Source organism: Arachis hypogaea, chromosome 20 (genome assembly GCF_003086295.3).
Source record: "Arachis hypogaea cultivar Tifrunner chromosome 20, arahy.Tifrunner.gnm2.J5K5, whole genome shotgun sequence".
NCBI lineage: Eukaryota > Viridiplantae > Streptophyta > Magnoliopsida > Fabales > Fabaceae > Arachis > Arachis hypogaea.
Genome location: NC_092055.1, coordinates 139,054,554 through 139,126,642, shown reverse-complemented (window position 1 = coordinate 139,126,642; position 72,089 = coordinate 139,054,554). Strand labels below are relative to the sequence as shown.

At 34.5% G+C, this 72,089-nt stretch overlaps 4 protein-coding genes, 1 long non-coding RNA gene and 1 pseudogene across 5 annotated transcripts; 4 read left to right on the top strand and 2 right to left on the bottom strand.

Annotated features, from left to right (window-relative positions):
* The first annotated feature begins 1,758 nt into the window (after positions 1 to 1,758).
* LOC112784356 (uncharacterized) lies at positions 1,759 to 4,859 on the top strand. The gene is made up of 5 exons (XM_025827530.2): positions 1,759 to 1,961; positions 2,298 to 2,473; positions 2,956 to 3,054; positions 3,161 to 3,312; positions 4,245 to 4,859. Exons 2-5 carry the CDS (start codon positions 2,303 to 2,305, stop codon positions 4,630 to 4,632), a joined length of 810 nt encoding a protein of 269 aa, XP_025683315.1. The 5' UTR covers positions 1,759 to 1,961; positions 2,298 to 2,302; the 3' UTR covers positions 4,633 to 4,859.
* Positions 4,860 to 23,038: 18,179 nt separating this feature from the next.
* On the top strand, positions 23,039 to 27,430 carry LOC112783142 (probable inactive ATP-dependent zinc metalloprotease FTSHI 3, chloroplastic). The gene is made up of 4 exons (XM_025825935.3): positions 23,039 to 24,608; positions 25,299 to 25,622; positions 25,967 to 26,267; positions 27,071 to 27,430. The coding sequence occupies exons 1-4, from the start codon at positions 23,502 to 23,504 to the stop codon at positions 27,271 to 27,273; spliced, it is 1,935 nt and encodes a 644-aa protein (XP_025681720.1). The 5' UTR covers positions 23,039 to 23,501; the 3' UTR covers positions 27,274 to 27,430.
* A 3,549-nt stretch (positions 27,431 to 30,979) lies between these two features.
* LOC112786514 (peroxidase 63-like) lies at positions 30,980 to 32,034 on the top strand (annotated as a pseudogene).
* A 6,815-nt stretch (positions 32,035 to 38,849) lies between these two features.
* LOC112782357 (proline dehydrogenase 2, mitochondrial) lies at positions 38,850 to 42,670 on the bottom strand. Its single transcript, XM_025824710.3, has 4 exons — positions 41,691 to 42,670; positions 39,563 to 40,208; positions 39,217 to 39,457; positions 38,850 to 39,054 (listed from the first exon to the last, which is right to left on the bottom strand). The coding sequence occupies exons 1-4, from the start codon at positions 42,273 to 42,275 to the stop codon at positions 39,015 to 39,017; spliced, it is 1,512 nt and encodes a 503-aa protein (XP_025680495.1). The 5' UTR covers positions 42,276 to 42,670; the 3' UTR covers positions 38,850 to 39,014.
* Positions 42,671 to 46,645: 3,975 nt separating this feature from the next.
* Positions 46,646 to 47,590, top strand: LOC140182512 (uncharacterized). Its single transcript, XR_011878241.1, has 2 exons — positions 46,646 to 46,782; positions 47,118 to 47,590. It is a non-coding gene; the product is annotated as an uncharacterized lncRNA (long non-coding RNA).
* Positions 47,591 to 47,622: 32 nt separating this feature from the next.
* LOC112783277 (omega-amidase, chloroplastic) lies at positions 47,623 to 51,715 on the bottom strand. The gene is made up of 10 exons (XM_025826157.2): positions 51,392 to 51,715; positions 51,198 to 51,314; positions 50,651 to 50,875; positions 50,330 to 50,423; positions 49,988 to 50,062; positions 49,687 to 49,765; positions 49,257 to 49,272; positions 48,379 to 48,459; positions 47,960 to 48,042; positions 47,623 to 47,868 (listed from the first exon to the last, which is right to left on the bottom strand). The coding sequence occupies exons 1-10, from the start codon at positions 51,620 to 51,622 to the stop codon at positions 47,790 to 47,792; spliced, it is 1,080 nt and encodes a 359-aa protein (XP_025681942.1). The 5' UTR covers positions 51,623 to 51,715; the 3' UTR covers positions 47,623 to 47,789.
* Between the last annotated feature and the right edge of the window lie 20,374 nt (positions 51,716 to 72,089).

Sequence of the window (72,089 nt, the reverse complement as noted above, 5' to 3'; positions counted from 1 at the left end):
GCCGTATGACCATCTTCTGGTGAATTGTCCGCCATTACTGGTTGATCTCTCGGTTCCCTGACAACGGCACCAATGTTACGTTGGGTAACCAGAGATTAATGGGCTGGACTCGCTGGTTGGCCCAATCGTCTGAGGAAGGGAACCTCCGAGCAGGTTTACGCCTTGGGGCCTCCGTCCGACTTATGTGCACGAGAGAATGGGGGTGGTACCTGCAAAGATACTCCGATGCTTAAGTTAGCAAGGGTGTAAGCAGGTCTAGAGAGTATTGGGACTTAGAGATACCTGAGGGATGTCAGTGTATTTATAGTGGTGAATCAATAACCACCGTTGGATTAGATCCTCCTTTTAAGGAGGATTAACCGTCTCTTTCTCTTAGGGAAGTTGGGATATGACTCCTGGAAGTGGGTTGAGAGATTCTAGGGGCAGTTACCTATTCGAATAGGTGTTATCTGCCAGTTAATCTGTACTCCCGACTTCCTTAGAGCAGGTCGTGATAAGAACCGACTTCTTGAGGGAAGGTCGATGTAGAGGGAGGGTCAATCCTTTGGATTGGGCCTCTCGTTGGGAGCTGTACCTTTAGCATTGGGTCAGGGTATGAACAGTATTCAAATTAAATTAAAATATTAAAATTGAAATTGAAATATAACTATATTATATATATATATATTATATTACATATTACTAACTAATTTAATAACCAAAATATGTCACATGATACTTTCTTATTAAAATTAAAAGAAATTTTTTTTCAAAATTAATAAACTCCATTTCTACGTTCTCTTATCCACCTTTCTCTCTCTCTCTTTTTATTTCTCTCTACCTTTTTCTTCACTCTATATATAATTTATAATTTATATTTTATAATAATAATTTAAAAAATTAAAATGTATCACTTGATATTTTTATTACAATTAAAATAAATTTTTTCTTTCCAAAATTAACAAACTCCTCTCATTCTTCTTCTTTCTCTTTTTTTCTCTCTCATTCTCTATTTTTATCTATTTTTATATTCTAAAAAATAAAATAAAATTAACAAAATAATAAAATTCAAATAAAAATAATAACATTATTATTATATACATATTTTTTATTTAGTTTTAAAATTTTACTGCTTATCTTTTTAATATATATTTTTATTTCTCTTTCTTCAAATATTTATTACATATAATTTGGAGAGAATACTAATATTGTGATTAAAAGTTAGAATCAAGATTCAATTATTTTTTAAAAATAATTTTAAGTTAATTTTATAACTATCAATATAAACTTTTGGTGCTAATATCTAATTATATTTTTATATACATAGAGAAAAAAATTATTTTTAAATATCAAGCATAAAATTTAATTATTTCTATTTGTGCAACAGACTTAACATCTAATCAAATATAAAAGTATATACGTTAAATTCTTTTAAATTCTAGAAATGAATATTAAAATTAATTATTAATAAAAAATTAAATTCTTTCACCTAAAAATAATAACTAAAAATCATATTATTTGATTTTTTTAATCTACAAAGGCTCTGACCTTTTTAGTCGATAAAAACTTTTGTCTCCTACAATGTTTTTGTAAAAGTAATTTAATTTTATAAATTTTTTGTGTCATAATCTATAATATCAGAACAAAATCGATAAAATTTGAAAAAATTTATATTTCTGTAATGTTATTATGGATAAAAATACTAGTTAAAGATTAATTTATCAGAATTTTTTATTACAAACTAATTTATTTAATAAAAAAAACTGTTACCGACCAATTTGTGATATTATTTGAAAAAAAAAAAGAAAAAGAAAAAACATTGAATTTGCGTATGGTGTGAGTAGCAGTTACAAAGAAGGCTCATCTCTCTCAGTTCCCATATCTCAGATCAGATCTGCTTCGCCCAACTCACACTCTTTCTTCTTCTTCTTCTTCTCGTTGTTTCCGGCGCCATTTTTTCCCTCTCACCAATCTACTACCAGGTTCCTCCTCCTCCTCCTCCTTCTTCACAACTCTTCGAATGACAGATTACGTTGTTTTCTAATTTACATGCGATCCGTAAATTTCTATTGCTTCTCTGATGGATCTCGAATCTACGTTCATTTCGCTCTTTATTTTTGGTGAATTAGGGTTTTATGAGCTTTGGTTCTGTTGAGTCCTTCGTACTTATCGTTCTCTATAACCGAATCAATTAGTTGCATGTAATGTTATTTTTTTGAACCCTTGTGATCGGTTTTTGTAAGAATGTTTATTACTATGCAATATGAAATATGTGGAAATGATTTATGGTGCTTATTGTTTTGTTGTGATAATTGCAGCAAGAATGTACAATAATGTTGGACCGCAACCCGGAATACAGCAGCCTCCGGCGAGTTCGCAACCTAACCCTTTTGGGAGTGCATTCAATGTTGCCGGCTCAGGACTCATTCGAGGTGGATTGGGTGCTTATGGAGGGAAAATATTAGGGTCAAGTTCTGAGTATGTCCAGAGCAATGTAAGTTTCATTCTTCTACCATTGTTCTTTGCAAAGAATTTATTTTACTAGATGTTTGTGGACATGATTTCAACATTATGATGGGAAGAAATAGCGGCGGTTGATCTATATAGTCGACTACATTTAGCTAAACATGATGTTGTTGAAGCTTATTCATTTGATTATGTATCATCTCTAAGTGGTTGATCTAATGTATGTAGTGCTTATCTGTTGATTTTCAGAGTCGATGTGTAATTGGCACTTTAATGTGTAGAGTTCTCAGTTTAGTTTCATACTTTCATGAAAGTTTGAGATTCTTTTTTATTTGCTTTTACAGTCTATTTCATATGTGTCTTATGTTCTCACTTTCAGTTTTGAAGGATAAACCAAAAATAAATAAATAATTAGCATTATATACCTTGATTTTCTATCTCTGCTTACTTTAACTATAGATACTCTCTAAAGATGTGGATTCAATGTTTATGTATTTTATTAAATGGCAGATAAGTCGATACTTTTCTGACCCTCAATACTACTTTCAAGTTAATGACCATTATGTCAAGAACAAATTGAAGGTGGTTTTGTTTCCATTCCTGCATCGGGTAAGCAGTAATGTCACTCCCTCCTGCATCTTTCCTTGGGTTTCCATTTTATTATCCTATTTCATGTACTTGTTGGTTATATTGTTGTTTTCTTTTCCTTGTTCAGGGTCATTGGACTAGAATTACTGAACCAGTTGGTGGCAGGCTGTCCTATAAACCACCAATTTATGACATAAACGCGCCAGATCTATACATTCCATTAATGGCATTCGGTACCTATGTTGTTCTTGCGGGCCTCTCATTGGGTCTTCATGGAAAGTACGTGAATCTTCTCTTCCTTGCTTTCATTTTCATGCTAGAGTATTCAGTATTGGCATGCTCTATTAGTATCAAGTTTGGGTTAACTATGATGCTATATTACCTGATTGTGTAAAATATCATGTCTTTTATATTGCAATTATTTTCTCTATGTTGCATAATAAATAGTACTCCTGGGAAGAAAAGTGCAAGCATAGCTTAAGATGCATTGTTTTTACATTAAACTTTCGTGGTTATACTATGACAGCAGTTCCGGAGGTTGCATTTTCAGAACCAATTTTACCAAAATATCAGCTAATGCCTAATGTGCTATTGTAGATAGGGATAATTTTAAATGATCAATCTACTTCCCTCCTTTAGGCTTTAATGTCTCAACCATGTATTATGAATTTAATTGCTCTATTTTAAAGTGTTGGTAAATGATTATGTGAAAAGGATCTGTGTGTTGTGTGGTATAATGTGGCAGGGAAGGAAGTACAATACCTCTTATGTGGTGGTGCAATGAAACAGATGATGCTCTAAGTTATATTGAAAGTGCTTAACATTAGAAATTTTCTTCATTGCAAATAACTTCGGCATATCAGTGTATAATGTGTTGTAGTTTCTAGGTGTCATGACTTTTTTTCCCTTCTTCCAGTTATGTTTGAAGTACTAAAATTGTTTTTCCTAAGTCGAAAATTTATTAATATGTTTCAGTCTAACATTCCGTAAGAACTTAATTGGAAGCATTAGAAGTCTTGAGCTTCTTAGATGTTACAGAGATTGTGAATTCTATTTTCATGATTTTTATTTAGAATTTTTTCACGATTGTGCTATGATTTGTTACACTGAGAATTTAGTTTAGTCTGTATAACTCATTTTTGTTCACTCTCTAGCTTCTCTCCATGTTTTCTCAAAGTTTCTTAATGGTACTGTATAATATTTATGTCCAGGTTTAGTCCAGAAGCTTTGAACTTGTTATTCATCAAGGGATTGCTTGGTTGGTTTATGCAAGCTTCACTGCTAAAAGTAACATTACTTTCATTGGGCAGTGGGGAAGCGCCACTGCTAGACATTATAGCATATGCTGGTTATACTTTCACCGGTATATGTTTGGCCGTTCTTGGAAGAATAATATTGGGTTACTCTTACTACTTTTTGATGCCGTGGACCTGCTTATGCATGGGAGTATTCTTGGTGAAAACAATGAAGAGAGTCCTTTTCGCAGAGGTGAGAAGTTATGATTCAAGCAGACACCACTATCTCTTGCTGTTTATTGCTTTGGTCCAGTTTCCATTGTTCACATGGCTTGGCAACATTACAATCAACTGGCTTTTGTAGTGGGAATAGATTAACTGTACTTAGAAGCAATTCTTAGTGATAATATTCTTTGGTTGTTGATGCTGGAGAATTGTAATATATGGGCTTTTTTGTTTCCCCATTGTTTGTTTGGTTGGGGATTAAACCTTAACAGAAATGCATAATTACAGGCCTTCTCTTCTCCACATTTATGCTTATTCTTTTTGGTACTTATCAATAGAAAGTTGAAACATCATTCTTTTATAAAATTATTATGTATGCCATTGTGAAAACACACTGAAGTTTGATTTTGTAGTTGTAAACCTTGTTCACTTTTCATCTAATCAGCCAATATCATACATTGTTCTGTTCTGTTTGGCTTAGAGCTTTCCATGTGTCTAAGCAACTTTACCATAAAAAACAGCAAAGGGTGCAATGTGATTCTTAGTTTGTGAACAGAAGTAAAGAGAGAGATACGAGCAAAAAATGAGTACGGTGGTTATATATGTTTATTATTGGGTAAATACCCTATCTGGCCTTGACCTTTTTTCTGTGAGATATAGCGCATTTTAATTAAAGGCCTTTTTTCTGTGAGATATAGCGCATTTTAATTATTCTTAAATTTCAACTAGCCCCCACCCATTAAGGAAAATGGACAAATCAACCCCTGTTATCGGATGACAATGACAAAAGGTTGCTGCTGACGTGTTAGGTAACAGTGTCATGTGTCACCTCCAAATGGCTGTAGGGACTAAAAACCCTCCTCCCTACCCCTTCTTCTTCCTCCTTGTTCATCTCTTCATTTGTTCAGTTCACTGGAAGCAGTTGAGAACAAAGAGAGAAATGATGTCGTGCCTCAACATCTCCACCAACGTCTCTCTCAACGGCGTCGACACCTCCTCCATCATCTTCGAAGCCACCTCCATCGTCGCCAATCTCATCGGAAAATCCGAAGTCATTAGCTTCTTCTTCATTTACAATTTCTAGATTTATTTTTTGTTATTGAACAAATAAAAATTTGAATTTTTATGCGTATGACGTGATATATTATATAAATGGTTCCTAATTTTTACCTGCTTAAAACTCCTATGGATTATTAGGTATTTTAGGTTTATATTTTTTTGTGATGGTGGTAGAAGGTTTTGAATGGTGAATCCTTGAAGTGAATGGAGAATGAGGTTTAGTGGTTGTGAAAGGGGTGGCAGTGAAATCCGCCATTAATGAAGGAATAGAAGCTCAATGGTGTCCGCCATTGATGAAGAAATAGAAGCTTAGTGGTGTTTGTGTGAAAGAAATTGGAAATGAGTGAGTGAATGAAGGAAGACTTTGAAGAAAAGAAACAAAGGGGTGCATTATCCAAGGAGAAACAAAGGTGCAAGGTTGGAATTTTGAGGACTTTTAGTCCCTGCAACCATTTGGAGGTGACACGTAGCACTGTTACCTGACATATCAGCGGCGATCTTTTGTCATCTGGTAACAAGGGTCGATTTGTCCATTTTTCTTAATTGGTGTGGGCCTGGTTGAGGTTTAAGAATGATTAAGGTGCGCTATGACTCACAGGAAAAAACTCAAGAACCGGATAGGGTATTTACTCTTTATTATTTGTATTTTTAATCCTATATAAAACATTAGTCTTTTTTAGACTTTCAGTATGTTATATATGTTCATTTATTAAGGTGAAAATACGCCAAATACAACTGAAAACAGTAAGACAGAAGCTATGGGGTCTCCAATGTGAGACTAATCCTCATCTTTGCTATTCATCAGTAATATAAAAATGATTTTATACTGATGATAATGGAATATCTTACAATGAGGTTTAGTAGAAGATGATTAGTTTGGAGTGTTAAAGTCAAAAGCTTTGGAAGTGAAAAACTATAGTGGACAATGGCATTGATTTGAATTTTGAGAGAAATTCAGACATAGTGGGCAGTGGGTGAAGGAATGAAGGAAGACATAGAGGATAGAGGATAATGACATTCAACTTCATACTAGGGGTATTCATGAATTGGATCATATCCGCAAATTCATGGTATTTATCTCTATCCGATTCGCATTCATATTGGATCGGATCATAGTTATCACATCAATATATTCAATATATGTGGATCCAATCTGTATATACGCAGTTCCGCACCAAATAATAAATAAATAAAGAGGTAAATATCAAATTGGTACTCGAAAGATTTTAGTGCTGACAAAATGGTATCTGACTTTTGTTATTGACAAAATGATACCTTAATAATTTTAAAATTTGACAAGTGTGTCCTCGTGTTTGCCGGAGCAGATCTCCAATGAGAAGGATGCTGAGCTGGCCACCGTTTTTTGCTGATATGGCAACCTACTTAAACTAATTACTTACCTGTAATTACCAATTAAATAATTCATAGGTAAAAAATACTTAATTCACACTAACATTGCCCTGAACCCTAAATTGGGACTTTCGAGCTTGCTTTGCCCAAAATTTGCAGATTGAAGCATGAATTCATCCACACGTCGTGGGAAATTTGGTATTGGGAGAAATAACCCATCACTTGAAGCTTTTGAAGTGGATGGTATGTCAGAGCTTGTGAGCAAAACCTATGATGAAACATGCTTTTGTTGCCTCCTAGTGGTTCTGTTGAAGTTAAAGACAACTAGCAACCCTGATAGATGGTTTCTACGACGCCCTATGTAAAAGGTAAAAATCAAAATTCTGTGCATATGAAGTGAAGACATAGCATTGTGTCTACTTATTTCGTTTTCTCTTCTTATTCCACTTTCTTTATCTAATCTGTGAATTCGTTGTGTCTTGGTTGAACAAACAAATTTGTTGCAGGTATTTTCAATGATTAGATGATATACAAGAGTATTGTTTGGATGAAGAAGGATCTTTCAGAAATAGCAAGGTGTGCAATATAGATGTGAAGAAAAAAGGCAAAATCAGTGACAAGTGTGTTAATAGTGTGGAATTTGATAGGATGGTAATAGTGCTGCCTGTGATGACTGAATTGAATGAATACCTTAGAAGGGTTGAGTTACTTCTTAGTTTCATTTATGTTCATTGGATTAAGTGTGGCTGTGAATCTGTTTTATTTGGCTAAATAGATAAATGGTTTAGTGGATGTGTATTGTACACATTGAATGAATATAATTGAGATGCAGAACAATTAATGATGAATAAATAATTTTTTTTGGGGTGTGAATGATTTGTTATTTTTATGATTGCTACAAACTAAAGAAATGACTTATAATTGAAGTATTAAAATATGCAAAATAGCAAATAATGTGATATCTATATTAACTTTAATAGACAAAAAATTTAGAGTAAAGTATCATTTTTGCCCCCAACGTTTGTGGTAAGTTCTATTTGTGTCCCTAACGTTTAAATCGTCCTATTTGTATCCTTAATGTTTATAAAAGTGATTCAATGTTATCCTACTATCAATTATACTAACAAATTAGATTATATTTTTCAATTATTCTCACATGAATGTATTCATTCTCAATTAGGTCTCACTTGAATATGTTCGATTTTAATATTATACCCACTATTTGTGTTTAGATTCAATTATGTCCCTAGAAAAGTGAATTATGTAAATGTTGTAGGAATTAGTTTCAACATTTGATGAGCTATTTTTCAGAATAGATCATCGATTCTATCCCAGACATTTGTATTCTAACTTCAATAAGAGATTTTTAAAACTCAAACTAAAGCACTCATGATGTATAATTGACGGCAGGATAACATTGAATCACTTTTACAAACGTTAAGGATACAAATAGGATGATTTGAACGTTAGAAACATAAATGGGATTTACCCCAAACGTTGTGGACAAAAACGATACTTTACTCAAAAATTTAACTAATAAAAAAGTTATAGATACCCTGCTTACTAAGATATTTAAAGAGCTAATGTTCAATTAGTTCAAAATACCAAACACACCACTAAGGTAAATGTTCAACTGAAGACCTAAAATCCAAAAAATTAGACACACCACCAAGATAAATGTTCAATTGAAGACCTAAAATCCCAAAAATTGGGCACAAAATACCAATAAGATCCCATGACATCCAGACACAACATAAAAGATCCCCAAAAAGGACACAAAACATCAAAGTTCAAACTACTAATCTAGACCCAAAGTACATTACTTAATAAAAACTACTAAGTTGCATAACATTCCACTATCAATTGTTGTTGTCATTGATGGATCGATTTGTTGGTGGTGGGTCAGCTTGTTTCTTCCTCCTCAAAGATGGGTAGACATAAACCCCATAAACCTGTTCTAGGTAGCTTGGCTTACTACTATCATGATTTTTCTAGTCACACTTGGTGGCCTTAATGGAGCTAAAACTAGGGCTTAAGGATTGGGCCTAACCAGTAGACTAACGAGTGGACTGTGTGTCATAGGTCCAATCCCACTATTTGGGACTACAGTACTCAATGGCCTAGTTCATATTGGAGGAGTAAACCCAATAGAAAGTCTGACAATAGCATTTTTAATCCTATTTTGAGGAGGTGGTGGTGGTGCAACTACTGCAGATGGTGTGAAGCTTGTTGGTGGTTACAGTGGTTGTCATTCTTTTCCTAAAGCTGCTTCTTCTTTCTCTGACAGAAACTGAATTTTTTCTCACAAAAGTTGATCTTCCCCTCTTTATAATTGTAGGTGTTAAAGGCCTTGTGCTAACTTAGGATGATGCTGCTGAGGAATTTGTATATGGTAGTTGCTGCTAGTGTAGGACCTACATTAGGTGATACTGCAGCAATTGCAATGTTTCCATAGTTGACAACACCTTAAATCATACAACCATAAATGAACAACAAGTTAAGCTAAGTTTAAATTTATGTTTATAGATATTATTGCAAACAAGAAAAGTTTATAGATATTTTTGGATGTCTCTTTCTAAATTTTTTAGCACCTTTCTCTGGAGCTGTTGCAACTTTGGTCTCATTATTTTCATTTATTCATTCCTAACTTCATTCATAGCACCATTCACACCTTCATTCTGATAGGAATAAAATACACAATTTCTTACTTGCAAGAATAAGAAGAACAATAATACTCACTCATAATAAGTACTAATAGCAGCACAATAATACCAAATAGTAACGGAAAAATCACACAAATAAGAAAATAGAGGTAAGCTAATACACCAAGATTTTTAACGTGGAAAACCTCCTCAACGTGAGAAGTAAAAACCACGAGTCACCAAGATCAAGAAACAGCTTCACTATGATAAAAAAAAAATAGGGTACAAGAGAGTCACAAATTACTGCACAAAACGTGCATACAATAAGCCAAACAACTCAAGTTTCAAAGCTCATAAACAAGAACAAAAAAGATGAAGATACAAAAAAATAGAGCCTCTGTCCAAGCTTGATTTCTCCAACTGTAGACCTCCAATCAAAATCTCTACCATTCCGAGTGAAGAACAAGATATAGCGAATATGAAGTCCAAATTTTACTCCGATCCAACGGTGAACGAGTGAGAAACAGATGCTCAAAGTTTGCTGCTCTAGTGAAAACATGAATAGTATTCTCTCTTCTCTTTCTCTCTCAATGCTTGTGTTTTTGACAAAATGGGACCTCTCTTTTCAACTCTAGCACATCCTCAGCAACTTTAACTATCTATAGGCTTGGATACCAATATTTGGGCTTTTTCTCCACATAAGAAAGGAGCCTAAAAATCCAACACATTCAATTCATTAACCTTAACATTCCTCTCATTCACTACAGCAGTGACCTCATTCACAGCTTCATTCACCTTATTCACTTCAACAGTATCTTCATTCCCCTTCTCATTAGTCTCACCAATTTCCTTATTAGTAACATCATCTTCATGTACGTTATCATCAGATTGATTAATTTCATACACACTCTCACTATTAACATTAGAGACCACATTTTTCTCAATAATGTCAGAATTGGCATCAATAAGGTGGTCAAAATAAAGATACAGAGTGTTGTCATTCTTCATAGCACTCTCACATCCTCATAACTTCAGCATTTGTCCTAAGCATCCTCAGCCCCTCGGCTAAATCTAGACCAAGTTCCAACCAATAAACTTCATTATATCTAAGGTAACCTGATGCAGATTTTTGCAAAGCCACAACTCGGCAAGTGCGCTAAATTGTATCAAGTAATACCGCGGTGAGTGAGTTATCATTCTCACGAGAATTAAATGACTAAGCAACAATGATTAGTTGACTAATTCAAATTAGACAAATCGAAACAAAGGAGTGAAGGAATTAAATGTGAAAACAGAGGCAATAAAATAGCAAACAGTGAGTGAAAATAATAATGGTGAGAATGTTAAGATTTTAGAGATGTTCACTCTCTAGGAAAACAATCATTGTGTTTATTTATTTGAGGCATGCAGAGATCAATCAAAATCATATATAATTGAATTTCAATTCCTTGACAACCCAATTTCTTCTAAATTAACTAATCGCCAATTCCTTTATCAACCAATTAAGAAAAGAGGTTAAGCACAAATCTGATTTAGTTTCAAATAAGATTCAAGAATAGTCCTCAAGTTGAATTATATGTCACTTATCCAAGCTAGTTCTAAACAATTGAAACTTACAAGAAAGAATGATTTCCAAAAGTTTTCTAATCCAAATTTTATGTCACTTATTCAAACTAGAGCAATTAAAAATCACAAAGTGTCGCATACTCTTTGAAACACTATTCCTAGTTAAATTAAAAAGTCATAAGAAAGAGTTTTCAAGCTAATTCCAATATTAAATTTTCCAAAACAATATTAGAATCCAAAACGGAGTCATAATATTTTCCAACAATTCTAAATCTTTAGGGATGAAGAACGAAAACTCAATCATGGATTAGATCAAAGCACAGACCTCAAATAAAGTAAAACACTTAAATTAATAATCTATAAAAAGATGAACAAAACTCCTAACCTTAACAAAGGAGATTAGTTGCTTATGGTGGAATAAAAAATAGGATTCTAAAGTATGGTGTAGTGTGTTACGTGATGTCCAAGTTCCTGGACAAAGTCCTTATTTAAAACCTAAAACCAAAATCTAAAATTTAAATTCAAACTAAATAAAAAAGAATCAAATTAAATCCTAATAAAATCTTTTCTAATGACTCTTAATTAACTAGTGATCTTCCTTGTAATTGAAATTAAGAACTTGATGTGTAGCTTTGTTGAAATCATGGACTTGCACTTAAGTCTTGGCTTGAAAATTGGCTTTGTAGCCTTCTTAATGCACACCTTTCAGGGGTTGGTGTTGCACTCAAAGATGTGGGTCAAGTGAGAGAGGTCCCACGCCCTTGAAAATTGGAGGCTTGGCTTGTTCCTAGCGTGTGCAACGTCCCACGTGCTCAAGGACTTGGAGGTTGGGGCTGCTAGAGCTTGGCCCAACGTGGGAAGGCCACGTGCGATGTCTTCGCAAGCATGGAGGATGGGGCTGTTGGCCTTTGGCCCAACATGGGACATAAGGAAAGGCTACATGCGACGTCTTTGTGTGGAGAGGAAGATGGGGCTGCTAGCCTTTGGCACAACGTGGGACGTGGAGCTTCATACATGGAGGAGGTGTGGGCAACATCCCATGTTGGTGAAAGATGAAGGTTTAGGCGTGAGGCACGTTGGACGTCTTCGTGCCTGGAAGCTTGGGTGTGGAGTAGGCGTGACCCACATCCCACGTTGGTGAAGAGAGTGAAGAATGGCGTAGGGGACGTCCCACGTTAGTGATGAATGGAGAGTGAAAATGGTGAGGCAAGTGTGACAAGGCATGTATGGGTGTGGGAAATGTGGCATACCATGCTTGTATAGAGTTTGGAGTATTGCATGGTGTGTAAGAGTGTGTTTAGGGGTGTTTTAGACGTATTTTGGGTGTGGCAGGAATGGCTAGGTGTATGGGGATGTCCCATGCCTTCATGGAGCACTTTCAGGGGTGTTTTGGTGCATGGAGGGCGTGTAGAGGGCGTGGGTCATGTCCCACGCTAGATTTCTTCGCGCTGAATTTTCGAGCTCAAAGATGAGGGTCGTTCGTGGGTTAAACGGAACGTCCACTATAAACAATTATATATTGTTGGAAAGCTCTGGAAGTTAGCTTTTTAACGCCTTTAAAACCGCTTCATTTGGACTTTTTTAGTTCAAGTTATGCTCACTCGAGTATGAAGAGGTCAGGATGATAGCATCCACAAATTCTCTTTGCACTTATCTTCAATTCTTGGTTTCCTGGGAGGTTGCTTCCTTTTGCATGGCACCTTCTTTGGTTCTCGCAGGTACTTCTTTGATTGTCCTTTTCCTCCTTTGTTTTTGTCTAAAATCTTTCAACAATTTATTAAACATATCAAAGCACAAAGCAATTCCAAGCTACATTGATTAAAGCACAAAACATCTCAATTAAAATAAGAAAATCACTATCTTTATTCAAATAAATAATAAAAAAAATAACTAAAGAAGCTCATGCATCATAACCTAAGTCTAAAAATAATCCCTTAACAAAAAATAAGTTACATGTTTCGACATTTACCCTATGTATTTCAGTTACTAAACCTTATCATATCTCACATTACTCTTTCTATCCTTCTGCAAAAAACCCATGTGATGATACATAAACGAGACAAGACGATCCATCTGAAAATTGACAAAAGGAACATAGAAAGAATAAATCAGAGGTAAAGCCTTGGTTCTTTAACACAGCAAACACAAAAGCTTAATTAATCAATGATTATAGTAAGATTAAGGACAAAGTAACCATTGCTCTCAATAACCATTACTCAATCACTATCACAGGCTACAACAATGAAAAGAAGCGAAACCTACCTCGTCAATGGCGTCATCAATGGTGTCGTGATGATGCTCTTTGCAAGGCCTTTTACTTGAAGCTCTCCAATAAATAATGACTCTCATGTCGATTTGTTAACCTTGGCACCTAGACCAACTTTGAGAGCAACGTTTCTCACTTTTTGTAACCTTTGAGTTTAACTCTTGAGTGAAAAATAAGAAAATTAGTCACATTAAGTAGTAATAAGCGTAGATTAGTCCTATAAAATTAGGGTAAACGTAGTGTGAATTAGGAATTTTTTACCTATGAATTTATTTAATTTAATTGGTAATTACAGGTAAGTAATTAGCTTAAGAAGGTTGTCATATCAGCAAAAAATGGTGGTTAGCTCAACATCATTTTTATCGGAGATGTACTTCGACGAGCACGAGGATACGCTTGTTAAATTTTAAAATCATTTAAGCACCATTTTATTAATAATAAAGTCAGGTATTATTTTGTTAATATCAAAATATTTCGAATATTGATTTAGTATTTACTTCATAAATAAATAATATATGTTGTATTTATGTTTTAGTTCAATTAGTAGTTATTATTTATATATCTTGTATTATTTTATTTTCCTTATTTAAGAAAAGTTGGTTTATTTAATATTGTATGAGTAATCATATTTAAAAGAATGAAAAAGAGTTTTATTGTAGTGAAAATATATTTTATGGACTCATTTTTAATAGAAATTAGTTTTTTAATATATTTTTATTTTGTGGAGGCTTTTTTATTTAAATAAATTAATAGAGGAACCAAATTACTCGATTCTTCTAGATAGATTTCGAAAACATGATTTCCCTAAACCATATAATATATAAATCGTCCTAGGCTTTTGTGTTTTAAATAATATATGAATCATGTTACCTGGGATGATTTATGCATGAAATGCATTGCTCAAAACACATAAATCGTCCCATGCCTTTGTGTTTTACAAAAGGTATATAAATCGTCCTAGGCCACCGTGAGTTACGTTTTTTACCCTAAAGCTCATTGTCCTAGCACGATTTACGTATAACTAGTCACTCCTCAACCCTAGCACGAGTTATGTGTTATTATGGTAAGACACATTAGGCTGGGACGATTTACATTCAAAAACACAAAGCTCATGACTATGGAATAATTTATGTGCTGAAGAGGTTATAAATAAAGGAGAACCATGTATATCGATCCATAGTTAAGTTGAGAGTTTTAGGAAGATAGCTGAAAATGTGTTTTTGTAGTTTATTGCCAGAGAAAAATTGATGAAAAAGTGAGGGTGTAACGTTTAGTAGTAAAAAACAGGTTAGAGTGTTCGTAAATCCTTCAACGAGTTTAGAGGATTTACAAAATAGTAGATTATAGAAGTAAATAAAAATAGTACTGATCTTATTTTCTAGTTCATATGAGTTTTTTTTATCATTTAATATACTATTTTTTATATGTATATTTTTTATGAAATTTTTTTATTTTTATTTGATTTTATTCATATAATTTTTATTTATTTTTATTGTATTTTTTATTCATATGACAAATATTGTTATATAAATTCTTATTTTTATTAATTTTATGATATTTTTACTTTTTTTGTTTATATAAATTCTTTTTTTTAATCTTTTATTGTACTATATTTATGTTGTGTATAAAATTTTTTATTTGGTTTTATTCATATGAATTTTATTTATTTTTTATTTACTTCTGTAATATACTATTTCGTAAATCTTCTAAACTCGTTAAAAGATTTACGAACACTTTGACCTGCTTTTTACTACTGAACGTTACATCTCATCACTTGTGTTTTCATCAATTTTTTTCGGTAATGAATTAGCAAAAACACATTCTTAGTCATCTTTCCAAAACTCTCAACTTAAATATAGCTCGATATACATCGTTTTCGTTTATTTATAGCCTCTTTTAGCACATAAATTGTTCCATGGTCGTGAGCTTTGTGTTTTTCAATGTAAATCGTCCCAACCTAATGTGCCTTACCATAGTAACACATAAATCGTACTACGGGTGGTTAATTACACGTAAATCGTACTAGAGCAATGAGTTTTAGAGTAAAAAACATAACTCATAGTGGCCTAAGACGATTTATATATATTTTATAAAACACAAAGGCCTGTGATAATTTATATGTTTTTGAACAATGCACATAAATCATCTCAGAATAATGTGATTCATATATTATTTAAATTACAAAAACTTAGGACAATTTATATATTATATAATTAGAGAAATTACATTTTCGAAATTTATGTATTGGAATCGAATAATTTGGTTTTCCTATTAATTTATTTAAATAAAAAAGCTGGATATAAGTATATAACTGATATTCGATCGGATTCGACTCGTAAATATGCTGATTAGATCTGAATATAAAAAAGTGTAGATATTAAATCCAATCCTGTTGTGATAAAGGTGGATGACCATGGATAACCACGTAAGGCTTAGGTGGATTTCATTCTCCAGACTAAATGAATCCATTTACAAGACAAATGGCAATAAATGAAAGTTGAAAGTGGTATCATTTTACATGTATAAATAGCAAGCATCCTCGTATACTTTTACACACAGCAATAATAAAACAAAAGCAAATGCAATTTTCTCTCTCTTTACTTTTAATACTTCTTTCTATCTTTATATATATATATATATATATATATATATACACATAACAACATATTATATTCTTTCTCTTTCGTACTATTCTCTTATATACTTTAATATTATTAAATATATTAATTATATCTACTATATTGATATAGTAATTCCAGTGAATATTACTACTTGAGTTATCTAATTATATTTTTTTCATATTTTATATTTGTTACTTCTTCCTTATTTATTTAGTTATTTTACAACACGTTGTCAGCACGAGACTCTGATCAAATTTTTAGGAAGACTCAGGTAACAAATTTTCATTATGTCGAAGCTCTCTCATCTTGAATTCAATGCTTTTGATATATCTGGAAACAATTATTTATCATGGATATTAGATGCTGAAATCCATCTTGATTCAATGGATCTTGGAGATACCATTAAGGCTGAAAATAATGCATCCCAGAAGGATAAAGCCAAAGCCATGATTTTTCTTCGTCGTCATCTTGACGAAGGATTGAAAAATGAATATCCCACATTAAAAGATCCTGCAGATCTTTGGAAAGACCTTGAAGAAAGGTATAATCATCAGAAAACGGTGATACTTCCTCAAGCTCGATATGAATGGACGCATTTGCGTCTACAAGATTTTAAATCTATAAATGAATATAATTCTGCAATGTTTCGTATCACCTCACGAATGAAATTATGTGGGGAAAAGATAACTGATGATGATATGTTGGAGAAAACTTTCTCAACCTTCCATGCCTCGAATGTGCTCCTGCAACAGCAGTATCGAGAAAAAGGGTTTAAAAAATATTATGAGTTAATTTATTGCCTTCTTGTTGCTGAACGCAACAATGAGTTGCTTTTAAAGAATCATGAAGAGCGCCCAGCTGGCGCCGCCCCATTTCCTGAAGTAAATGCTGCAAATTACCCCAGAAGAGGTAAATGGCAAGGTTTTAATAACAAGAAAAATTATGGAAGGAAAAAGAATTATGTTCAAAAGAGAGGATCTCACCAGAAGTGGGATAAAAAAAGAAATATCGGGTAGAGTAAATCAACAGAGGATAAGTGTTTCCGTTGTGGTGGAAAGGGCCATTGGTCACGTACCTGTCGTACCCCAAGGCACCTAGTCGATCTTTACCAGGCATCTTTGAAAAAGGATGACAAAGGAAAGGAAACAAATTTTGTTTCAAATGATGCTGAAAATTCCACCACTCATTATGATGTATCTGATTTCTTTGAGGATCCTGAAGGAAATATTAGTCATTTGATCAATGATGGAATAGTTTAATATGTGAGATTGTGAAGTATCTATGTAAATAAATAATGTAAATAATTTATTGTTAAGTTTTATTTTCTATGTATTTAAGTTTCAAATACAATGTATATAAATAATGAAATATTAATGTTTATAAATTTTGAAATCATTAAATGTGTCATACTATAAAATAAAATTTCAGTATATGACATTATTTTTATGTACAGTATTTCTTAGAAAAATAATTCCGATCAAGTATTCAATTTAACTGTGCATACTGCTCATTTTATTATTATTTGTCTTTGAAGAGAATGGCAAGGATATGTAATGAAGATGTATGCCTTGCGGATACTGCAAGTTCGCACACAATTCTCAAAAGTGATATATATATATATATATTTTTTTTTTTTACCCATCTGGTGCCAAAAGAAGAATGTGTTAATACTATTATTGGCTCAGGCAATGTGATTGAAGGCTCCGGAAGAGCTATAATTTTGTTTCCTGGAGGAACAAAATTCATAATAAATAATGCACTATTATCTACCAAGTCTCGAAGAAACTTGTTGAGCTTTAAAGATATTCGCCGAAATGGATATCATATTGAGACTATGAATGAGGGAAATCATGAGTACTTATGTATCACAACTCATGATTCAAATAAAAAAGTTATATTAGAAAAATTACCCTCACTTTCATCTGGGTTGTATTATACCAAGATTAGTGCAATTGAATCACATGCCACTGTAAACCAGAAGTTTACTAGCCCAAATGAATTTATAACTTGGCATGATAGATTGAGTCATCCGGGAACAACCATGATGAGGAGAATTATTGAAAACTCTCATGGATATTCACTAAAGAACCAGAAGATTCTTAAATCTAGTGAATTTTGTTGTGCTGCATGTTCTCAAGGGAAGTTAATTTTAAAGCCATCACCAGTAAAGATTGGATTTGAGTCCCCTGAATTCCTAGAAAGGATTCAAGGTGATATATGTGGACCTATTCATCCACCATGTGGATCTTTTAGATATTTTATGGTCCTGATAGACGCATCTTCGAGATGATCACATGTGTGCTTATTGTCTTCTCGCAACCTGGCGTTTGCGAGATTACTGGCTCAAATTATTCGATTAAAAGCACAATTTCCAGAAAATTCAATCAAAGCAATTCGCCTTGATAATGCTAGTGAATTTACTTCTCAAGCTTTTGATGCTTATTGTATGGCTAATGGAATAAGTGTTGAACATCCAGTAGCTTATGTTCACACACAAAATGGGTTAGCAGAATCACTTATTAAGCGCCTCCAATTAATTGCTAGACCCTTGCTTATGAGAACAAATCTCCCAACCTCGGTTTGGGGGCATGCTATTTTATATGCCGCAGCACTTATTCGTTTGAGGCCAACGAGTTACCATCAGTTCTCTCCTATGCAATTAGCTTTTGGCCAGCAGCCAAATGTCTCCCATTTAAGAATATTTGGGTATGCGATATATGTTCCCATTGCACCACCTAATTGCACCAAAATGGGACCCCAAAGAAAATTGGGGATATATGTTGGATATGATTCTCCCTCTATAGTGAGGTATCTTGAGATACAAACTGGAGATGTATTTAAAGCTCGATTTGCAGATTGTCATTTTGATGAATCAAAATTTCCAACATTAGGGGGAGAGAATAAGCTTCCTGAAAAGGAACTTAATTGGAATGCATCATCGTTGATGCATTTAGATCCTCGATCAAAGCAATGTGAACTAGAAGTTCAAAAGATTATACATTTGCAAAGAATATAAAATGAATTGCCTGATGCATTTTCCGATACAAAGAGGATAACCAAATCTTATATACCAGCAGAAAATGCCCCAATTCGAATTGATGTCCCAGTAGGACAAGTAGCCACTGAAGCAAATTCACGCCAGAAGCGTGGCAGGGTGGAAAATACCCCAATTCGAATTGATGTCCCAGTAGGACAAACAGCCGCTGAAGCAAATACACGCCAGAAGCGTGGCAGACCTGTCGGTTCCAAAGATAAAAATCCTCGAAAGAGAAAAGAGGTAAATATTATTCCTGTTGAAAAAGACACAGTAAAGACACCTGCAGTTGTCCAAAATTCTGATATAACGCCAGAAGACGTTCAGGTACCTGAAAATTGTGAAAATGACGAGATCTCGATAAATTATGTCTTTACAGGAGAGAAATGGGATCGAAATAAGACAATTGTCAATGAAATATTTGCTTATAATGTGGCATTGAATATCATGCATGAAAGTAAGGATTTTGAGCCAAGATCAGTCGAAGAATGTCGACAAAGAAATGATTGGCCAAAATGGAAAGAAGCCATGAAGGATGAATTAGACTCACTTGCAAAACGTGAAGTCTTCGGACCTGTAGTCCGTACACCAGAAGATGTAAAATCTGTTGGATACCGATGGGTATTTGTGAGAAAACGAAATGAGAAAAATGAAGTTGTGCGCTATAAAGCCCGACTTGTGGCACAAGGTTTTTCACAAAGGCCCGGTATAGATTATGAAGAAACGTATTCCCCTATAGTGGATGCGATAACATTGCGTTATTTGGTCAGTTTATCTGCATATCATAAACTGCATATGCATTTAATGGATGTGGTAACAGCCTATTTATACGGCTCATTAGATCGGGATATCTATATGAAAGTCCCTGAAGGACTAAAGATATCTAAACCATCCAATGAATATTCGCAAGGGTTATACTCAGTCAAATTGCAAAGATCTTTATATGGTCTAAAGCAATCTGGACGAATGTGGTATAATCGTCTTACTGAGTATCTGGCCAAAAATAGTTTCAAGAATGATGATATATGCCCGTGTGTTTTCATAAAGAAAACTACATCTGGGTTCATTATAATTGCTGTGTACGTTGATGATTTAAATATCATTGGGACTCCTGAAGAGATTCCAACGATAATAAAAACTCTAAAAGAAGAGTTTGAGATGAAAGATCTTGGAAGGACTAAATTTTGTCTCGGCCTGCAGATCGAGCATATAAAAAATGGGATCTTTATTCATCAAACAACATACACAGAAAATATCTTGAAGAGATTTTATATGGATAAGTCGCATCCATTAAGTACCCCAATGATCGTAAGATCTTTGGATGTGAAAAAGGATCAATTCCGTCCTAAAGAAGAAAATGAAGATATCCTTGGTCCTGAAGTACCATATCTTAGTGCCATTGGAGCGCTAATGTATCTTGCTAACAATACAAGACCCGATATATCATTTGTTGTGAATTTACTAGCAAGGTATAGTTCCTCTCCAACTAGAAGACATTGGAGTGGAATCAAGCAAATCTTTCGATATCTTCATGGAACGGTTGATATGGGATTGTTTTATCCCTATGGATCCAAGTCACAACTTGTTGGCTATGCAGATGCTGGATACTTATCTGATCCACATAAAGGGAGATCACAAACATGATACCTGTTCACATATGGTGGTACAGCTATATCATGGAGATCCACGAAACAGACGATAGGAGCAACCTCCTCTAATCATGCTGAAATACTAGCGATTCATGAAGCAAGTCGCGAGTATTTTTGGCTCAGAAGTTTGATCCAATATATCATGTCATCATGTGAACTGATTGACATAAGATAGCTCCAACTGTCCTGTTTGAAGATAATACAGCATGCATTGCTCAACTTAAGGGCGGATATATCAAAGGTGATAGAACAAAGCATATCTCTCCCAAATTCTTCTTCACTCATGATCTTCAAAATCAAGGGACTATTGATGTCCAACAGATCAGTTCAAGTGACAATCTGACGGATTTATTCACAAAGTCACTCCCAAAATCTTCTTTTGAAAGATTGGTACATGAGATTGGGATGCGCCGATTTCGAGACATTAAATGATGTCGGCAAGAGGGGAAGACTGTACTCTTTTTTTCTTGGTCAGGTTTTTTTCCCATTGGGTTGACAAGGTTTTTAATGAGGCAGTCCTCATCACTAAAGGATATTGTACTCTTTTTCTTTCACTAAGGTTTTTTCCCACTGGGTTTTTCTTTAGTAAGGTTTTAACGAGGCAATAATCCTAAATGGTCATCCAAGGGGGAGTGTTGTGATAAAGGTGGATGACCATGGATAACCACGTAAGGCTTAGGTGGATTTCATTCTCCAGACTAAATGAATCCATTTACAAGACAAATGGCAATAAATGAAAGTTGAAAGTGGTATCATTTTACATGTATAAATAGCAAACATCCTCGTATGCTTTTACACACAGCAATAATAAAATAAAAGCAAATGTAATTCTCTCTCTCTTTACTTTTAATACTTCTTTCTATCTTTATATATATATACATATTACAACATATTATATTCTTTCTCTTTCGTACTATTCTCTTATATACTTTAATATTATTAAATATATTAATTATATCTACTATATTGATATAGTAATTTCAATAAATATTACTATTTGAATTATCTAATTATATTTTTATATTTTATATTTATTACTTCTTACTTATTTATTTAGTTATTTTACAACAAATCCAATAAATTTAGTGCGAATTTGATCCAGATTTTGGGAGTTAAACCCCAAAGTGGTCCCTAAGATTCACGGTTTGCACCAATTTAGTCCCTGACTTACCAATTGCACCATTTATGTCCCCGACTTTGTAAAAATTGCACCAAGGTCGTCCCTAGCCCCATCTCCGGGCAAATTAAAGAACGCCGGCCAGGTGAGAAGCCATGCCCTCCCAACCTTCTTTCTTTCTTCTCTTCTCTGAAACCCAGCCCAACCCGCAGACCTCCACACCAACCTTCCGTCAGTCCGTCCGTCCCTACCGCCGGCGACCACCGTCGCTAACCCTCCCTCCTCCCTTCTTCCTTTTCTTTCTTCCCTATTTCTCCATTTCTTTCCTCCTGTACGCAACACCCCTGTTCGTGGCGCCACCTCTGTCTGCACCTTCCAGTTCCGGTGAAAACCACCAGCGGCGGCGAAACTCTGTGCCGCTACGACACTACCTCCGCTCCTTACGCTATCTTCTTTTTTCACTCCTCAATGCAGGTTCCATTCCATCCTCTGTGTCTGTTTCTTTTTTTTCTAATTATTTTTTTATTTCAGTGCCTTTTGATTCTGCTTTTACTGATCTTGTTAGACTTAGGATAGTTGATTATTTATGTTTCTGGACTGAATGTGTATTGGCTGGTTGAAATTTTTGGGTTGATTGATGCTTACATTAAACTGAAATTGCTATTTATGAATCCTGCATACAACCTGTTCGATAAATTGCCTGAAAGTTAAATCTTATGTCTGATCATCATAGGCTTCAAATTTTGTTTTCATTAGGCATTGTAACTCATATTGTGCAGTTTTCTATAAATTTTTATGATGATTGAGATTGAATTTTGGTTATGCACTTGGTGAATGTTCTTGCTTAACACCAAATTGAACTGAAATTTTAGAATTCATTCCTTGTTTGGTGTTAGCGAAATAAAAGGAAGAAAGAAAAGGAAGAAGGGAGGAGGGAGGGTTAGCGACGGTGGTCGCCGGCGGTAGGGCGGACGGACGGACGGAAGGTTGGTGTCGAGGTCTGCGGGCTGGGCTGGGTTTCAGAGAAGAAGAGAAGAAAGAAAGAAGGTTGGGCGGGCGCCAGGTCACTGCCGGCGTTCATTAATTTGCCCGGAGATGTGGCTAGGGACGACCTTGGTGCAATTTTTACAAAGTCGGGGACATAAATGGTGCAATTGGTAAGTCAGGGACTAAATTGGTGCAAACCGTGAATCTCAGGGACCACTTTGGGGTTTAACTCAGATTTTGGTTATATTGATCCCATTCGCAAACAATCCAATCCATTTCCCAAAAAAAAAAAAAGGAAGAAAAAAAAAAAACGAAACCTTAGCCTGAAGCGGAAGCCCCTCAGGCCCTCACTGCTTCACCAGTTTCTCCTCTGTTTTCCCTGCTCGCACCGTTTCTGTTTTCTTCGGCGCCTGTACGTCCCTCAAGCGGAAACCCCTCTCCGTAAGTGACGTCCCTGTACGCCGCCGTCTCCGGCGCTGTCCGGTAGCCTGAGCGGTTTAATATCCGGTCCGGTTTACAGTACCTTGCAATTCACAACTTACAATTCAATTTCTCGTTTGACGCATAACATGATATGAGATCAGGTACTAAAATTCCCATGAAATTCTCTGCCTCCTAGTGTTTTTCGAGCTCCAAAATTTTTTGGAGTAATGCAGTTTGTTGGGAACTTGAAGATTGATTATATGGCTGTGTAGAGCATCAATTGTGAAAGAGAGCATGGCTTCTTTTTCCTTTTCTTCTTTCAATACTGGAGCATTTGTTAATATAGCTCAAAGAAGATATTTTGGGGTTTGTGGAGGTTTGTGCACTAGTTCATTTGTTTTTCCTTCTCCGGGGTTTAGATTTAATCAATCATACAAATTTCAACATAATTTGGTTTGGAACCCGAAATTGAAGTATTATTATGATGATAGAAGATATAGAAATGCCTCACTGAGGTTTCCTTATTGTTGCAATTCTCAACATGGTTTTTCCGGTAATAATAAAATTGAGCCACTTGTGAGTAGTAGAAGCAGGGTTGAGAGAAAGTCACACTATGGTAAAGGAGATAGTAATAGGTTGAAGAAGAGATTTTCGTTGAGGTTGCGGCCGAGGTTAAGGTTATTGGCTATGAGAATGAGGAGGGCATCCATTAAGTCCTTTTTGAATGAGGTGGGAATCTTTGTCCGTAAGAATATTAGAACCGTGGCATTTTCTGCCTCGGTTTCTATTGTTTTCAGCCTTTGTTTCCTGTTTTTGAAGTTGACTGCACTTCCTCCGGTGAAAACCGTACCGTATTCTGACTTGATTACAAGCCTTCAAAGTGGCTATGTTGCGAAAGTGTTGCTGGAAGAGGGGTCCCGGCGCATATATTACAACATGAACAATCCAGTTGTTGAAAATGATCAGGTTTCTGGAAATGAATTGCAAGTTGCTGATGTTTCAGTTGACAGGGATGTAGATAAGCCTCCAAGTGAGGGAGCTTCAAGTGCTGGCAAAACCCCAGCATTGAATATATTAGGGAAATTTTCGAAGGCTCGGGCTTCAGTTCCTGAGTGGCAGTATTCCACAAGAAAAATTGACCGTGATGAAAAATTTCTTCTTAGTTTAATGAGAGAAAAAGGAGTTTCATATAGTTCTGCCCCTCAATCTGTGTTAATGTCAATGAGGAATACTTTGATAACTGTGATTACACTGTGGATACCGTTGATTCCAATGATGTGGCTTCTATACCGTCAGCTTTCTGCTGCTAATAGTCCAGCTAGGAAGCAGAAACCTAACGGCCAGACAGTTGGATTTGATGATGTTGAAGGAGTTGATTCTGCAAAAGTAGAGCTCATGGAGGTAATTATCTCATACTATAATGTTTACAATCATTATGCATTTATCAAATAGCATTATAAAATTATATTTTGCTGTCTTGCTAGTTTGGTTGACAAATAAGTGTAGCTGATGACGTTGTCACTTTTCCCCCTTGATCGGTTGTACATTTATCAGTCGGTTATCTTTTATTTTCTAGTTTCTAGTGTACTTAATTGGTCATTAGATGCATTTATGCGAGTAATACAAGAGTCAATCATAGTCTGTGTTCTTTTTGTTATTAGTTTTCCAATTTTAATTTTCTATTGCCTGAAATATTCTTCTCTGTTGATAACATACCAAGAAGAAACTTTCATCATTATGTTGGAGGATCTCACACAAGCTAACTGATTTGGCAGTATAAACTGTATAGTATTATTAGAATTTTTAACTACAAAATGGTACAAGAGCATAACGTTTTAGTATAAGGAGCTAAGAAAGTGTCACTAACATTATGGTTTATGATACACAAGTTGTGACAGTATTCTGGTTGTGACCACAGGTTGACACAAATTCTTTAAAATTCAGATAAATAATGGCTAATGTTGATCAATTTTGTAAGCGTATGATGTCTGTCTTTTCATTACACATCCTCCATGAAAGTAATCCTCTTTGCATCCCAATGTTAATCAACTTTGTAGTTTTCCATTTATTAATGCATTCCCTCGTTTGTAGATAGTTTCATGTCTGCAAGGGGATATAAACTACCAAAAGGTAGGGGCAAAATTACCTCGAGGTGTGTTGCTGGTAGGCCCCCCTGGAACAGGGAAAACATTACTTGCACGTGCTGTGGCGGGGGAAGCAGGTGTACCCTTTTTCACCGTATCTGCCAGTGAGTTTGTGGAATTGTTTGTTGGGAGAGGAGCAGCTAGAATCAGAGACCTTTTTAATGCAGCAAGGAAATTTGCACCATCAATCATATTCATTGATGAGCTTGATGCCGTTGGAGGCAGGCGCGGAAGAAGTTTCAACGATGAACGTGACCAAACACTAAACCAAGTAAGTTTACTACACTTATTTTGTGGCAACAAACAATTCAAAAGTGGTTCTGACTTACAGAGTTACTGCGTCATAGATATTAGAAAAGTAGGATTTCTGCAGCTGAATTGTTATCAATTATTTTTCAAGATTGCCTTTTTTTGTTAAACGAACAGCTCACTTTAAAAAATGTTCCAGTCCAACTGCTTCATCAATTATTTCATAGTATTAATTTATAGTCGATACTAGAAATACAAGGATTTCATATGTTAATTGGAATTTCGGTTAGACAATTAGCATAATTATCACTGTGAAGAGTTTATGATGTTCTCTAAGCTAACCTTTCTTGTTTTCTGTATGTATAGTTGCTCACAGAAATGGATGGATTTGAATCCGAGATGAGAGTGGTTGTCATTGCAGCAACTAATCGCCCAGAAGCTTTGGATCCAGCCCTATGTCGCCCTGGTCGTTTCTCGCGAAAAGTATATGTCGGGGAGCCTGATGAGGAAGGAAGGAGAAAGATATTGGCTGTACATCTAAGAGGTGTTCCCTTAGAGGAGGACACAAACATCATTTGTCATTTAATCGCTTCTCTTACTGCTGGCTTTGTAGGTGCTGACCTGGCAAACATCGTCAATGAAGCTGCTTTGCTTGCTGCCCGTAGAGGTAAAGATCAATTTGTGGTTTTACATTCAAGTTGATATTGCATTCACAAGTTCCCATCACAATGCATCACTAAATTGTATCTCTTTTTTTTATTTAAAGTATACAGTGGGATAGAATGTATTTTCCCACCTAATTCTGTATAAATTAGTTTTAGTTGCACACTATCTTCCAGCCAAAATATCCACTCTATCTCCCTCTGCATTGGTTGTCCTCATCCTTGAGTATTCTTTCTGCCCTCACATCAATATATTTAATTACTTTCAAGAAAGAGGGCTAAGTCTTGGTGGTTGGCCTGTTCGGATTGTGTCGGGTTTGGGTTAAAATAAAATCCAGTCAAATTACTTCAAGTTGGGTTGGCTTTGCTTACAACAAAATTTAGCCAACCCGAATTGACTCAATCCAATCCACTCCGTCGTGCATAAGTATGAAGGCTTAGGTCATCAGGTGAATGACCAGCCATGAAGTGCAGATACACCAAAACGAGGTCTCTGTGTGTCCAGCACATGTTAGTGTTTGATACTCAAAGGCAACTACAACACATGCCATATACGTACCTGCATTTAACAATTATGTTTTCTGTTTCTACTTCATAGACACTTGAAACATGACTTAGACATGGTGTCAATGGGTTCAGAAACACCAATATTGGTGCTTGAATATTGATGGTAGTGATATTGGTAGTTTGTCATTTGTAAATGCTTGAATACCATCATAGAAATCTTGAAAGGGTCCATGTCCATGGTGGTATCCATGCTTCAAAGGTGTCTCAATAATTCATAAGTTACACGTTTTGCACTTTGCAGGTAGTGAAGGTGTGGCAAGGGAGGATATAATGGAAGCAATTGAAAGAGCAAAGTTTGGAATCAATGATAAGCAACTTAGGTCAAATAAACTAAGCAAGGAGTTGGTTAAGCTCTTCCCTTGGATGCCATCATTGATGGGAAGAAGTGATAAGAGACAGGATGACCTACAAGGACCACTAGGTTATCAATCATTGAGCTCATGAATAATGTTATCTTTACCTCTCAAATGCACTTTAATTTATCTTCTACCTACAACAACAACAACAGAAATTAAAGCATCAATTGCCTAAAATTGTACCCTATTTTTGTGGCTAGAGACAATTTCTCATAGCATTAAAGTTTTGGCCAACATTGACACCACCTTTCTCCTTTTATAACCTAACTTTGCTAATTCTTTTCTAGACCCAACTTCATTAATGTAAAATGCCGTGGTGTAGCAGCTTTTTGTTAACCCATATATGATCCCAATTTATTTTTTAGTGACAACAATTTGGGACCAAAAGAAGTAATTAACAAATTATAATTAAGAAGGGTATATGTATCACTACTCTTATCTGTCATGTGCTTATCAAGCTACAAAGCACCACAAGTTATTTCAAGCTAGCTGTCATGCATTGGTTTGAATTCTCATGGTCCAGGGAAAAAAAATAACAAGGTAGCCTATTTAATCCTAAAAAAAACGGTGATTTACGATTTATACCTTTTATTTGATTAATTAGATATTTTTAAAAAATATACAAATATGGAATATGTGAGCTGAAAAGGTGACTCTTCTTTTGGGGTTTAAAAATCACAATCAAGCATGAGTTTATAAATAAATCTTCTATTAATGAGTGACTGATGTTATATTGTCCAATTTGTTGTTTTTGTATGTTCTGAAACCTTTCTCTCCTCTTTACCCACATCGGTAGTGTTCTGGCCATGTTTAGTAAAATATGTGAAAGGAAATTGTAGAGTCCATATTTTATGTGACATTGGATACACATTAAATATAAAAATGCTTTATAAATAGAAAAATTAGTCTATATATATATATATATATATATATATATATATATATATATATATATATATATATGTATTTAAATATGAGTAAATAGTCAAATTCGTCTCTAACAAATTACGCGTTCTCTAAATTAGTCTTTGAAAAAAAATTTATTCAAATTTGTGAACTTATTAAGTTATTAGCCAATTAAGACTCTCAAGTGCCAAGTGCGTGCTATGGTGTCATTTAATATGTCATATTAGCAAATTTTGATGCCATTATTAATAGAGGTGATGACAGGACTAATGTGACTAATTTAAATTTTTTTAATAATAAATTTGATTAAAAAAATCTTTTAAAAACTAATTTAAAAAATGAGTGATCTTTTAAAGACGAATTTGACCATTTAATCATTTAAATACATTACCTGACACATTATCTCAATCAAGTAATCAGCTATACTAGAATAATCAAATATTTTAAAACAACATAATTAAAAGAATAATTAAAGGATTTCACAAATTCGATTATATAGGACTAGGATTTTATGACACATATCTTTTTTTTTTTATCCTGGACACATACCTAACTTCCGACACAAATTTGGTGCAAACTATAGACACAAAAAAAAAAAAAAAAGGTGCAAACTATGCCCTCACCTTGTCACATTACGAATGAATCTCTCGAGTTTGTTCTAACTTTGTTTGACCACAGTGGACATTTTGTTGGTTCATTTAAAGTTCCTCACAGTGTGTGCATAATCTTCCGAAAATAAAAGATAATGCAAACATTGTAACACTAATTTTAAATTGGACAGTCAAAGTGTAATGATCAATTAATACGAAAGATTTATAAGAAATTTTCGAACTTAACGTACGATTGATTATTTCACTGATTTCACTTTTAGTTGTTTATAAGAAAGGCTAAAGTCCAGTTTGGGTAAACAACTTAATTAAGTTACTTTTAAAGAAATAGCTTAAACAATAAATGTTTATATTAAAAATAGCTTATAAATAAGTTATTTTGTGTTTGATTTTTTAGTTCTAAAAGTACTTATTTTAAGAAAAAAAATAATAATAAACTTTTTATTACGAGAGAAGTCATTTTTTTAACTTCTCCTTAAGCACCAAAATAGCTTTAAGTAGAAAAATTTGGACTTAATTAAACCAATTTTCCAATTAATGACAAGTCAGTTTGTTAGAAATTCAAGTATGCTATTTTATTTTGGATTAAATATTACAGGTATACAATTGTTGCGTAGGATGCACATTGACTAATAGATTATTTTATGCACCCCAAGATTCAAATCGCTAGCATAAATTTAAGTAAATTAGAGAATTAACTATTAAACAAACCCAAATTAGTTTGGATGCATATTGATCATGAACTTAAGAAACAATCAAATAAATCTTAAAGTAATGTCGGCACCTGTTTCTCACTAAAACAAAAATGTTTCATGTATTACCATTATTCGTGCTAAAATATTTCTTGACCACGACATTCTAATTTTTTTTTTTAATTAATCTTTGATACACGAATATTAATATGAACACGAAATATGACAGACATACGAATTTTAAAATTTTATAAGATACACGAACACACATACACACACACATATATATATGATATATTTTTAAAAAAATAAGAATGATACTTTGATATTTTATTAATATGAAAAACATAAATTAATTTTTTTAATTATTTTTAATAAATAATAATATATACTATTTTTAAATTTATTTCAAGAATACATGCTAAGAATAAGATTGAACATGCTGATACATGATAGTATTTAGATGTGTCCAAATTAGGGGCGAAGCTAGGTTGAAGTTTAGGGAGGGGCTAAAAATTAATCTTATAATAGAAAAAGAGTAAAATAAAATTTAGGGGAGGCTAAAGTAAAATTTATACACAATTATTCCAAATATATCTAAATTTTTTTTATTTTTTATTAAGACACAAATGGACATAGCAGACATGCATGTCGGATGAATATAAATGAATGTAGATAAATATCGTGTCTAAAATACGTCCGACAACTCAACAAAATATACGTATTTCGTAGTCTCTAACTATTTATTTTTCAAGTTTATTGTTGACCATATATTATTTTCATATGTCCAAATAACTTATTAAGATGAGATTACACATTTTTTTAGTAATAAGCGTTACTCTTAATTACCTTATCTCATACTTCTATATTTTTTATTATTCGGTTAAATTGCATATGATTAACTAATTTAAATTGATCAAATTGTTAATTTACGTATGTGTAAAATAAATGTTAAAATTTAAATTTTATTTTGTATATGAAATAATTCATTAGATCCCCAACTAAATCTTGGCTTGCCACAGTAAAAAATTAAATCAAAAGAAAAAATTTACATATGATCACAATTGCATATAAGAATCCTGGTTAAAATACTCTCAAATGTTATCTATTTCTAAGCAAGCAAAATGTATATATGTTGCAAAAATAAAATTTGTGACTTCCTTGAAACATAGGGAAAGGCATGCATGACAGCTCACAACCACTGATTCTCTATAATTATTCCTTCACAAAGGACCAAAAATCGAATTGATAAGAGAAAACTACCTGAAATTAAATTTTGTTATTATTCTGATGGAGTACTTCTTTTTGTTTTTGTTGACTATTACTCTCGTGTACCACTTGCTCACTTTTTTTAATATATATTCGTCTGTATCCTTTTACTCCAAAAAAAAAATACAATGCCATAAGTGAAAACCTTGCGTATTATATACATCACAAGTATATATGAAACTATTCTACCATTCTATATATATATATATATATATATATATATGGATTATCTTACAAGATATGATATATTGATATAGATGTATAATGACAAATGAAATTAATTACATAAACCATTTGGAACAAAACTCCAGTATATCTAATGAAGTATTATTTGTCCACGGTAAATGTTAATTCATGGTTGATTAATAGATGCTTAAACACTTGTCAAGGAACCAATATGTTAAGAGTATATTAAAAATTAATTATTAAATTAATTATTGTTATTTTATTTTTTTATTAATAGTAAATGTAGATTTATTTATTATAATTTTTTTTAGTAAGAGTACATCAAGAATACATAGTATATAAAGTGTAATAACACAACATATATTTTTAAAGAGATTTTTTATTTTCTTCAATAATAAAAATAACTTTTTTTTCCTCCTTCTCTTAATCTCTTCTAGATCATTAAACCATAACATCACAGTTTGAACAGTTTAAGACATGAGATTTCTTCATAGTGCGGTGAGCGTATAGAGCAACAAGCAGATCGCCAGTCCCACCACCGCCGGCGCCACCATCCACCTTTTCCTCTACAACTGCCTCCCAAACGGCTGCGACGTCTCTGTCCTCATTTCATCCACCTCCTTCAACAAAGCCGAGCACGACAATGACATTAACCTCTCCCTCCCCGGTGACAGCTTCAACGCCATCGTCCGAGCCAAAACCGCTCTCGAGCTCGCCTGTCTAAACACCATCTCTTGCGCCGACATCCTCGCAGTCGCCACCCGCGACCTCGTCACCATGGCCGGCAGCCCTTACTACACGGTCACCTTGGCCGTCGCGACGGCCGCGTGTCCAGATCCTCTGACGTCGACGGCAACCTCCCTAAGCCAACAATGCCGATGTCTCAAATCTTTGAGATCTTCACAAAGAGAAGATTCTCCGTTGAAGAAATGGTGGCGCTCACCGGAGCTCACACCATCGGATTAACCAAATCAGCAACGATCTCTATCACCCACGCAACTCACTTTAAAAACTTTGCCAACTCTAACTTTTTATATCCTATCTCACAACACTTATCATATAATAAACTAACCCCAAAATATATATCACTCTTTCTAGCCATCACCTCAAATCCAAAAACCTAAGGAAGCGGCTGCACATGAATGTTGGAGAAAGGTAATACAAGATAAATTTACAGCTTTAAATCAAAACAGAACTTGATGTCTCACTGAACTGCCAAAAAGCAAGAAGGCTGTGGGTTGCAAATGGATTTTTCGGGTAAAATTCAATCCCGATGACACCATAGAGAGGCACAAAGCGAGGCTAGTCGCAAAAGGATTCACTCAAGTACAAGGAGGAGATTATGGTGATAATTTTAGTCCAGTTATCAAAATGACTACCCTACGAATAATGTTAGCATTAGCAACGTCAAAGAAATGGCATTTGAAACAGCTGAACGTCTGTCTTTCTTCATGGAGATTTGGATAAGAAAGTTTATATGAAGATACCACCCAGTTTGGCCATCTCAGGTTTGGTTTGTAAATTACAAAAGTCTCTATATGGGCTTAAACAAGTAAAACAGGCAATGGAACATTAAGCTCACTCAGACTTTTGTGAATGCTAGTTATAAGCAGATCATTCACTCTTCATCAAGAAACAATCCGAAAGCTTCACGGTCATTCTAGTATGACTTGTTTTAATCGGGAATCACATTGGTGAAATCAATACCCCTGGATGACAAATTCAAAATAAAGGATCTTGGTGATTTCAAGTACTTCTTGAGAATAGAAGTAGCACACTTTAACTCTGTAATTCACATTTATCAGCGGAAATACGTCTTTAACATTTTCAAGAATTTTGGTTATCTACATTCTCAAGAATTTTGGTTATCTGCATCTCACCGAATTTTTCGATGCTAACTGGGCTACCCGATACTCGTAGTTCAGTTTACAGTTATTGCTTCGTACTTGGAAACTCTATCGTTAGCTGGAAGAATAAGAAGCAAACCGTAGTTGCCAAGTCCTTTGCAGAAGTTGAATATAAGTCTCTTACTGTTACTACTTGTGAAGCTAGTTAGTTATCTTTCTTAATGGATTTCATTGGTTTGCCGCTTCAAAAGTCTATCACTATATTCTATGACAACTAGTCAGCCATTCACATTGTTAATAATCTCATCTTCCATGAAAGAACTAAACACATTGAAGTGGACTGCCAGTCTGCCACATTATTCGTGAAAAGCATTTGTCTGGTCTCATTCATCTGATGCCAGTTAGTTTCAAAAACCAACATTTTCTTACTAAAGCTCTGCCACCTAGTCCTTTTCTTACTATGTTTTCAAGCTAGGATGGTTAGATTTATATAATTCTAGCTTGCGGGAGGGTGTTACCTAGATTATTTTTTTTTATCAATAATAGATGTAGGTTTATTTGTTATAATTTTTTTTGTGGGAGTACATAAAGAATACATAGAATATAAAGTATAATAACTCAACATATATTCTTAAGGAGATTTTTCATTCTCTTCAACAATGAGAATAACTTTTTTTTCTCCCTCTTTTAATTTCTTCTGGTTTATGAAACTATCAACATTACAACTTAAACAACTTAAGGTATAAAATTTTCTTCAATTATTTGTAAAAAATATATTTTAAAATATAAAATATTTATTATAAATAAATTAAATAATATATATATATAATGATTTATTTGATTAATGATTTTTTTATGCACATAGACAGAATAAACTTCTAAAAGAATGCACTATCAACTATTACCTCATCTTGGATTTTTTTTATTATTATTGTTTTTCGGATACATATAAAAAAAATTATTAGCAATTTTTTTAATAATAAGTTAAACTTCAATGATTTTTATTTTCTCTTTCTGGAAATAATAAGTTAAACTTACAACCAAAAAAACCATTGATTATAAAATTAATAAACCAAACTCACATTAATTATATTTAGACGATAACATAAACTAATAAATACCAATATTAAAAACAATAAATTGTTATTATATATTAATAAAGCAGGTCATGCCAGGAAGCTTGGATATAAGAAAGGCATGGACCAATGCCGCCTCTGACCTTATGATTCCTTTTGGTCAAAATATAACTTTAAAGTGATATTATTGTTTATGCTCCTACTCTTTTTTATACATTATCTTTTTAAACATGTGTGTGTATAACTGTATATAAATCCCATAAACAATTTATATATTTCAATCAGAGAATAACATAATGAAATAAGATATATTTATTTAGAATTTATTTTAATATATTAATATTGTAAAAATATTTTACAGTTATCTAATTATATTTATTTTTTTAAATGACTATCATACTGTCAATGTAAAACATATTTATTTTTACTATATATATTTAAGCATAGTTAGGATAATCTGAGACTAAACACTTAATTGAAATTTTCCAAGAATCTTGGATTCCCATGACCATGAGAATCACCGTACCACATGGTTTCATTGCAGTAATTTCATAGGGTTGTGTGGATATGCATTGATTTTGGAGTTGTGGGAATCTCAATCAACGGAATCTATTCAGAAATTGTGGGCGATGGAATCTGAACCTTGGACTTAGCCCCACCCTTAATTTTCTCCGTTGAATTATTACAACGGTGTTTTATATTTTTTGTGGATAGAACCGAATAATTGAAATTTTTTTTTGACAAATTTATTTTGAGTGTATGTGAGGTGTTTTATTTATTTATTTTTATACTTTTCGGCGTGGAATCACTTACGACTTAGACTTTTTGTGACAATTATACTTGTTGCCTTATCACCTTTGATTTTACTAAATTGATGTCTGATTTATTAGAACATCTTTTTTCAAGCTAAGAACGGTCAATATTGAAAATTTAATTTTTTAACAATAAAATTCTTCTTACCTTAATTTTCATGAAATTTCCAAAGTCCATATTCCTTGTAATATTTATTTTCTTTTTTTTAATTTAATAAAAATATATGGTATGTAAAAGAATTCGTTTGAGTGTCATTCAAATATTAGAAAAAAAAATATTTTTAGTAAAAATTTTTATTTTTATTTTTAGTATGTTTAAAAAAATTTTAATAGTAAAAATAAAAATACTAAAAAAAATTTTTTTTTAGAATTTATATTTTACATATTTTTATAAAAAGTCTTTTTTACTAAAAGAAATATTTTTAACATATTAAATAAATAAATAAATATTTTTATATTATTATATCTAAATATAATTAATAAATAAATAATATTTTATATAAAATATCTAAACATAAAATTATTTTTATTTTTTTAAAAATATATCCAAACAAATCTTAAAATTTTTTATTAATCTAAATCTCTTTTTTTAATCTTGTTCGATGGTAAATAAATACATTGTTTCACATATAACATACAAACAAAACAGTTTTTATAATAACATTTTTAATAATTTATTATATTTTGGTGCATCCCTTATATTATTTTTCTATTCTGAAAGTTCAATGCGTGATAAGCATGCAATTGAAGGGGGAAGTGGATGTGACATGTTTTTCTAAAATGAAGAATTATTATTGGTTAATATATATCAAGTGGGGGAACAATCATTTCCCAAAATGAAGGTAACAGCAAATGCATGAAAATGATGATAAGAATATTCTCACAATTTATTAATCAATATGAAAAGAGTGAAGTAGACGCGTGAAAAGAGATAAATTGCATTTTCATGCGAATGATGATGATGTGAAGTTTAACGATTTAATTTATTAATTAAGAGGTAACCATTTTACTGTACTGTACTGACAGAGGAACATGACTAATTATTATTATATAATTGACTATGTTACGTGTACATCAAAAATAGTTATCAATATAAAATATATGTTAAAATATAAATATATATTAAAAATAAATTAAATTATATATATTTATATATAAATATATTGATAATTAATTTTAGTAATTAATTTTAGTGTACGAATAATATTTTTATTATATAATAATTGAATACTGAATAATAATCTAAAAATAGTGAATCAGTTTTGAAGTTATTTAAATTTGAAGATATATATTGAATAAAATAATAAAATAAGAGTAAAGTTTAATCGTGTTAATTAAAATTTGAGATAAATTATTGATTTTAAAAAATTTAATCTATCTCATGAATTTCTATGGGTCAAGGTAAATCAATGGTATTTTAGAAATAGAGCTTTCACTTGGGAGGTTTATCATTTTCTCTTGATAAAAAAAAAATACAGTTAATAATTAAAATGGTTTTTAAAAGATATTTTAATTTATATTTTCGTCTTTAGAAAAATAAATTAATCAAATTTGTTTTTAAAAAGATAACGGATCTGATTATATTATCCTTCTATTATTTTTTTACTGACAGTGTTAATAGAAAATGACGTGTCACGTTAAGTTACATTTTTTTTCTTTTTTGGTTAAGGCCTGGAACCAAGACACGCCCAAACCCGGGAAAACATTAGACTGATGATCGTCTTTTCCTACTCTTTCATGGTGGAACATTATGCGAATCCTCCTTTTTTTTTTGCAACAGTTTTGTTGTCATTGTCTCGATTACAGTCAGTTCTGTGTTGTCTTCGTTGCCGATGTCTCTGTTCCTGCTGCCGTTGACTCCGCTTTTATCGCTGATGACTCCGCTGCTGCTACCAATGACGCTGGTGCAACCTTCGAAGTTGTCCCGTCTTCCCTTTACTTCTACGTGTTGTAATTCTTTTGATCCAGGCATGTGATGAAGGTAAAGGTGCAGTTGAATAACCATGGATGTCATTCTTCTATGAAACTCCATAACTACCGCAGCACCGTCTCGTTGGTCTTCATCACCAAAACACTCAAGATTCTATTCTGATGCTTGCTCTTTTCATTACCAGATATCGTGTCGCATTCCGCGATATTTATTCCGATACTTGCTCTTCCCATCGCTTGTGGTTAGGCGGTTTCTTCGGCTCTTCTAGTAGAGATCTGCAACTCTCTCACTGAGCTCTGCCAATTTCTTTCCCTTGTTCTCAAGAACGGCTTCTACCACTAGCACTTGTTCTTCAGTCTCAACAAAATCTCTGAAGTCTCATATGCCTTTGATACCGTCGACAACCACAACAAGTTCGGTGTACTTTTATCACACCATGCTTAAAAAATATGAAAAAAAAAAATTTTCTTTGTCTAAAGTCTTGGAATTTCACCATAGGATAAGGTCTAATGGATTAAGCATGATGCACATAAGATGTCTGATAGAATGTCTCATAAAAATTTTTTCTATAGAAGTAAAAGGAGACGATGGATGGAAGAATTAACGCGATCAGGTCCGTTATTTTTTAGGGATATGGATCCTCTAAATTTTGAATTTCACTTTAGAGAGTAAAGTTTGATCTCTTACCCTTGAATGGTTTCTCTCTCATATTTTCTCTTGGTCCCACCTATGAAATAAATGGTGAGAGATCAAACTTTACTCTCTAAAATAAAATTTAAAATTTAGAGGATCCAAATCTATTTTTTAGGGACGAATTTAATTAATTTATTCTTTTGAGAACGAAAATGAAAATCAAAATATTTTTTAGAAACAATTTTGACTATTAACTAAATAAAATACTTATTATTACAACTATTTTTTTCCCTTATAGAAATGTTCTATGTAATTAATAATGACTGCATTACTTTGAACCTGTGGATTTGTCACGTTTATTTGTCTCATCCTTTTGCTTTATTTTAATTTATTTATTCTTTTAAGGAAAAGAAAACGTTTGTAAAGATTTTATGAAGAAATAATAGAGTTGCTTCATCAGCACTGACTATGCATGAAATCTGGAAGCTTCATGATATGGAGATTCGTGTTCAGTGTTCACGCCCCACCTATTCAAATATTTATATTTTACTCCCATTTGAGAATTTATGGAAGAAAGCTAGCTACCACATTATATATTGGGACCACCAACATTACCAAATTTAAGACATGTTTAATTTGCTCAAATCAGAAATAAATTCTAACAGAATAATGTGCTACTTGTTTTTCATGCTAAAATTCATTGGCTATAGTTCGATTCATTCTAGTATAGTAGTGAAACACTGAAACCTACATGTATTGGTAATTTGTGAGAGATTTATTCAGTGCTTATCATTAAATAAATATTTTTAATTTTGATATGGTGTTGACAATAGTATTTTGTTAAATTTTGTTAGATTATAGACAGTTAAGATGTTAATTTTAAATGTGGAATCCTTTTTAATTTAGGATAAAGAAATCGTAAATCTTTCGATTTTTTTTATTTTTAGGAGATACAGAAATCAGACTATTCGATTTATGTGGTACAAAATAAGGATCTTATGATTTCTAAAATCAGACCTTCCAATTTTTGTTTTGAAAAGATTAAAAAATTTGAGATATAAAAATTAGACTATCTAATTTGTGTATTTTTTATAATATTAAAAAAATAATAAAAATTATAATATTTACGTATATCATTAATCTCATTTTCATAGACAAAAAAAAAATATATTTAACCATCATTAAAAGCAAACAAAAATCAGAGCTTGTGGTAGACTTGCTTATCTTTCTATTCCAAATTAATCATGTTTGGTTTTGTTTTTAAAAATATGAGGTTTATGTTAAAAATTAACAATTAGATTAATTATTATAAATTTATGTATAAATATATTTTACATTCTAACAGATATATTGTTCTACTTTATTTGACATTACACCAATTATAATTTTTACAATTAGAGTCACAGGATATTTTCAAACATTTTAAACATTTTCAGTTAAGAACAAGTTAGGTTTCATCATCAAACATATTTGTTATATTAAATTTTAATATTAGTTAGAAAAGAGATCATTCATCACCTAATATTTGTTCTGTGATAGGGCCTTAAACATTAACCCACTTGCATTTTCTGATAGCGCAATATCCGCATAATGTTACATACATGTCCCCATCAATTTTATCATTGTCATCATTCATCTATGACTTTTATTATCAAATTTGAAGTGCAAAAATGAAAGAAGAGAAAATATGCAAGGAACAGTAGTGTATATAAAACAGTGATGATATTATTTGAAATTTCAACTCGTGAAGCGAAACCATAGGCAGTGAATGTCTAAATACAATTCTCTCAGAAAAACAGAACTCTCTAATTTGTACATTGTTTAGCGAATTCCGTTTCCATCCCACAGAATTGAATGACTCTAAACGTCTCTAAAATACAGCAGCTTTTAGCCTCCTACCAATCTCCTTTCTGTTGCACAAAAAAAACAATGATTATTGTCACTTACAGAAAAACTTTCCAGTTAAAAACTGTTAGGCGATAATATCATTTAACTGCTCTTAACTATCGTGTTTGTTAGATGACAACTTTTCGAATTGATAACACTATCTATAATTGAAAATTTCAATGTACCTCATGAGTTGCCTATCAAAACCTGAAGCAGCCAAGAGCCCTCTATTTTCTTCAGCCCTTCTCAAGAGGTAAGGCATGACCTTGTCCACCGGCCCGAATGGCAAGTACTTGCTAACCTGAAACCCTGCATTGCTCAAACCGAATGAAAGCGACTCCGACATTCCACACAGCTGCGCGAATTCCAGCTTGTGGTGCACTTTTCCCATCCCTAATTCGTGCGCTTTCGCGGCAGCCAATTTGCCTAAAAACATTGCAAATAATGTGTCAGAGATATAACCATTCACGTGTCTTTTCTTACGAGTTAAGAAAAGACTTATTTAAAAGTTAAAACATTCAATTCAAGTACCTGATTCGACATTATGTGTTGCAAGAACAAGTGATCCAGGACCATCAGCAACCTTCTCCAGAAGAAAAGAGGAGCAATCATTGAAACACTTGTGTGTGTCCTCAATGGTGTCATGAATGGGCGATTCGAAGCCGAAAGATTCGGCTATCCTGCTCTCCATGGACATGTAAGCACCCCTCACCAATTTGAACCCCATTGGGATTCCCATTTTGTCTGCTGCCTTCAATGCCAGCAAGAGCCTCTCCTTGGAGTCTTTCAAGTAAGTCTGAATTGTTCCAAACACGATCGGATTGTCATCCTTGTTATGCACAATGGCAGAGGAATACGTGAAGTAATCGATCGCCGGCTGAACCGTGGTGTGTTCGGCGTCAACCAAGAGAGGAATATTGGCCTGCACACATTTCTGGCAGAGTTCAACAAGTCTGTGAGTTGCAAGTTCAAGATCACGCTCCTCTTCAAGGGTAAGTGCCTCTGGTTTCTTCTGGGTGTGGTACAAAGGGCTTGATTCAGCGAAAATTGGCAGGGAATCTCGCTTCCATGGCAAATTGAATGAAGGATCTTTCTGTTGCCATCTTAGAAGGTCACTGATTCTCTCTAGCAGCGTCATGGGACAAATTGCAGTGATTTTCACAATCACAAAACTCACCTATTAACATAAAAAATTATCAATTAACAAATGCTTTTAAGAATGCAATATATACATTTTTAGCAACGTGACATGACAGAATCAAATCAAATTAGAGCATATTACAATTTCAAGATTCCAATTTAAATAGTGCCAAATTGGCAGAGCTCAATGTCCTTGTGTTGGGTGGGACCAAGCAAAAGGACAGTACCACTCAAGGATGAAGAAACAAGACAAGAAGCTAGCTAGCATTAACCTTAACCCTTAACTGGCATTTTCCAAAATTGGTGTGTACCATTGCATGGTGTCACAATCACACCCACTTGCAATTTCATTTGCTGACACACAACGAAACAAGGCACGCCGCACCGTAACTACCCCAACCCGGGACCAAAATCCGGACTCCCAACCCGACCCGAATACAGAATACCAAACCCGTGTTCCACATGTCCTATTGGAAAATTTGCATGGAACCACATCGCATGATGAGGGATCCACAGTGCTAAGTGTCACACGATAGTTAACAACTTAACATGCAAAATGAAGCCGAATGGCTTCAATGAAAAGATCTATAAATCCAAATTAAAATTAAAATTAGAGAAAATGACAAATAGGTCCTAACTTTTTGTCCTGCGGACATTTTTATTCCTGACCATTGAAAAATAATTTTAAGTTCCTAACCTTCACAAAATTTAGACAGATCAATCCCTGACGGAGGCATTTGGACGGATCAGTCCTGACGGAGGTATTTGGACGGAGGGACTGATCCGTCCAAGTTTTGTGAAAGTTAAGGATTTAAAAATATTTTTCAATGGTTAAGGACGAAAATGTCCATAAAACAAAAAATAAGGGACCTATTTATCCTTCTCTCTTCAAATTAAAATTTCAAAGTTTCCAGTTAGTAATTAAAAGTGAGTGACCTTAAAAGTTAAAAAACTCCTTCAGTTATTCGCATGCCGAGCACACAACGCAAATTTCCATGCGTGAAGTTAGTGCTTTAAATTTCTTCGGTACATTAAATGCTAAAATTAATATGATTTATAATTTCAAAAATATTATTTATATCTACTAAAATTAGCTAAAAAAAATAATTTATTTTTAATATATACTTAAAATGATTGTTACAATTTACTATCCATGTATTCACCTTTAATTTTCAATTTTTGTTACTACCAGTATTTAATTCATTTTTTAATATATATATATATAATCAATGAAAACTGAGTATATAATTTTTTTGTAAAAATAATTTTATTTTTATATTTTTAAAAAATTCCTGTGAAACACTAATAATTAAGAAAACTCTATTGACATGACTCCATTATAAAAGCCAAACAATATTTTGAATAAAATAACAAAGTAACAAATAACTGTTAAGTATCAAAATCAAACTATTTGTTTCCTCATCAAAAACTAATTAATTATTATTTATTTAAGATAAGAAAATTGTAACAAAAATTCAAAGCCAGAAAATAAAATTAAAAGAAGGAGAAAATAACTTACAGAAGACATAGGAAGGGATCTGCTAACATCAACGGTGTGAAGGAAGCCGTTAAGGTTACGGTTACAGCCATCGTTATCGTGCGCATCTTCAACCCCATAAACAAGCATCCCTCTTAAACCCGCCTCATTCAGCGACCTTATCTTCCTCCCAGCCTCGCCGGCATCTTCGCCGGCGCAGAAGTGCTCAAAGAACGTCTCCCTAACCGCTCCCATCACGGCATCCTTAACCAACCCTTCCCTCTCAACAAACCTCGATCGCATCACCCGCATTCCCACGTCAACCATGGGCCCCACCGCCGTCGCGTGTAAAACCGCCGACGAACGCAGCAGCCGCCATGTAGACACCGACGAGAAGAGCTTCTCTGTGTCCTCCAAATCCAACGTCCTCCTCGGTATGTAATCGGTGTCGACGGACGAGGGAGCCGCGATAGTTGCGGCGGAGGCAGCTGAAGACGGCGGCTTGTGCTCGGTCCTTTCGAAAACTGGCGTTGCGCCGAGCGGTTTTGTGGCTGCGGCCGTTGTGGTTGTGGCTCTGTTGTAACGGATTTTCCTTAGGATCCTTGCTGGGATAACCCTAGTTGCCATCAAACGGTTAAATAAATTCGTTGTTTCTTTCTTCGTTTCTTTTCCAAGAACTGAACACGTCTGTATGACAGTGTGAGTTCTTGGTAGTTTTTTTTTTTTTTTTCTCTCTCTCTCTCTCTCTATGTGAAGAGTGGAAATAATGTAAATGTGATGTTTTTGTGAGTGAAGTAAGAGGGGGATTTATAGGTGCCAATTGGTTAGGTCAAGTAAGGAAAAGTACAGCACAACATTGGGCAAGTATTGTGCATGCTGGTGTGGGATAAGATTAGATTAGATTAGAGATTAGAGTGGTCAATTTGTTTTAATTCTCTTTTTTAAATTTTGGGCAAGTCCTTTTTCTTAGTTTTCCTTTTATTCCTTGGACTCTTTTCTAATTCTATACTTTTAAACGGGTCGCTTTCTAATTTCAAAACTGTATGTGTAATTTGGCAATAGTGTATGTAAAACTTACCTTTTTTGCAAATATTTTTTTACTGAATCATGTTAAGTGTATAATAAATTAATTTATTTTTTAATTTAATTTTATTATATTCTAAATATAAAATAATTTTACATATATATATATATTGTGTAATATTATGGTAGTAAAATAATAATTTTTTATATTAATCATATAAATAATTATCAAAAAAATAAATATAATTAAATATTTTATAAAATAATTTTAATATATAAGACTTAGTTTGGTAAAAATTTCGAATAAGTGTTTATGCTTTTTAAAAGTACAAGTACTTCGTTTTATGTTTAGTAAATTAAAAAGTTTATGTGATTGTACTTATAGTTTTTAAAAACTAAAGGTGCTTTTCAAAGCATCTAAATGAGAGTTTTTTAAAATTAATTTGTATTTATTAAAATTAAAAAATTTAATATAATTTTATATATTAATTAGGAACACTCTATTATATAGATTAAAATTGTATAGAGAGAATATAAATTTTTTTTATAGTTATTTTTTAATCCTACTTTTTTCAATCTCTCTTTTATCTCATAAACGAAAAGATCTCTAAACTTACATATTTACCATATAATTCACCTATTAATTAATATCCAAATTTAATTTTTATATTAATGTCTCTTATAGTATTTTAAAAATTATTAACTAAACACATTTATTATTATTTCTGCTTTTAGTTTACCAAAACATATATGTTATAATTTCTAAAAAATTATCTTTTAAAAACTAAATTTTACAAGTTACTTTTGAAAAATAAAAGATTTATTAAACCAGACCTAAAATTAAACTGATATTATTTTAGGGACCTGCTAAAATAATTATAGTATAGTTATGATGTAGTATTATTTTAGAAACACACCATAACCGTCATAACCATATTAAGTAAAGTATGAAAAAGGGAGTGATGTTGAGTAATGAGTATGCACTGAGGTGTAAAAACGTGTAGTGAAGTGTTAAGGAATGGGAATGGGTAAAAGGAGGCAAAAAATGTGTTGAGAAATGAGAAATTTTGGGGGATTAGATAAGAATTAGTGGTAGGTGCTATGTTGACGCGTGGGGATGAGTCTTGAATCTGAGGCAGTGTGTTTTAATTACAAGAAGACCACCATTTTTACCAATTATCAATTATGTAACGTGTGTTGTCCAATTCCACGCATACATGAGTTGGATACTTGGGTCGGTGGGATCCAATTCAAGAATTCAAGGCTATGAATGCATGCGTGGATCCACGTAATCTTCTACGTTACAACCATAAAAGTCTTTAAATTCTTTAATTCGAGATGGATCGTGATTCTTGCCGTCACCTAAGCCCGGCTTCTATCTTATTATGACATTTTTTTTTATTTGAATTCAAAGAAACAAGATCCACCAAGAAAAATAAATAATTAAATTAATTACAACTAGATTGTGAGTATTAGACTATTAGTTAATAGTTATCGTTATCTGTTATTGTAAGCTATAAATAGAAAGACAAGATTCTGAATGGTTTTGTTCAAGTTAATTTGAATGGTACGGTCAATAGAATCTCTGAGATTCTGGGTCTATGCAAAATGTCAAACTCTTTTTTTTGAACTTTTGAGATGGAAAATAACAGTTTTAGATGGAGTCATTCATGATGAGATAGTTTCTTTTTAATTATATTTATATCTCCTTTAATTTTCTGAAGTGCTCCATATAGCTTAGTATAATTTGTTTTAATTACCTTTTATGGTTGTAATAAATATGATTATTTCATTGGTTAGTACTATTTATTAGTCTTTTCTTTTTGTGAAGTTGATATGACATGTTTTTAAAGTATATTTTGATTTATTTTATTTGGTTTTATTTAAATGTGTTAATTAATTAATCATTTATTTGATCACATTAACTCTATCTAACCAAGTATATTGATTATTTGATTTGACTGCAATAAATTAATTAATTTTATTTTAATTTCTACTAATTTTTGGGTCTTATGTATTTTAATTAATAATTTTTTAAAATATTATGATTGTTATATGACATATTTATAAGATATTTTTAAGTATCTAACATATTTTACTGAGTCAAATAATTATATTTAATTTATTATATAATATATGTTATTTGGTTTAATTTATTGTCATGGTAATATTTGAATAGTTGTTTACAAACTATTTTTCTCTTGATTTTAAATTTTAGGTTTTTATCATGGTTTATATTTTTTATTTTAATATCAAATCAAATATTTTTATTAGTATTTTCTTGTAATATATTATCTAATAGTTATATGTTCACTATCATATGGTCGTAGATATTTTTTAACTTATTGAAGAAAAAACATAATGTCATTCTTTTTTTTTTTATTTTACCTATTTATTTAAGTTTTTATAAATTTTATCATTTTTATTCTATAAATTTATCATAACGTTTTATATGTTAAGTCTTTTTAATAATATTTATATTATATTATTTACATGCTTAATTTTATTTATGATTTGAGAGATTTATTGATGAAATAACACGATAACTAATTTTGGTGAGTGATTTTTATACACATAATATTTTTAAAATTATTTTTATATAGTTGTTTAGTCATATCTATTTTTAGATGACTATTCACATATTGACGGTAAAAGAGAGACTGTTTTTGCTTATATAATGATATATAATTAGAGTTTAATTTTGATGCACTGACAATGTAAAACATTTTACACAGTCGTGTAATATAGTTGTTTAGTCATATCTATTTTTAGATGACTATTCACATATTGACGGTAAAAAAAGAGACTATTTTTGTTTATATAACAGTATATAATTAGAGTTTAATTTTGATGCATTGACAATATAAAATGTTTTATACAATCGTGTAATTATATTTGTTTTTCTAAATAATCATTTACGTGATCAATGTGAAAGGTAATTATTTTTACTGATATAACGTTATATAATTAGAAGCATATATAAAACTATTTTACACTAACAGTATATCAAAATTAAATTCATATAATTAAATGCACATATAATACTTCTTTATATTATTTATTAAAATAAAATTCATAAAAATTATTTATTTAATATTTTCCTTTGAAAAAGACTTGTTTCGGACTAAAGAGCTGAATTCATTGATCAAAGATAAAAAAGTACAAATGACAGGAACATTAAGAAAATAATAATAATAAGATAAAAATTTGTACATATACATCAAGCAAGTTTGCAGACACTGTACTTTCAAACCGGATACCTTACATTTACTCACATTGATGAAAAGATTTATTTAATACAAAAAAGATAAGCAAGAAATAACAACATAAGACAACTATCGGAATTATAATTCCAGCTCAAAGAAAAATAAGCCTCTCAAATTTTAATTAAAAAAATATTATTTATATATTAAAATCAGTTATTAAAATTAATCATAATATATATATAATTTAACGCATTTTTAATATATATTTTATATTTTAATATATATTTTATATTAATGATTGATTTTAATATATATTTAATATAATTTTTTTATTATTATATTTGAGACGGAATTGCCAATTTTTTTTTTTTTTTTTTGGACTTGGGAATTGCCAATACTTTAAGAAATACAATCCCTCAGGGCTCAGGGGCCTTTTTTCTCTTTTCTTTCTTTTTTCGGTCTGGGAAAAACATTGTCCCCTGATTTTTTTCTGAATTTAGTGTTTGGTTGTTTTAGGCCTATCTGTAGGCCCGTGTGATGTTCTGATCATTGTCAAAAGCTAGTGGGCACAATCACTGTGAAAAAAGGAACCATTAAAAAAAGAAGTAATAAACCAGCATGGAATGGTCGAGTGGTCCGCTTAAGCAAGTGTCGGGGGTTCGAACTCCGCCTTATGCATGCAGCAACCCATTGGCCAGCGGCAGACTCTTAAATGGAGCTCAGAATCGCGACGGATTAGTTCTTGACCTGTCGGGTTGGGGATACCGTGAGAAACCAAAAAAAAAAAAAAAAAAGAAGTAATACGCCAACCACAACTCCCCCTTCTGCAGTTCTAGTTGTAGATTGCCTAAGGCAAGAAGCAGATGGGCAGGGGCTACACAACCTGTTCCTAAAATATAAGAAAGGTAAAACAACTATTTCTATCCATTAATTTTATAAAATGCTGACAAAAAAAAACTTATCAAACAAGAAAATTAATGTTATACTCAGGAAAAAGAAGTTTAATATGCTAAAAATATCTAAATCCTAATTTTTTTGTTGATTTTTAATAAAATTTTCAAATTATTTTCACCATATCTTTAACCTCAACTCCACCACCATCGCTTCTTTTTCAAATCACAAACTTTCACAACAATAAGCACCCAAACATCCTGAAACTCTACCCTCTTTTGCATGTGGCGCTGCAACTGGTGCTGGTGCTGGAACATTCTATTCTGAACCTGGCACGACAACTCTTTAGAGACGGAGAATGAGCCACCGGAGACGTTGCTAGTGTTAAAGTATGGTTCTGATGGCTGGGAGTAGGAGCTGGAGGATGAACCGTCGGAGAAAGCGCTGGAGGTGTTGCCGGAGACGGTGAAGGACCAGTTGAAGGAACTGGTAGAATGGCAGATTTCGACAGTAACAACGGAGACTCTGTAAGGAATGGGTGAGGACTTCTTGAAAAGTGTGCCGGATATGGTGACAGAATAATGTTTATGGTTGTTTTGCTATAACAATAGAATGGGAGAGAAAGAGTGCAGTAATCAATCGGTATGGATTATACCTGGAAATAAAAACTCAAGCCTTTGATTACTTGCTTGATTCTCTCCATTCATATATCTGTTTTAAATCAGATCATATATTAACCTGAAAATTTTTTACGAGATGGATTCTGGTGGTGATTTATTTTCATTAATGACATATAATATATCCTTTGTGCCTTTTCTGCAGCTTACTCTCTAGTTTCTATCATCGCGTCACAGTTGTTTATTACATTCCTTTATTTCATCCCTTCTCTTTAAGTTTTGAGCATTCACACTTAGCAATAAATAGGGTATGATTAACCAAAACAAGAGAGATGGTTGTTGATGCTACATAAAAGCTTCAAATAAGACATGTATATCTCCCAATCATACAAAGTCCTGCGCCATTAATGGCTATTCAGCCTTTGAAAATCCACCACTTGGTATAGATCACCTCGTCGCTGCTTAGTCACAGGGAGATGAGTCCTGAATAATTAAATCACAACATCAGACATATTAATCATGATTATGACTGCAACTTGTGCAAGACACGTGTGTAGTGTGAAGAAAAGAAAACCTTCTCTGCTCTAATATTGAATAATCAATTTCTGCTATGATGATTGCTTCCTCATGTTCTGTAGTAGCCAGAACTTCCCCCCACTGTCACATTTACATGTTCCACGTAAGTACAATAATAATATACACTCAAATATGGTTTAGAATCTTTGTTGATAATTTTTAAGGAAAGATATTTCCGCTGGTATTTGAAACTCAAAGATCAAATAAAGCTAGATATACATCAGAACTATAGGTTCTTTGATCAATGAAGCTGTAAATTGTATTGATTTTCTAATATAGAGAAGAATTTATTACACCTTCCATGTTTCAGGGACAAAAATGTAGTTTTTCTCTTAAAATATGCTAATACCAGCTTCCAAATCAGAACATGTTTTTTGGCTCTATCCAAAGAAAGCTTAACATAAAAGATCCACTTACTGGTCCAACAAGAGTGGAGTGGCCCCAAGCTATATAACCAGATCCAGTATCCCGAGCAGGTGAACAGGTTGCCACATATAACTGTATGTAACGAATTTGAAGTTGATTCACTAGTCTCCTCAAACTCACAGCTTAACTTCCAAATCAAGTTTTTTCTTTTTTTTCAATTCTCAGATCATGGACTTTTTCCTTCCAAAATACTCATAAATAAATAGGTCTATAAGTCTTAAAGTCCAAAGGAATGGATATAAGGAACTTGATCTTTGGAGGAGGAGGAGGAGGAGGAGGAGGAGGAGGAGAAGAAGAAGGAAGAAGAGGGAAAAGAGGAGGAGGGGGGTCATTCAAAATGTGATGGGCATAAATACAAAAAAAAAAAACTGTAACCTGGTTTAATAGTACAATCAACAGGCATCAATCCACCAAATGCAACAATAAAATAGTAACACCAATCTATACACACACACACACACACAAACAAAATTGAAAAGGTGAGACAAATCATTTCACTCAAATCCTATATTATTCTGTTACTTCCTTTTGGGATGCAAAAGGATGTTGAAGTTTCCCCGACACATTGCTCATCTCTAGACAATCAATCTAGGTAGCAATATCGGATTAGCAATGTAAAGCAGCATCAGCTTTCTAAAACTCATCACACATTCATCCTCGTATAGAGGTTAAGGATCTTGTAGTTTTTCTTATTAGAAGAATTTGACTGATTACTTACTCATAGTGTGAATTTCTCCCAACTTAAAGCTACTAAGATCCTTATTTGGTGCAGCTATCAAAACAATTGATGATTTTCATATTTAACATACTTTAACTTAAAATATACTTGAAGTAAAACTCTGCCGAAGTTTCAAATAAGGGGTCATTACCTGATTATCTGTAGCCCTGAGGAAAAAAAAATCATAGATTAACAACAGAATAAAAATAAGACACTACTTAATTAATAAATGAGTTAAGAATGTTTGCAGTGCCACAGACAAGGAAGAGTTTGAAGACAAAAAATAATGTGAGAGGCATGCCTCTTGCATAAAAGTTCTAACTATTAAGTATTTTCTAGTTATTACCAGGGTCAAAGGTGATGTTTGTCTATGATTTCAATTACAAATGATATATATGGTTCATTAAAATATTAGTCCAATCTAATAAAATTAGCCAGGGTTAAAAATAACATTGAACAGTCATGTTTATTGAGGAAGTTGCTTCAAGACAGTAACTGGATTACACATTTTTCCCTAATGAATAACATGCTAGATAGTTACAGCAACTATAAAGTAAAAGTTAAATAAAAGAACCACCTACCTTGCCCTTTGCAATAGCTCCCAATGCAATGGCCCAGTTGTCATATTAAATGCCCCAGGATAGCATAGCAAGTGAGCTCCTAAAATCAAAAGTTGATACTGTAAGTATCCGCAAACTTAAGAACAAGAGAAGAAATTTCCACCCGCTCTCTTCCCCAAGCAAACAAAATTGACAATTCAATATGCTAATAAGCCTTAGAAAGCATTGAAAAAAAAAACCCTTGGAAAAGTCAAATCATGACAACCAATTGCAAGTCAAGAAGAAATAATTGGTATCAAGCAAAATAATGGAAATGACAGACCTCTTGCTGCATATATCATTGCTAGTTCGGGAAAACGTATATCATAACAGATGCCTATGCCAATGCGCCCAACCTCTGCACGAATCAAGTAACTTTGTTACAGCTTTGTGGACAAATTTCATTGCAAGCAAACATTCTAGAGGTTAATTGAACAGAACCAAGATAACGAGTTAACAACTATACTTCTCCACCATAGTCAATATTATTATAAGATTCAGGCTCTGAACATGAATTTCTTATCTACATAATGACAAACAAAATATCAATAAAGACTGCGACGTTATGATGGAGGTAGAACCAGAGAAAATGTGCTTAGATATGTAACCAGGGGATATATTAGACCTGTGTCTACAATTGTTGGAGTCTCCCCAGCAGTAAGAGTTTTTGACTCCATAAAGGTAATCTTCCCGGGAATGTCCATGTCGAAAAGGTGTATCTGCATTGATGCCAGCATGTCAAAATTTGCACAACAAAGCAAATGCAAGAAAATAGTTCAAGTACCACCACCATCAAGATCAATTATGAAAGTCAAATATCCAAAAAAAAAGGATTGAATTATTTTGGGAGGCACAATAACATCAAACATCCAAAGCACAAATTCATGTGAACCAAGCATTAAGAACAAGATCCCTATGCACATTCCAACATTGTAGATGACCCAACCTTGCGGTGCTTGGCTTTAAGCTTTCCATCAGTGCCAAATACGCAACATGTATTATACAAGTTTCCCCCGGAACGTTCAGGTATAGAACCACCAATAATGGTGATCTTGAGGAGACGGGCGAGATCAGAGAGCATGGCAGTAGAAGGAGAGGCATCGCCACCGGCGTCAACATCCTCAGCATACACAGGGAAACTGTCATTGGAATAAGGACTGTTCCAAATTTCCTGAGACAACACCACAACAAACACACAAAATGATTGAGCAAAATTGAAGGAAGAGAATAAAATTCGAAAGGCAATTACTCAAAAACTGGAGGGTAAACTACCTCTGTCATGCATTATCGGGTGATAGGCCTAATAATGAATACATTAAATTTTAGATAAAAATAAGTTTTCGAAATTCACCTTAAATATAACTAAGATAGTAAGATTATACAAGTATTTCTCGAACTTTGTAGTTCTATAAGAGTAGAAAAAAATGCGATAAGTTAATTATTTAGAGTTCAATTGAAACAAGATAATCCGTATCCGGGAAGGAGGAACTGACTGGGAGGAGAACAAGCTGAGCACCCTTAGAGGCGGCGTCTTGAATGGCTTGGCGGGCGTGGGCGATGTTCTTCTCCTTGTCGGCGGTTACAGACAGCTGGCACAGCCCGATCTTGAACTGAAAGGAGAAACAAGTGAGTGAGTGAAGTGAAGGGAGAGAGAGAGAGAGAGAGAGAGAGAGAGAAGTGAAGTTGCCTTGGAGAGAGGGGGAGGGGGCAAGGGAATGGCGGGTGGAGCACGGGCACGTTCGTTGTTGACGGAAGCAGAAGCCATTGAAATCGGCGGTGAAGAGTGGAATCTGCGGCGAGCGAAGAAGAGAGAGTTGAGATTGAGTGAAGACTTGTTGTTGTAGCTGCAGCAACGTAGTGAGAGTGTTGATGATGATAATGATGCTAATGCTTTCATTATCAACCTGTTTCTGATCATCAATTATTATTATTATTATTCTCTTCTGCGAATCCAAACCCTTGCTTTCTCCAGCGTCATTCGTCAATCTCATCTTCCAACTTTGAAGTTAGGTGGACACAACACAAACGATGTCGTTTCGTACTTTCATAAAAAAAAAGAGTATAAAATAAAGTAAATTGGCTATAGAAACTAGAGTTGGTAAAATTATTGAGTCACCGAATTATTGGTTCAACTGGTGAGTTATTGGTTAAACCGATTAATCCGGTATAATTAAATAATTATGTAAAATTTAATTATTTTTTTTATTATAAGTACTTTTAATTTGTTATTATAAAAATAATTATTATTTTTAAATTTTAATGCTTTATTAATTAATTTATATTTATTGTATTATTATATTATTATAAGTAAAAGCTTAGATACAGTTAAAATAAAATATAATTGATTTAAAAATGAGTGACTTTAAAATTAAAATTAATTGAATATAAATAAAATAAAACTTGCTATATGTATTATAATTTGAATATATGTTAATAAGAAGCAATGCAGCTTGGTGGTATGATTGTCGTTCTTGCAACCCTGGAGTTAGAAGTTTGAATCCTATGACAGCCATTTTAGAAAGTTTTCCACAAACCACGAAGCTTTGACACTTGACACGCTGAGCATATGGAGAGCATGGTGGACTTGCAGAACCCAGATGCATCGTAGCTTCGCCCTCAGTTGGTACCAGCGGTTTCGTCCGGTTCGGTTTTCACCGGTTTTGGCCAGTTCATTCTAGGTTCAACCGGTTTGTTCCGGTTCATTCCAGCTTGGTGGTATGATTGTCGTTCTTGCAACCCTGGAGTTAGAAGTTCAAATCTCATGACAGCCATTTTGGAAAGTTTTCCACAAACCACAAAGCAGATGCATCGTAGCTTCGCCTTCAGTTGGTACCAGCGGTTCCGTCCGGTTCGATTTTCACCGGTTTTGGCCGGTTCATTCCAGGTTCAACCGGTTCGTTTCGGTTCTCTGTCTTGAACAGTCCTAACTTTGGACCGGACCGGTATAAGATCCGGTTTACCAATTTTTTAGTCGAACCGGCCGGTTCGATCCTGTTTTAATAACTATGGTTCTAGAGGTCGTGTGGTCGAGCGTTGATTTGTTAGAGAAAAATAAACTCCTCGTTATTTTTACATGGTCGAAATAGAATACTCAATGAGTGTACTTTGTCCATGTAAATTTTTTTTTTCAAAAGTTTCTCCGTATAAGTTGACTGATAGATGAATATACTATTCTTCAAGTGTTCAATTTGTAAATTAAAATAAAATTTTGTTTTACCAAGATCTTTCATTTCAAATTCTCTTTTTAAATAATCTGCAGTTTTTGAAATCTCTTCAGGTGATCCAATGATGTTTAAATCATCAACATATACTGTAATAACAACAAATTTGGATTTAGATTTTTTTATGAACACAAATGGACATATACGGTCATTTTTGTATCCATCTTTTAATAAGTACTCACTGAGACGTTTATACCACATAAGCCCAAATTGTTTTATTCCATATAAGGATTTTGAAGTTTTATGCTTTAGGCACTTTGAGTCCTTCAGGGACTTTTATATAAATTTCTTTATCAATTGAGCCGTATAAATAGGTTGATAAGTACTCATTAAGACGTTTATACCACGTAAGCCTAGATTGTTTTATTCCATATAAGGATTTTGAAGTTTTATGCTTTAGGCCCTTTGAGTCCTTCAGGGACTTTTATATAAATTTTTTTATCAATTAAGCCGTATAGATAGGTTGTAATAACATCCATTAGGCGCATGTCAAGCTTTTCATGCACAGTCAAATTAATCAGATATCTTAATATTATTGAATCCACCACAGGAGAATATGTTTCCACATAGTCAATACCAAGTGAGAACCGCAAAAAAGATTGGGATCTAGTGCGCTAACGCTGGAAGGGATGGTTTTGGGTAGGAGAGAGACCACTGGAAGACTTAGTCATTTAGATAGAGATTACAGAGCTATACATAAAAATATTGAACTCAGTATCCCCAGGTTAGTGTTTATCTGGTTCGAGAGGACCAGGCGTTCACTAAATACATTTCGCTTACAGTCACTAGTAAGGGGTTCTAGTAACGAAAGATTCCTTCTATAGCTATAGGCTCTAGGTAGGCCACATTTCTCATATTCATTTCAGTGCTTTTGGTCTACCCTTTTGGGTAGCAGGAGGGATCTCGTTCCTGCCTATCGGAAGTGATAATAGAATCATATGTGGCACCGGATCCACCGTTGGCACAAGAGAGTTTCCCCGAAGAACTCCTTTTCCGGAATCCTATTCTAAAGGTCTAGGAGCGGATGAAGTTTCAACACTCAACAAATAAAGACTTTTTACGGCTAAACTACCTATAAGGGCAGGAGTCACTCAATCTGCTTCGAGTGGAGAGGAATGAAAGAGCTCACTTTTTCGACAGGGATAGGAAGTAAGAAAGTCAATCGAAAATAGGAATCCACTCTACTAATAGAAGAAGAGAGGTTTTTTCTACTACTAGAATAATGTCTTTCGCTCATAGAGCTGAAGCATAGGAACCTTCTTTTGAGTTGCTGTAGCTGCTCTTTGCTCCTCTTCGACTTTATTGAGCCCTTACATCCATTTCTTCTACCGATACTCTTACTGCAGCGCGGAGAAAGCCTTTAATGAGTGGCCATTCTCTCCTCTCCAACTCAGTCGAGTTTCTTTTAACCTCTTATAGGAGTAGAAGTTGGGAAGCTAGGTTGAAGCATCAGATTCTCGAAGAGCATCAAGAACTGAACTATCTTCATGCTCCTCTCTTTTTGAACTCTCTGCTGATGAAAGAAAAGGAAGAAGAATAAGAGCTTTTCACTCTCCTAAATCGAACTCTTTTCAGGTACGTAGTCGCTAATGCGAAGCTTTTGGGAAGAAGTCGTAGCGAATTCGAAGCTCTTTCTTTGGCCTTCCTTCTCCTTCCTTCTCCTCTTTGTAATTGAATGTTACCCCTCCTTTCAATTTATCGTTCAACATATAGGATATTCTTTTTGAATAAATCTCTACATCCAAGTCATAACTTTGACCAAGTCCAATCAAGTATTTTAAATCCATACGCGCACATTCATTGCCACTTCTTCGTTATCTTTCTCTTTCGTTATCGTCATCATAAAAAACACCAATATTTTGCTAACATCTTTATTGGTTCTAATTTTCTTTGGTGCCATTATTAAATAATTTTGGTTTATTTGAAGTTTATTTAGATCCAAAAATAAATTTGATGTGTTTTGGTTGATGATCGAGTTTTTTTACTACTTGTTCAAATCTAAACTAATTTCGGTTCAATTGTGAATTAACTAAGGTTCTCTTGATGCTGTTACTAAGTATTGACCAACATTTTTATTCCTTAAAAAATTTCAATTCATTTCTTAGTTTAATTTAGGTTCATTTGGTTTCGTTTCACTTGAATTTCTCCTCCTCATCTTCCTTTCGTCTTCTCCTTTTTTTCTTCATCTTCTCCTTCTTATTTCATTTTCTCAAAATTCTTCTTGATTTATTCTCTTAAGAGGAATAAAACCAAGAAGAAGGAACGAGGAGAAGAAGGAGGAGAAACACAAAAAAAGGAAGAGGAATGCGAAGAAGGAGGAGGAGAAACGCGAAGAAGTAGAAGAAGAAGGAGGAGAGAAATGCGGGAATGTTTATGTAGTTGAAGCATGTATTCACGCTCCACTAACGAAACTAATTTTTGTTGAATTTGGACCAACTTAGTTGAACTTGATTGTCAAAAAAATTTAGATGTGTAGCAACTCTATATTTCTTTCTCATAAATAGTTAAATTTTCATTAATAATGAGAAAGGTCCAATTGGACTACACACAAAAAAAAAAAAAAAAAAGAAAAAAGTTCCACCAAAAGATAGAAACTATTTTGATACAGGTTACCCAAATTTAGGGATCTATCATCTTCTTAGTCTCTCACTTGCTACCCTTCAAACTTCTTCAAAGCATATCCATAGGGTCTTCCATCGCTGCTCAAATATCAACTCGTTTTTAGCCTTCCAGTTATGTCAAGTAAGATATATTGCCAGCTTTTTTTTTTTCTACCGTGTTGCTGTCTCCTGCGATGCGATGCTATTTTGAAAATCAATTCACCATTCTTAAGTATCTGCTTCCATCAAACATATAGGATATTTATCTTCTATTTTAAATGTAAATCTAATGCTCTGACTGCAATTTATAAGTATCGTATCACGTTTTTATGAATAAAAGTTGTTCTTCTTTAAAAAAAAATAATTATAGATCCTATGAATTAGAACTTATTTTTAATGAATATAATGTTAATTTTATTTTTTATAATTTATCCATTTTTAAATATTTGTGAATAAAATAATAATTAATTTTTTTATACTATTTCTTATATACATAATTTGAGATTTGACACTCAATTTTTTGGCAATATATATCACATTAATTATTATATTGATGTGAATAATTACTTTTAGCTAGGTAATTTTTTATATCAATGATACTTTTAAACATATCAATACCTTGTAATATTAATATTAGGTTATTGATTTCTATAAAAACTTGTTACTTGTATAACTTATATTTTATAGTTATAGTTATAATTGTCATTTTTCATATGAATTGCTGTTTTAATATTTTAGAAATGAATTTATGTGAAATTCCAAAATTTAACCCAAACCTTTTAATTAGAACAAAATTTTCTCACACATGCTTCAGGTTAGCTATAGCATAAATTAATCGGGAAGCATAATTCTTATATAGTTTTTCAAAGAATAAATTATCAATTTTGTCTCTGAATGATCAAAATGCTAACAAAAATGATATTCACTTTTTTTTTTTTTGGTGACTAAACAAGGAAAGAAACAAAGCAAAAACTATTCTAAATCCGAGCGAATGATTCGTTGGAGATCAACACCAGGCTCAGACCAAATAACATGATTAGAGTTACTCTTGGCACCATATTTAGCCATCCAATCCGCAGCTCTATTTGCTTCTCGGGACACCCATTCAACGTGAACAAGCCAAGGACGAGATAAAAGCTCCTGAATCTTGTGAACCAAATCTGTTACTTCAGATGGATACCCACTTGTAAGCTCATGCATGATGGGCAGAATGTCAAGGCAATCTGTTTCACATATAATATCCCTCAAACCGCAATCCCAAGCTAAAACCAGCCCCCTCCAAGCAGCAAATAATTCACATCTGATTATAGACCAAGGGGGAATGCTTCCAGAGCAGCCCGAGATCCAATCTCCCTTAGAATCTCTAATAATACACCCAAATCCTGCTAAATTTGAATCCATATACAAGCTTGCATCACAATTAACTTTAAAACTATTGCCTACCGGTGGTTCCCAACACAGGCAATTTCGGAGAGACCTAAAGGCATTGCTTCGATTCCTGTAAACCTGTAAGTCCTTGGCGGTAATTCTGGCCAAGGCAACAACCTTATGGTCTGTCCAAGGGTTGTCAGTGTTGAATATGTCATTGCACCTATGTCTCCATACCCACCAAAGCCCTGCACCAAAGGACGCCTCATTGTTAGCCAAGGCCTTCCGAAACCACTCTTCAAGAGCAGTACCAGCCGTCGAGTCCAGGATACTAGGATCCAACATATTCCAGATTGCCTTTGATCGTTCACAGTCTCTAAGGCAATGCTCCATAGTCTCCTGCGCCTTGTTACATCTCTTACACATATCTGAAGAAGCTAAATGCCGCTTGAATCGAAAGGTCTCAGTTGGTAGAGCATCATGTAAGCTAAGCCACATAGTAAATTTGAACTTCTCTGGAATGTTTGTGTTCCACAACCAGTTCCAATTACTGTTGGCATTCCAATTTAATGTTTTCTTTAATAACCATCTGTAACCCTCCCTTGCACTATACTTTTTTGTTGCTGCAGGCCACCACTCCCACTGTGGCTCCGATTCAGTCAAACTAAGATATCTCAGACCACAAATAAACTGCTTAATCTCATGCGGAATAGGCGTGGTAAGACTATCAACCTCCCAAGACACCCCTTTCCACAAGTCAGCCACCATGAAATCTGATTCAAAAATATGTACATAAGGAACAAGGTTGCAAAGCTTACCAAAAGGAGTCCACTCATCATACCAAACTGATTTGTGGACATCTCCAATATTCCAATGAAGCCCTTCCTTGAGATGCTCATAGGCACTAACAATGTTCTTCCAGGTAGCCGATGAAGAATTTCTACTGTTTCCGTTCATACCAGATTGATTCCTGAGATATTTATGCTTCAGAACCTGCACCCATAACTTCTCACTATTATTTAGACAATCCCATACCAACTTTCCCAGAAGCGCCATGTTAGCACAGGAAGTATCCCTAATACCCAATCCTCCTGCCTTTTTAGGAGTTATGGCGACCTCCCACCTGACCAGAGGCAGCCCTTTTCCAGTCGCTTGGCCTTTCCACAAGAATTGTCTCATCAAGGAATCAATTTTATTACATGCATACTTCGGGAGAAGAGAAATTTGCATTTCATAAACTGGGATAGAGGCCATAACCGATTTAACAAGACAAAGCCTCCCTGCCTTATTCAGTAGGCGTCCTTTCCAACTGGAGAGCTTTCTCGAAATTTTTTCAATAATCTCCTGAGCCGTCTTCCTGGAAGCTCTGGCATGACCGATGTTAATTCCCAAGTATTTACCCAAATCATTGCAGAACCGGATGTTAGAGACCCCTGAGAGAACCTCTTTTCTCCTCTCCGACACCTTCTTGGAACACTGGGCCTTTGACTTATGAAGATTTACCTTTAAACCTGACGCTCTAGAAAACAAGTCCAAACAATACATGACCTCTATTACTTGAGCTTTTGATGCCTTACAGAAAAGCAAAAGATCATCTGCAAACATCAAATGAGAGAGTCGTGGTCCATTCCTAGAAACCGCAACTGGGTTCCACAAACCTTGGGAAACTCTATGAGAGATAAAGCAGGCAATCATTTCCATACAGAGTACAAATAGATAAGGAGACATAGGATCTCCTTGCCTCAACCCTCTCTTCGGATTGAAATTTTGGAGCCTGTTCCCATTCCACAAAACTGCCAACGAAGAGGAAGTCACACAATTCAATATAAGATTAATGGTAGCCTTTGGAAACCCAAACCGGACCAAAGTAGCTTCCAGAAAACGCCAGTCTACCCTATCATAAGCTTTTTCCAAATCAATCTTGAATGCCATGGTCCCTTTTCGAGACTTGGTGTTCCTCATGAAGTGCATAATCTCTTGAGCAATGATAATATTCTCTGTGGTTCCTCTTCCTGGAATGAATCCTCCTTGCAAAGGACCAATGATCTCCGACAGGAAAGGTCTAAACCTGTTAACTAGAACCTTTGTGACAATTTTAGAAATTACATTACATAAGCTAATAGGCCGAAACTCCCGTAAGGAAGAGGGAACTTCCACTTTAGGAATTAGAACAATGAGAGTATCAAAAATAGCCGCATTCAGTGGCTCACCCTCAAAGGCTCGCTTGACCAGTCTACACACATCGTTGCTAAGAGAGTCCCAGAACTCTTTGTAGAAAATTGCTTGAAATCCATCTGGCCCTGGGGCTTTAAATGAACTCATGGTCATCACAGCTCTTTTAACCTCTTCAGACGTCACCGGTTCCACTAACTTTTGACAAGCCTCAGTACTAAGAGACGGGCAAGGAAAAGGCCCCATGACGTCCAGGTCAATATCCTCCCTTGTAGAAAAGAGCTTTTGAAAGAAAGAATTTGCCGCCATTTCTAGAGTCGTAGTCTCCGTGGCCCAAGACCCATCCTCCAAAAATAACCCATGAATTTTGTTCCTCTTTCTCCTGATAACTGTCTGCAGATGAAAAAATTTTGTATTTCTGTCTCCACATCTCACCCATTGTTCTCTAGATTTTTGATACCACAACAACTCTTCTTGAAGAAGGACAGCATTCAGTTCCTGATGCAAAAATTGCTCTTTGATCCTAAGCTGTTGATCCTCCCGACTTTCCAGAGTAATCTGAACGTCATTCAAAAGCCTCTCCAACTCCCTTTTCTTAACAAAAATATTGCCAAAAACCTTTTTATTGAAGCTAGTTGCATCTTTTTGAACCTCCAATAAACATTTGACTACATCCGGAGCTCCTCTATTCCAAGCTGTATCAACAACATTCCTAAAAAGAGGATGAGTCATCCACGCAGCCTGGAATCTGAACGGACGATGGCCTTTGGTAGCCCTCTTTGCCATCTTGCACCTAGTGAATAATGGGCAATGATCAGAGTGAAGGCGCGCCAGCACCTCAGTATAAGCCTCCGGAAACATTAGTCGCCAGTCCTGGTTGATGACTGCTCTATCAAGCTTCTTGGCCACCTGCACCCCACCTTTTACCTTCCTGTACCAAGTGAATCTTCTCCCAATAGCCCCCATATCAAACAGCCCACAATCCTCCAATGTTTCCGCAAATTGTTCTGCTCTGGCAAGTCTAAATTGCCCCCCTCTAACTTCACTCTGCAACAAAACATCATTAAAATCCCCTAACACAATCCAAGGTCCGTGGATCATATTAGCAATCCTTGTCAAGTCACCCCACAGTTCTTTACGCCGATGTATATGCGGATTAGCATACACCGCACTGCAGTAACTAGATGTATTGCCCATAGTGATTTCAAAACTGATACATTGATCAACTACATCCAATACTCTCACAGAAATATTTGAATTAGAACATAGAACCCAGATACCCCCACTATGACCATTAGCCTCAACAATACCAACACCCTGGTAACCTAGATTATTCCAAAAAGATTTCATCCTCTCGAAAGCAATATGGGTTTCAAACAGAATGAAAAAAGTAGGATGAAATTTATTCGCTAACTCCTTACTATGAACCCGGGCCAATTTATTAGAGGCACCTCTAATATTCCAAAATAGAAAGCTTAAATCTAAATAATCCATAAAACAATTTGTATTGTAAAAAGGACCAACCTCAGCTGAAGTCCCTAACGAGATGATGAAGATCCACCATCATATCCCCCTAAGGCTTGCTTGTCCTTGTCCGGTTGTTGCCCGGTTTGTCTGTGTCCCTCCACTGACAACCCTTCTAATTTGCCGATTTGATGCTTGCTGGTGTCGCCAAGGCAGTCCGGAGTCGACGGCGAATTCTGCAAAGAAGAAGGGCGCAACCTCTTGTGTCCGTTTTTGATAATGGCAGTGAAAGTCGGCACCGCAACGGAGACAGATTTGCCCTTCACCCCTTTTTGTTTGGAAGATGCCATGCGTGCCTTAGATCCGCTAACCGACCCGGTCTTCACCCCTGATTCGGCTCCTCTCATACGTAGCCCAAAGTCACGGTTCTGGTCCAATTTCTGAGTTGAGCGCACCGACATTTTATCTTTAGATGTTTGTTGGGCTTTGTTTGATTGACTCAATTTTCCTCTCCTTTTACCGCTGACTTTAGTCCAGCCAGCCTCATTTTCCAAATGTTGGGACCCCACTTCCTTCCCATGCAACGTATCGTCTAATTCCTCCCCAATTTCTGCAACTATCACTGACTCTTTGGGATTGCATCCAAATTCAAAAATTTTCTCTTTTGAAGCTTCCTGTGGCTGCACCACCCGGGCCGCCGTCTCGGTCACTGATGTTTCCTTTCGATCCACCCTTTCCGAATCTATTGGGGTCATTCTGCAGTCAGTTGCTGGATGCCCGAAACAATTGCACTTGTCACAAATAAGGTGTAAGCATTCATACTCCACCTTATATTCAAACTCATCGACAATCACACTCCGGACCACCGGCAAACCAAGATTAATTTGCATGCAAGCCCGAGCAAATTTTCCCCTTTCCGCCAACTTAGTAGCCAGATCCACCTTGACTGGTCTTCCCACAGCAGAAGCGATTCTCATCATGGCTTTATCCTGATAGTACCATATGCTCAAACCAGAGATTCGAATCCAAACCATAGTCTCCCCGAAAGTGTCCTCACAAGGTTTAAAATCCGGTGTCCATGGCTTGACCGCAATATAGTGACCGAAGATCATCCATGGCCCCCCTAGTAAAACCTTCTCTCGATCGTCCATGCGATCAAATTTAACGAGGAAGTACCCAAAACCCACATCCAAGATTTCATATCCACCGGTGATCCTCCATACCCCTTTTAATTTGTGAAACATGGCCGTGTAACTAAGGTTTTTTCCAAGAACCTTAATCACAATTGCTTCCTTGTATGGTTCAGAAAGGATGTTCCTAGCCTCTTCGGAGAAGCAAACTCTTGGAGGTATAGGATCTCCTTGTTTTCCAGTGACCACTGCCATGGAATCCTCATCTAGAGCTTCAGCCCGATTTATCCCTGTGGCTACCGTAGAACCAATAACCTTGTCACGGAACGAAATCTTGGAAGTCACCCTGGAACTAAGGTCGCCCTTACTTGATCCCTCCTTCACACCTGATGCAAACCCTCCCACACTCTCCCCCTTATCTCTTTCGATGGCATGGCCATCTTCTTCACCGTGTTTCACCCTCAAACGCTCTCTCCCGCTCTCTCCTTCTCTCATTCTCTCTGAGTACGGAGTACGTACTCTTTCTCAATACAAATTTGTTTAGTAGAAAGAACAACTTTTAGTATTCAATGATATTCACTTTTGTTAACAATAAAATATCACTTAAATATTGATAAATATTACAAAAATACTCAACTGTTAAAAAAAAAAGTCTATTCTGTTAATAAAATTAGCTGATGTGGCAAATAAATTTACTAACGTGGTATTCATTATATGTAATCTCATTAGGTTTTTAATTCACTCCTAACTTTAAAAATCTTATTTTTTTCTAGATTCCCAAATCACCAAGTGTTAAGATTAAGAATAAACATTATGGTGATCAAGATTTAGTATTGAAGTTGGATATGAATAAAGCATATGATAGAGTGGAATAGAATTTTGTGTGGGTTATAAAGGAAAAAATAGGATTTAGTAAGAAATGGATAGACTAGATGAAGAAATGTGAGACTAGGGGTGTTTATGGATTGGATTCGATCCGCATATTTGCGGTATTTATCTGAATTCGATCCGAAAATTGTGGATATGGATCCGATCCGCACACTAATAGAATCGGATTGCGAATTTTGTGTAGGTATCTGCATATTCGATCCGCATATCCGCGTATCCGCAAAAATAAAGAAATAAATAAGTAAATATTCTTTTATATTTTATTTCAACTAATAATTATTATATATGTTGTATTATTTTAATTTATAATTTAAGAAAAGTATGTTTAATATTATTTAAGAGTAAACATATTTAAAAGAATAGAAAAATGAATTTTATTAATATTTTTTTAATAAAAATAAGTTTTTAAAAATATTTGTGTGTTTTGCGGATATATCCGATATTTGATCCGCAAATGTGCGGATCGGATCGGATACAAGCTTAAAAAATGCGGATATTGGATCCGATCCGATGATTTTAGTGCGAATGAAATCAAAATTTTAGCCATATCCAATCTGATTCGCGTTCACCCCTATGTGTGACAACAGACTTAGGGGTATTCAAAACCAATCCGGACTGAACAAAACCGACTAACTAAACCAAAAACGGAAAACTGAATAAACCGAAAATCGAAAAAACCAAAAAAAATATATTTTGCTGTTTTTACCGCGGTTCGGTTCGATTTTCGATTCTGACAATAAAAATCCTAACCGAACCGAACTGGTATTATAAAAAACCCTAAAAAACTAAACCCCCACCCCCAAACGTGACCTAACCTAACCTCAATCTCCAGTAACCTAGCCGCTCTCTACTTAGTCTTGCTCTCTGCACTCACTCTCGAGTCTCGAACTCGAAGAAACCCAGGGCCGACAGCGAACCCACCTTCTTACAGCACCTCCCAGCGCCGGCGAAGCCCTTCCTCCCACCACCTAGCAGCGCCACTGAAACCTTCCTCCCAACGCCGCCGAACCTTTCCTCCCCGCACCTCCTCGCGGATAGCACCACCTAGCTCCAGCCAGCACCACCCTCGCAGTCGTGGACACTACACCACCCAGCACCATCCAGCAGCCAACAATACACCACCCCCGGTGCCACCCACAGCACCGTTTCTGGCCACCTGCAACACCGTTTCTAGCCACCCATAGCAGTACAGCTGCATTTCTGGCCACCCACAACACAGCACTGAGCCACCCAGCCACCGATTGATTCAATTCAGATATGGAGCCTCCGTGTCCGCGTTGTCCCTGTTTTCACCATCCAGCCCCGCCGTGTTGTCCTCATGCACTATTTGTCTGTGTCTAGAATGGAGCCCTGGGTGTTGGTTCTTGATTTTTTTCTGGACTTTTTTTCCTTCTAACATCTAATTGGTACTGATTTTTCTAATTATGATGATTGGTTTTGATCTATTTTTGTTCTGAGCCAATGTGAACAAGGACAATAATTATCATTGGGAGGGATGGAAGATTGGGTTGACACCAACGATTTGATCAAATCAAAGAACTTCACTTTGTGTGAATCAAGTATAGTGGTGTTTTGCTTCTTTATTTTCTGTTGGCTTCCTTTTATTCTTTATTTAGTACTCTTAGAAATTAGATTTGCTTTGATAAAAGAAGCTCAATTAATTGTTAGTAACCAATTAAAATGAGACCTCATGCCACTGAGTGATCCTAGTTTCAAGATATTGCATGTTGTTACACTTTAATATTTGAGTAAAAGATAAATAGGTCTCTGACTTTTTTTTCACGGACATTTTCATCTCTGACCATTGAAAAATACTTTTAAGTCCCTGACGTCCTTAAAAGTTGGACAGATCAGTCATTCCATCCAAATGCCTCCGTCAGACCCAACGGAAAAAGTCTGAGAGGGAAGTCTGCCAGGTGACGCGTACACGTGACCCATGCGTACGCGTGACAAGCATTACGGGAGCCACGTCAGACTTTTCCGTTGGGTCTGACGGAGGCATTTGGATGGAGGGACTGATCCATCCAACTTTTAAGGACGTCAGGGACTTAAAAGTATTTTTCAATGGTCATGGACGAAAATGTCCGCAGAAAAAAACGTCAGGGACTTATTTGTCTTTTACTCTTAATATTTTTTTCTACTTCAGTCATGGCTCTATCCGTTCCTACAATTTTTAGACTTTTTTTTTAAAATTAATTGAAAAACCGAAAAAACTGAACCAAACTAAACTGATATTAATAGGTTTGATTTGGTTTGAATAGTATCGATAAAAAAACCGAATCAAATCGAACCACATAATTATATAACATTGATCGAATGAGTTTTTGCCAAAAAATCGAACCAAACCGCAAACCAAACACCCTTAACAGCAGTATCATACTCTATTACTGTGGAAGGTCAACCTTATGATTTTTTCAAACCGTGTAAAGGGCTTCATCAAGGCGATCCCCTCTTCCCTTATCTATTTTTGCTTTGTACAAATGGACTCTCCCATCTGTTCCACAAAGGAGAACAGAGATGCAAAATTGTGAGTTCGAGACTCAATCGCAAGTGTTCTACTATCAGTCATTTATTTTTTGCTGATGATTCTATTTTATTTAGCAAGGCTTCGAAAAAAGACTGTGTTAATCTACTTAATGTGCTAAATAATTATAGTCAACTAAGTGGACAAGTGGTGAATTTGGATAAATCTTCAGTTTTCTTTAGCCATAACACCCCAATGGTTACTAGAGAATATCTATCTAGTATTCTGTAGTGTTGAGTTAAGAAATTAACTAAATTAATTAATGATGACAAACATTATTTTTGAGCAAAATAAATAATTAGTGTTGATTAATTAAATCTACTTATTAACTAATTGTTTATTGTTGCAGGCCAAATGTTAAAAGCCCAAATGGAATAAAAGGCATTCAGCAAAGAATATTAGGCTGAAAGCAAAATAAAGAGCCCAAGCAAAAGCAAAGGAAGAAACCAAAGAAATTAAATCGGGCCAAGCATACTAATACCCGATCCAAGCCCGATCTGGTTTCAGAAATGCAAATCCCTCTCTTTTGCTTAACCAAGGCAACGTTACTCTCCTCTCTAATCAAGTCAAATCAAGAGTTCAGAAAAGTAAGAAAGAGAAAGAGAGAAAAAACTTCCTCCATAAGCCAATAACCAAAGAAGCAAGAGAGAGAGAGTTGAAGCTTGAAACACAGAAGCTAAAACAGAAATCCCAAGCTAAATCAAGCTTAAGAAAGGTAATCCATCTCATCTTGCATGCATCAAATCTTCATCCCTTCTTCCCAACTCTCTGCACTATCCGAAAATGGTATTCAAGGGAAAGTTGTTCACTGCCCTATTCTGCTCTACATCTACGGTCACAAGTGATACTTGGGGACCAAGTTGGTTTTCAAGGGCTCAGATCAAGTTGACCCTTGAGAGATTTTCATGGTTGCTGTATTGTGGCTTTCGGTCAAGGAGAGAAAGTCAGAAGGAAAGTTTCCACTCTAAGGATTAAGGTGAAAAAGTGAATCTGTGGGTTGGTGAAGCTCAAGGCTCAAGGTGTTGACCTTGGAAGAAGAACCAAGGAACATGCAAGGAGATAAAAAGAAGCTTGCTGTTCATTCAGAAGCAAGGAGAGAAAACCAGAGTTTGAGAATTGAGTTCTGTGAAGTATTCCCTGTGAAGTTCCTCTACTTGGATAATGCTTTCTATCAAAGAAGCATTCGGCCAATACTGAAGAACTAAATCAGTGGTTTGCAAAGCTGGTTTTTCACATAGCAAAGAGGCTGTTGATGAAGTCAATCTCCTTCATGTTTTACAGATTGTAATGTACTTTTCTATGTTTATCTTTCTGTAATTTCTTGTGAGAAAAGGCATTGTGAGAAAGCTCAAGTAAAAGCCATGAATGGAAAAAGGCTGAGTGAAACACTTGAGAGAAAAGCCTAGAGTTATTTTCAGATTTCTTTAAGTATGTTTATGTCTTGTATCTTGTACCTGTGAGGTATCCCTTTCTTAGTCGGGTTAGCACTAAGAGGTATAGTTAGGTATTAGCATAGCCAATGTCAAGTTAGGTCAGAACTTGAGTGTGAAAGGATTGGGTCAATCCTGTGTTATTGGTGTATGTAATACTATTAACTATAGTGAAATTCTTCCATAGTTGTGGAGGAGACTGGATGTAGGTTGCATAGCACAAGGCAACCGAACCAGGATACTTGCTGGTGTTAGCTTTTCTCTTCTCTGCTGAGTTCTGTTTTCTGATATTCATGAGACAAAAATAAATTGTCTCATAAATTTTCGCTGCTAAGTTCAAACAGAACTGGAATTGAAAGTTTGTTTTAAAAGGGTAATAACAGTAACTTAAAAGGAAGGCATAGATTCAACCCCCCTTCTCTAAGCCTACCAGAACCTTCAATTGGTATCAGGAGCTAAGGTCTCAAGAATCAAGCTTAACCGCTTGGAGCAAAGATCCAATGGCGAACAATCTGGGCACAACCACAATTGCCTACACCCTCACTGAAGGCCAGTCAAACAACCGGCCACCTTTCTTTAATGGAAAGAACTATTCATACTGGAAAGAAAGGATAAGGATCTTCATCCAATCCATTGACTACAACTTATGGAAGATCGTTGTGAGTGGTCCCAAGATCCCAACAAAAACAAGTGCTGATGGAGTGGTGACTCCGAAAGAAGAAGCTGAATGGAATGAAGTTGACAAGAAGAAGATAGAGCTGAACGCTAAAGCAATCAACCTACTTCATTGTGCTATCAGCTTTGAAGAGTACCGGAAGGTGTCTAGATGCAAGACAGCCAAAGAAATCTGGGAAAAACTCCAGGTTACACATGAAGGCACCAAACAAGTAAAAGAAACGAGGATTGATATGCTGCGAAAAGAGTATGAGATGTTTAGCATGAAGGATGGAGAAAGCATTGATGAAGCATTTGAGAGATTCTCAATCATAATCAACAACCTTGATGCTATGGGTACAAACTATGCAGAACAAACCTTGGTGAGAAAACTCCTTAGAAGCCTCACAAATGAGTGGAAAAACACTGCCACTGTCCTAACCGAGAGTAACAACATAAGTCCCATAACCTATGATGAGCTGAGAGGAAAACTCCTTGCCTATGAAGCCACACACACAAACACAGACTCGAAGAAAAAGGGAATAGCCCTCAAGTCACAAATAGAACCAAAAGAGAGTGAGTCTAGTGATGGTATTTCAGATGACGAACTTTTGTTTTTTGCTAGGAAATTTAGAAGGATGATGAAAAGCAAGGGCAAATACAAGGGTTCAAATTCAAAGGAGCAAAAGATGGACTTGAGCAAGGTGGCATGCCATCATTGCAAGGAGGCTGGACACTTCAAGTCAAACTATCCAAAGCTCAAAAAAGAGGACAAAGGCAAGAGGGAAAGGAAGAGAGTACTCATGGCAGCTTGGGAGGATCTTGAGAATGACTCAAATGAAGAAGAAGAATCTGAAGGAGATGACAAAGACTGCTTCATGGCTGGAAACAACAATCTTGATGAGGTAAACTATTATGATTTGACCATTGAGGATTTGCATGTTATTATTGATGATCTCACTTTAAACACATCAAAACTGCTTGATAAATACAATGAATGCAGATCTGAAAGAAATGTGTTAAGAGCTGAAAATGATTTTTTAAAAGAAAAAGTGAAGGAAACTGAATGTGCTTTGGACATCATTGAAGAAAACAGATTTCTAAAATCTGAACTTGAAAAATTAAAAGGAAAACACATTATGGATCCCTCACATGAGTTAATTGCTGAAAATAAAAGATTAAATGATATGATTAAAAGGTTGAATGGTGACTTAGCAAAATTTGCTCAAAGTTCTAGTAACTTGGACAAATTACTTGCAAGTCAAAGACCATTGTTTGAAAAATCTGGTTTAGGCTACATAGCCAAGGAAGATGCATTTTCTAATATTTCCTCTATAAAGTTTGTGGCTTCTTCATCAAATACTAAAACCATACCAAACAAATCTGGTATTGAAAATGCTCCAACACTTGAAGAAAAATTTGATGAAGTATACACAAGTGAAACTGAGCCTTCACCAAAAACTGAACCGAGTTCAAACTGGCCAGGTTTGGGTTATGTTTCGAAAAATGAGGCTATTTTCAAGAAACCAACTCTTTACAACAAAACCTCTCTTTCGAAAGGCAAAAATATTCAAAAAAATTCTGGTGAAAATGCTTTTGCAAAGAGGAATAACTTTATTAAAAATCAGTTTGTCAAAAGAAGTGCATCTCCTCCAAGAACCAGAAAATTTCAAAGCTTTAATCATTTCAAGCAATATAACTCACATCAGTTTCAGCAACACACACCAGAAAATCATTGTGCTAATTGCAAGAAATTTGGTCACTCATATGCACAATGCTTCATTGAAAAGAGAGTTGTAGGAAACAAAGTCTACAATGTTGTTTGTGATTTCAATGCACTTGGGCAACCAAGATGGATTAACTTCAAAGGATCCAAATTAATTTGGATACCTAAGGCTACTTGAAACTCATCATGCAGATTTGCCTAGCATCCAAGAACAAAAAGGACATGTGGTACATGGATAGTGGATGTTCAAGGCACATGACTGGAAGGTCAACCTACTTCATCAAACTAAACAAGTATGATGGAGGTTTTGTGACCTTTGGAGATGATGGTAAAGGTAAAATCATTGCTGTTGGAAAAGTAGGTAATGAGCAATCTACTTTCATTGATGATGTACTTTTGGTTTGTGGTTTAAAGCACAATCTTTTAAGTATAAGTCAGCTGTGTGATTTGAGATATTTAGTTGTTTTCAAAAGGCTTGAATGCTGTGTTGTCAATGAAAAGACAAATGAAGTAATGTTTGTTGCCAAGCGTTTCAATAATATGTATGGACTTACTCTTGATGAACTAAAGAATCAAAATGTAGCTTGTCTTCACTCTAAAGAATCTGAAAAGTGGTTATGGCACAAGAGATTGGGCCATGCAAGTATGTTTCAAATAAACAAACTTGTAAAGAAAGAATTAGTAAGAGGTCTTCCTTTGATAAAGTTTGACAAAGACATCACTTGTGATGCTTGCCAAATGGGAAAACAAACAAAAAGTTCTTTTAAACCAAAGGAAGACATCTCTACTAAAAGACCACTTGAGTTGCTACACATTGATTTATTTGGTCCAACAAGAACTCAAAGCCTAGGTGGTAAATATTATGGTTTAGTAATTGTGGATGACTACACTAGGTTTGGTTGGGTTTTATTTCTTGCACACAAAAATGAAGCCTTTTCGGCCTTTGAACCTTTTTGCAAGAAAATTCAAAATGAAAAGGATTTGAAAATCTCCTCTATAAGGAGTGATCATGGAACTGAATTTGAAAATAATTTGTTTGAATCCTTTTGTGAGGAATTTGGAATATCTCACAACTTCTCTTGTCCAAGAACACCGCAACAAAATGGTGTTGTGGAAAGAAGAAATAGAAGCATACAAGAAATGACAAGAGCTATGCTTTGTGAGAGTAATGTTCCAAAATTCCTTTGGGCTGAAGCGGTAAACACAGCTTGCTACATTTTAAATAGAACAATCATAAGGAAATTTTTGAAGAAAATCCCTTATGAACTTTGGAAAGGCTACCCACCAAACTTAGATTACTTGCACATCTTTGGATGCAAATGTTTTGTTTTAAATAACAAAGAAAATTTGGAAAAATTTGATCCAAAGGCTTATGAGTGTTTGTTTGTAGGATATTCCACAACTAGTAAAGCATATAGGGTTTATCATCAAGATGCTAGAATTATTGAAGAGTCCATACATGTTACATTCTGTGATACTAACTTGGTGCAAAGCAATTTGGAAGATGTTGATGCAGGAAATCAAGCTCAAAAGGAGGATGAAACTGCTCAGAATCATGAAAAAGAAAATTCTGGACAAGCTGAACCAGAAACAGCAAATGATGAAAATTCAAGAGACAATTCCATTTTGTCTCATGAATCTGAAGGAAATTCTGCAGACAGCAGCACACAGAATCCCTTGGTGACTGAATCTGCCTCCAAGTCTACCAGACCTCGTGAATGGAGATTCTTAAAGAATTATCTTGAGGAATTTGTCATTGGGGACGTCTCTCAAGGAGTGCAAACAAGGTCTTCCACTAGAAAGGCAAATGAAGATTCAAACATTGCCCTTCTTTCACAAATAGAGCCTCAAAACGTCAAGGAAGCACTTAGTGACCCCTCTTGGGTTAAAGCTATGGAGGATGAGCTTCTTGAGTTTGAAAAGAACCAAGTATGGACTTTGGTTCCAAGGCCAAGTGGAAAGAAAGTGACTGGCACCAAGTGGATATTCTGGAACAAGTTGGGAGAAGATGGTAGCATTGCAAGAAACAAGGCAAGGCTGGTGGCACAAGGATATGACCAAGAAGAAGGAATCGACTTTGATGAATCCTTTGCCCCTGTTGCCCGAATGGAAGCCATAAGACTTCTCTTAGCTTATGCTGCATTTTGTGGTTTTAAATTATACCAAATGGATGTGAAATGTGCATTTTTGAATGGAGTGATAGATAGAGAAGTGTATGTGGAGCAGCCTCCTGGTTTTGAAAATAAAGAGCATTTTGATCATGTTTTCAAACTATCTAAAGCTCTCTATGGTTTAAGACAAGCTCCTAGAGCTTGGTATGAGAGACTTAGCTCTTTTCTTTTGAAAAATGGTTTTCAAAGAGGCACCACTGACACAACTCTATTCATCAAGAACTCTAATGATTCTTTCATTCTAGTCCAAATATATGTTGATGACATTATTTTTGGATCAGCAAATGAATCCCTTTGTTCTGAATTTGGAAAACTCATGACAAGTGAATTTGACATGAGTATGATGGGTGAACTTAATTTCTTCCTTGGGCTGCAAATTAAACAAACTGAAAAAGGTATTTTCATTCATCAAGAGAAGTATGCCAAGGAATTAGTTAAGAAATTTGGTATGGAAAATGCCAAACCCATGGGAACTCCCATGCATCCTAATTCTAAATTAGATAAAGGAGAAAATGAGAAAGATGTTGATGAGACTAGGTATAGAGGAATGATTGGTTCTCTTATGTACTTAACTTCCTCTAGACCCGATATTGTGCAAAGTGTTGGATTGTGTTCTAGGTTCCAATCCAAACCAAAAGAGTCACATCTTTCTGCAGTTAAAAGGATCATTAGATATGTTCTTGGCACATCCAATTTTGGTCTTTGGTATCCTAAGATTGATGATTTTTCTGCAGTTGGTTATTGTGATGCAGATTTTGCTGGTGATAGAGTTGATAGAAGGAGCACTTCTGGTTTATGTTGCTTCCTTGGGAAGTCCCTAAATGTATGGTCAAGTAAGAAGCAACCAACAGTGGCCCTTTCCACTGCAGAGGCTGAGTATATAGCTGCTTCTTCTTGTTGTTCTCAGCTTTTATGGTTAAAAACACAGCTCGCTGATTACAAATTAAAGGCTGAAAATATTCCCCTGCTGTGTGATAATATGAGTGCCATTAATATTTCTAAAAATCCAGTTTTGCACTCTAGGACTAAACATATTG

What these genes read in the sequence shown, in the direction of transcription:
- LOC112784356 (XM_025827530.2), top strand. Translation starts at nt 2,303, where the DNA reads ATGTACAATAATGTTGGACCGCAACCCGGAATACAGCAGCCTCCGGCG. An exon ending in TGTTTCCATTCCTGCATCGG is followed by an intron (nt 3,055 to 3,160) that starts GTAAGCAGTAAT and finishes TTCCTTGTTCAG; the next exon opens with GGTCATTGGACTAGAATTAC. An exon ending in TCATTGGGTCTTCATGGAAA is followed by an intron (nt 3,313 to 4,244) that starts GTACGTGAATCT and finishes ATTTATGTCCAG; the next exon opens with GTTTAGTCCAGAAGCTTTGA.
- LOC112782357 (XM_025824710.3), bottom strand. Translation starts at nt 42,275, where the DNA reads ATGGCAACTAGGGTTATCCCAGCAAGGATCCTAAGGAAAATCCGTTAC. An exon ending in AACACATAATGTCGAATCAG is followed by an intron (nt 39,458 to 39,562) that starts GTACTTGAATTG and finishes CAATGTTTTTAG; the next exon opens with GCAAATTGGCTGCCGCGAAA. An exon ending in TTTGATAGGCAACTCATGAG is followed by an intron (nt 39,055 to 39,216) that starts GTACATTGAAAT and finishes TTTGTGCAACAG; the next exon opens with AAAGGAGATTGGTAGGAGGC.
- LOC112783142 (XM_025825935.3), top strand. Translation starts at nt 23,502, where the DNA reads ATGGCTTCTTTTTCCTTTTCTTCTTTCAATACTGGAGCATTTGTTAAT. An exon ending in CAAAAGTAGAGCTCATGGAG is followed by an intron (nt 24,609 to 25,298) that starts GTAATTATCTCA and finishes CCTCGTTTGTAG; the next exon opens with ATAGTTTCATGTCTGCAAGG. An exon ending in TTTGCTTGCTGCCCGTAGAG is followed by an intron (nt 26,268 to 27,070) that starts GTAAAGATCAAT and finishes TGCACTTTGCAG; the next exon opens with GTAGTGAAGGTGTGGCAAGG.
- LOC112783277 (XM_025826157.2), bottom strand. Translation starts at nt 51,622, where the DNA reads ATGATCAGAAACAGGTTGATAATGAAAGCATTAGCATCATTATCATCA. An exon ending in TCCAACAATTGTAGACACAG is followed by an intron (nt 50,063 to 50,329) that starts GTCTAATATATC and finishes TGATTCGTGCAG; the next exon opens with AGGTTGGGCGCATTGGCATA. An exon ending in AATGATATATGCAGCAAGAG is followed by an intron (nt 49,766 to 49,987) that starts GTCTGTCATTTC and finishes TTTTGATTTTAG; the next exon opens with GAGCTCACTTGCTATGCTAT.